Genomic DNA, 69,690 nt, shown 5'->3' with positions numbered 1-69,690 from the left:
ATACCTTCGCTTTCAATTTGTATCTCTCAAATTTCTATGGATGGATAGAACTATATGATTGTGGATGGTAATGTGATTGGTGCATATTTTAATTAGAATAGAAACAGGAAAGAACACAAGCAAAAGACTGCCTTGAACCTGATATCTGTTGTGTGCACTCATTTCCTATTTTTTATTATTAAGTATATGATAAATGCTTAGATCATTGTGCTAATTAAGAATATGATTTATATATACATGCACTAGATAATGGGATCTTGGGAGGAGCAAGTTAGACAGTTCTTGTTGGAGGAGAAAGAGGATGATGAGCTATTTTTTATACTTGTTCCTGCCATAATTCTAAACGTACGAGAAGAGAAAATGCCTGTGCATACATCTTCTCTTCCTAGTGCTAAAAACGTTAAGGAAATCCGAGTTGGTGTAAAGTTGAGTTCCGAATGGAGCTTGAAATATTTAAAGCCACAATGGACTTTCTTAGAAGAGAGAATTTGTTCTGTGACACATGAGGTGTTGCTGTTGACAAGCAGCTTGGGATGTTCATGTTTATACTTTCACACAATGCTAGCAACCAAAGGCTACGGAAAGCTTTTCAACACAGTGATGAGATGATCCATCGGAAAATAACAGAAGTTTTCAAAATAATTTCTGCCTTGACTCATCGATTTGTGAGATTTCCAAGTTTATTCCAAACTCATATCAGAATCACGACAGATCCTTGTTTTATGCCCTTATTTCAGGTCTACATAATCCTTTCCCCAATCTTTTCTTTCTTTGCGTGCCAAGTCCTTAATTTCTTTCCTTCTGTGCAGAATTGCATTGGTGCAATCGATGGCACTCATATACCAATCACCATCGCAGAAGACAAGGCCCCTCCCTACAGAAATAGGAAAGGAACCCTATCACATAATGTTATGTTAGCCTGCAACTTCGACCTTAAATTCACACTCATTTCATGTGGATGGGAAGGGTCAGCATCAGATGCAGGAGTCCTTAGATCTGCTGTTAGCAAAGGATTTATCGTGCCAGAGGGGAAGTTCTATCTTGTAGATGGTAGGTACGCAAATACATCATCCTTTATTGCCCCATATCAAGGAGTTCGGTACCATCTCAGTGAGTTTAGAAGGCATCGTTTGTCTCAAAGTGGTTATGCAAACTACAAAGAACTGTTCAACCATCGCCATGCGTTGCTTCGCAACCATATAGAGAGGGCCATTGGTGTTCTAAAGAAGAGGTTCCCAATTCTGAAAGTAGGCACTTTCCATCCCATAGAAAATCAAATCAAGATTGCAGCTGCAGCAGTTGCATTTCACAATATAATTAGAAGGCAAAATGGTCAAGAGGGGTGGCTGGATAACCAATCAGAGTATATCCCAACAAATCAATATGTTGACGTGCCGGAGGGGGACAACAACTATCCTTTTCTTTAGCACTGGTCTCCAATGCTCAATGTAAGTTTGGGCTTTCCAATTGGTAAGCATGCTACACATGTATGTTCTTGCGATGCTGTAGACATGCCATTGATTCCATTTAATATCTGTGATGACGCTACTGAGCTAGACATCTCAAGGGATGCACGTTTGGGTCATTCTCGAGCCATGGCACCTGTATTGCTCGGAGAGCAGTGCATTCCGGCGATAGTACTTTCTAACTCTGTCACTACGGATGCCACCGAGTCACCTCACATTAGCTACCACGGCATTCTGATGCATGACCCGGACAATGTTACACGCAAGGTGATGTTCTTCTTACGGGACATCGACTGGTACTTTGTCGGCTTTCAACGTTGCATGGTGGTTGTGTTGCCTGACGACAGTCTTCAGGAGAACTGGGGGTGGAGATTCTTCTTCAATGATCTCATCAACAAGAAGGAGGTTCCAACATTCTTGCATCCCGTGAAGATGGTCATTGGATTGTCTCACTCCGACGAAGGGTAAGGATGCAGTTTCGTTCATCCATATATATTGATTTGATTTGGCCCCATGCATGCTTTTTGATGTTTTGTTATATTATCTGCTGAATTAGTAATATGCATTGTGCAGAGACTTTCCAGGTCTCGAGCTATGGCTATTTTCTTCAACATGGTGGTCAGATTTGAAGATCAAGTATACATCCACAACAACAGGACAACCAGAGAGGTGGAAGGATTGACTCTAGCCTTGGAAGATGACTTGAAGATAGCCGTCAATAGGATCATCACTGTGTTCTGCGAGGCCATGAGATTGAGATCCATCTACCTCCTCGCCCACACCGACCTTGGTGGACATGAGTACGCAACCCCCCTCACCATTCGCCTGTGGAACCTCCTGCGCTCATGGGGGAAGTTGTCAGATTACATGCTGAGGATGAGGAGGTGGGGGAGCATGGACCTCAACAATGAGCTGGATCCACTCAATGCCGACTTGTCATCCCATGGGTTCCCAACAATGACCCTCAGTGTCTTTATTGGACCAAATGGGTTGCTCACGCTGTGCAAGATCGAGGTAGTACGAATCATCAACCCAAAGAACCTGAGCAATCGTTTAGCTGAGCGAGGAGCGAGGACCAACTTCCCTGAACCTAACTTTGTCGTGCCAGCCGCTCCAGGAGCAGGAGGAGGAGGAGGAAGGGGAGGAAGGGAAGAGGAGGATGAATGAATGTGCATCTTATCACTATTGATCTGTTAACTAATTATCCTTTTCTATTACATTCAATAGAATCACCCAAGAGTAGCAAAGTTTCGCAAAAAGCCCTTTCCCCTCTTTTACCAATTGAAATCACTATATGAAGGTGAAGTTCCCTCACTTGCATATCTTAATTTGTTATTTTCAGCATCAAACAATTTATTGGTTCTTTGAAACTTATCTAATCTGAGTTCCAACTGTATCTATGAACAGGAAGTGTTTCTACAGGAAACCTAAACTTTACGTCATCTGCACCTGCACCTTCTGCTCCTACTCCTGATCTCCCTCCTCTAGCTCCTACTCTCCCTCCTCCAGCTCCTGTTGAAAGGAGTAATTCTGAATAAAAGCTTCATGATGATCTCAGTCTCTATGGTACAAATCCCTTTGCCTCTAGTTTTGATGTCCAAGAGATCTTGAGTGCACGTAATGGTTATAATGAAGCTCAATCTGCCTCATCCAATCAAGATTCAAGGCAAGGAGAGGGTGAAAAAAAGCATAAGTAAAGTCACATTGGATCTGCTCTTGAGGGATATGTGGAGTACAAAAAGAGCCAAACCAGCAAAACTTTGGAAGCTCTTGAAGAAAAGAAAAGGCGTGAGGAAAAATTTTCAGTTGAGAAATGTGTTGATCAAGTGGATGCTATGGTTGAATTAACCGATGAGGAGAAGTCATATACTTTGGATCTTTTTGAATTTGAGACACTCAGGAAGACATTCATTACAACCAATAATCCTAATGTTCGATTACAGGGGCTAAAGCAAAAAATCAGGTATGTCTCTTTGAATATGCTCAGTGTATGTTCATGAAAAACTTACTTGTCTAATCATGTCTAACCATGTAAAATTTTGCTTTGTGTGAACCTTCTGCTGCTAACATGGCTCAATTATTTCAATTTTTTTGGTTAATTGCAGAGTCCTTATGGGAAGCACCACATGATCCGAGAGTCAGTCGCCAAGATCCTAAACGTACTTGTCTCTGTGCTTTTGTACCACTGCGTAGCTGGTGATCTTCAGTATTGTCTATGTGCTTTTTCTGGGAAAAACAATATTGCTGTATAAGTTGCCCATTGATGTGGCATAGACTAAATAAATAAGCATTAAACATTTTCTAATACCACTGATGTTGAGAATCCTAGTTCTGGTGTTAAGAAGTCATGTCTTTTTGTATGGTCTCTAGTGTTAATAATGATTGTTACTGTACCCCAAATGAGAAATAAAGGGTGTAGTGCTTTTGGCTGTGGAATGGATGCCTCTGCCTGACTAGGAAGCAAGTCAATGTAGTCTCTCCGTGGGGAAGATGTCATCATAATGGCTTCTAGATCCAAACTGAATAATGAATAACAGTTCAGGCAAAGGTAAGTTTAGAATAAGAAAATTTTATGTTTCAAATTCTAAGGGGTGCTATAGATTGATACAATATGAGTTGATGCAATTTTCTGCATATTGCTTTAACTAGGTCATTTATTATTTTTTCTTAACAGGATCTACCAAGTGCCACCACCAGATCAACAAGCCATGATCGAAGTCACAATGGTTATCTATGGGTTCTTTGTTCTTGTTTCATCTTTCATGTCTTGTCACTATTCCATGAACTTGATCTAATGGCAGACTTCAAGGATCACACATGTTGAGAGGATTAGGAAAACAGGCTTATGAACAATAGGTAAAGTCATAGTATGTTCTAGTTTAGTTGTACTCATTTCCTACTTTATTTTTTATTATCTATATCTGAATGTGTGGATGGAGATGACTAGACCATATGAATGCCATAGATTAGCTTCATTTTATAAGATGATAGTTGAATATAACTTCTGCACGAGTTGGACTCTTAGGCTGTATTTTCTGATTGAAATTCTTGTGAGTGTATGAATTTGAGGACTATATTTGGAATATTGGTGCAGATTTTATAGCCTTTAATCTCATATTGTTGATGCAAATTATGCAATGATTTCTCGTGCAACTGATTTGTCTTATCTTTCTTACGTCACTTTCGTTTTTATTATTCTTTTGATTTCTGTCCTGTTTGTTTTTGAATTTTTTTTACTCCCAAAACCTTCTGTTCGTTATTTTATCAATTTGCACATGCCTTTCCTTTCCTGGTATTTTGCCTTCCAAACAGCAGGGGGAAAATTATCGCATACGGGGATATCTCCCCTGGAGGGGGAGGGGGATTCGATTGTCCAGGAAAATACCTGTGGAGGATTTTGCCCCACGGTTAATATACCTATGCTGCCAAATTAGCCCTTGGAGCCGGAAAGTTCAGCTTGGTGTCGTTGTCATTCACTAGAACATAGTATTGGATTATCAGACCAAGTTGTTTTTTATAGTGTCATTAGTAGCTTAACTCACTCGAAATCATATAAACAGTTATAGGGCCTGTTTGGATCCAAGGACTAAATTTTAGTCTTGCACTTTTAGCTCAAAATTTAGCTCTTGGGATCCAAACAGGAGGGCTAAAAGTGACAAATAGCTAAACTTTAGGAGCTAAAATTTGACAGCTTTGAGCTTGCTAAGCGAGTTGATGGAGAGAGAGGGGAGAGGAGAGAGAGAGAGGAGGAGGGAAAGGAGGAGGAGGGAGTCATAAGGGCAAATCAGTCATTGTTTGATGAGGGACTAAAATTTAGCCCATGAATCCAAACACACCAGCAAAACTAAATTTTAGAGGCTAAATTTTATGAGCTAAGAGCTAAAGTTTAGCTCATGAACTAGTGATCCAAACACCACCTTACAATAGAATGCGTATCACTTCTCAAATCTGATGCACAGGGAAAGAGACATGAAGCTTCTGCTTTTGGCCTTGTGCAGTGAGTGGTCCTGATGCACGGCCATGACTTAATGAACTTGACCCTGAACAATCTTGAGCCATGTTTAGTTACCTCCAAATTCCCAACTTTGACACTATACAAAAAGAAGATTCTCCATCACATCAAACTTGCGGTACATGCATGGAGTACTAAATGTAGACGAAATCAAAAACTAATTGCACAGTTTTGTTGTACTTTGCGAGACGAATCTTTTGAGTCTAATTAGTCAATGTTTGGACAATAATTCACAAATACAAACGAAATGCTACAGTTGCGCATTTATAGCAAAATCTCAACTTTAGCACTTCCAAATTGGGAACTAAACAAGGCCGTGTTTGTCCCCGAGGACGTCAGTGTTTGTGCCGTAATCTTTGATTGGCTCGTGCCTCCTTTTCACTTTTCAGTAGTCTGCAAAGGATTTGTCGACATTGATGAATAGGGTTGCTCGCTGCCAAGTGCCAACCACGTAGGGGCTGACAATGGAACGACGCCTCAGGACAGTGCCACTGCCAACTGCAGTTGGGACGAGCCAACAATCATTTTTCTCATAAAAATCATGTCATACTAATTTCGATCATAACAGTTCAGTGATCTTAGGCCATACTATTCCAGCAATAATTTTTGCTTAGAAAAATCATGTCTTCCTCATTATCATCTCGACGTAATGAACTTGAAATCAATGAAAGTTTCTTTATCGAAAAAGAGACAAGGACACCGGTTCTCCTTTTTTTTTTCCTCGGAAGAATCGAAACTGTTCCAACTATAAACTGCCGGGAAGGTACACTGGTTGTTTTGATATGCTATACACCTGCTGCGTGGGCCCACTATATATGAGCTGAACTTTCCTGCATGATTCGCCCCAACCCAAAGCGAGCTGATTGGCAAGGGGGCTTTCGAGCTGACGTCAAGTGGGATTGGTCAGCCTTGCAAGGTGCACGTACGGCTAGTCTTAGGAGTTGAGCTCAAGCTCAAAAACGAGATGAGTTCAAGCTCAAGCTGGGGTCGGAGTTCTCTTGTTGGAATCTGCCCAAAACTACAAACTGCCACCAAGGTAGAGTAGGTTCAGTTGAGATCGCACATGCTGCATTATACTTCTACGAGAGATTCCGAGTTTCTCTAAATCAAATTATTCCAAGTTCGGCAATACAAAAAGGATGATAACATTTACGATGTCGAATTAGCGCCATTATATTTGTTGCATTCATTATATAATGCTTTCTTCTTTTTTTTTCAAAATGTTTGACATAGTTGACTTTTGGTCTGGCATTTGACTGCCCGTTTTGAACGCAAATACGTTGAAACATAAGTCATACTTAAAGTGCCTCTAATAGTGAAAACAATTCGCAACAAAAGAAATGATACTTACACATTTTTTTTTCGAGTAAGATGAATGCCAAACATCTAGGCACTGAAGTGATGAGTATATGTAAAAATAGGAATTTTTCATACGTAGTCTAAGAGTTCTTCTAAATATTATACAGAGTAGTTCTAATATTTTAAAGTTATGAAGCTATGGTTTGAAAATTTTTAGAATTGAGGTACAAGGTATTGAATTTGAATGTTGACACCATTTTCAAAGTTTTTTTTTCTGAATTTTGTGTAAACATTTGGTCACGGAGGGAGAAGCTATTTATACCATGAAATACAACCACTAGGCATTATTGTATTTATAAACCTCAAACACACCATAGAAAAGAGAGAAACATAGAATCACAAAAGTTCAGATTCGAAATCCTTCTATGTTAATCATAAAAAATATGAAAAATTCGTGTGCATTTCACTAGACGGAAATTGATCATTTAGTGCATATTACTCGACATATTTTTCATTTCCATATATACTATTAAATAAACTAGAAAAATTTGAGCCTCAGCTTTTACGCCAAGACATGAATGGTACATATGCTGAGTTTAATTTTTCTCAAACCTCGAAAGTACAAATTTTAGATAATTTTTCACCAATTTAAACTTTTATGCCATTTTCATCCAATAAAACCTCCCCTTCGAGAATTCGAACGGAACAAAAGGGAGAAAAACCGACACGAACAAAACCAACTACTGACAGGTGGGCCCCACCCTGAGCCCAATAAAAGCTCCTCCTCCATTTTCCGTGTTCCCCTGCCAAAAACAAAAAAACAAATCCACGTCGGCTTCGACTTCGACTCCGACTTCGACTTCGACTTCCGTTCCATTTCCTTCTCCGGAAAGCGTAACGAGCCGCCCGCCCGCCATGGTGGAGACCCGCCGGAGCGCCGCCGCTGCGGCGAACCCGGGCGGACGAGGGAAGCTCGGCCGTGGCAGGAGCAAGCGCCCGGTGGCGCCATCCTCCGCTCCGCCGCGGCCGGCGCGGACCAAGCGAAGCAAGGTGAACTCCCCACACTCCCACCTCTGCGGGCGGGGGCCGCGTCTCGATGGGGGCTGACGTCGATTGGATTCGCAGGCGGAGGCGAATGTGACGGCGGAGCAGCCGCTGCAGGGGCGGCCGTGGGCGAAGATGCTGTCGCAAATCCCGCAGGTGATCGTCGGGACTTCTTCCTGGTTCTTCTTCAGCTTCTTGGTGGTTCTTCAGGCGGTTCCTTGATGGTTCTTGCCGCGGGGTTTTTGCGTGTTCTTGGGGTTTCGCAATTTGCAACTCTTGTACCATGTTACATCTTGCTTGTGGTCAACTGCAACTCTGCAAGTGTTCCTGAATCCTGATGTCTCTGAAGAAGTCTGTGACGTTCTGTGCAGTTTCTTGAATGTTCTTGGCGTTCGATTGTTAGGGATTTCTTGGTGTTTTGGGGAGTTACCGAGTTAGTCTGTACAATGTGGTACTATTTGTATTGGCTTATTTCTACACTCTGTTCTGGAATTTCTGCAGTAACATTTAGCTCTTTTGCAAGCTGCAACTATGTGGCTTTTGTGAGCTTGTCTCTTTCAGTTGACGATATACGTTGACATGTTTCTATTGTTTAAAGAGATGCAACTCTATGCTGAAAATACTAGAAGAGTAGAAGTAGAGAACTCCTTTGTTCTTGATGCTCGCGGGTTAGTATTCAAGTGTTGATTGATAGTTTCTCTCTGTACATAACTCAAGGATTTGTATCATGCTGAAAGTTGTATATCTGAAAGCACCTTTTCGGTGTCAAGACCGCAAGCAATTGTCTCTTTTCCTTGAAAAATGGACAAAATATCTTCATGTGACTTCTCTGCATTTCAAGTGTGAATGAACCTGCAAGTTCGTCATCATGGTTCAGAAATCTTAAGCTACTCTTTTTCTGTTTAATCAGCCAAAATATGCTCCTTAAAAGTTCCTCCCCCGGTTGGTAACTTGTGCGCTTGTTCCTTATTGTCATCTGCTTATAATGTTCAAATTGCCTTGAACTGGTATTGAATATCAACCATCTGTGGTGAAATTTATGTTGGCAGAGGTGATCACTGTCACATAAATTTGGATGACCAAACTGTTAGCAGAAATCTATGCCTGTTGCGGCATCTTGAGGTTTTTTTAATGCTTCTGCAGTGTTAGAATGCAGTTACGTTGTTATGTTTCTTTGGCTTCTTTCATAAACAGCGTGTTGCTTCTTATTCCAGCAAGGAGGTCCATGTGAGTTAGAGGTCACAGGTGAAAGTGGTCTGGTTGTAGTAAATGGAACACGCGTCATCCAAGGTGCCAAAGTTCCCCTCAGAAGAGGGGATGAGGTTGTTTTTGGTCAAAGTGGCAAGCATGCCTATGTATCCTTATTATCAGATTTTGCACCATACATGTCCATTTCATCTAGCTATCCTTTCTCCATATATTTGGTTGCTAATAGGTACTTAATGAGGGATCTGAGGTTGTTGGGCTCAAACCGGGTAAATTAGAAACGAAATAAAAGCGCGATCATCGTGGTGAAAAAAGGGATACTGCAAATACGGGCAGGAAACCCCCATTTTCAGTCCAGGTCAATCCTGTCCCATCAACGGATTTTCCCATAAATACGAAAATGGGTGGGACAAAGGCTGTACACGGTACGGGATTTATCCCATCCGTTTCCATCCCTACTTACAGCAATGGTAGAATGAGCCAGATTTGTTAGTTTGACTTGCTATCCTGTACTTACAACATTTGTGGAATGTGCCAGATTTGTAAGTTTGACTTGCTCTCCTTAAGTGATCCATAACATGCTGGCAGATTTTTCGGCATCCTCTGAGGGATGCTGAAGTTACTAGAGCAGGATCTGGTAAGTTAGCTAAGGTAAGACCAGTTCTGATATTGTAGGACCAATCTTATATGAGGTCTGACACGACTGGTGAATTTTGAAGCCCTTGAAAATCAGAGTGATCCTAATCCATCAGCCACTTCATCTCTGAGCGCATGGCAAGCCTTTAAGGATGGGTTGAAACAAGGAATTGTTAGCCCCGAGGATATTGATGTTACCCTTGATAATTTCCCATATTATCTCAGGTTATATGCTAGTTCTGGCTTAATGTTTTGTGGATTCACTTTAACAGCTATCCTTTATCTGCCAGTCTTTCCCTTCATGCTGCACGTTCGGATATTTTTCCTATTCAGATTGTTGATCAGATCTTGATATTTTTCCCAAAATACTAGGAACTAGCAATTTGTACTTTATCACCTTCTTTCTAATTAATCTTTGTTCATTTGTTGCAGTGAGAGTACAAAGGAGATGCTCTTGTTATCTGCATTCATACACATGGAAAGGGAGTTCAATAAATGTTTACAAAAAATTTCTTCTCTAAATCAGCGAATTCTTTTATCTGGTCCATCAGGTATTTCTTTTCATTTGTTTTTTTTGTTATATTACTGATGAGAATCTAATGCCCTGGAGTTGTGTTGTCTTCCTGACAATTTCTTGGTGTTCGCTTTTCTTGTTTTGCACAATCATGCTTCTAGGGTCTGAAATGAATCAGGAAACATTGACAAAGGAGCTTGCAAAGCATTTTGATGCTAGACTTCTCATTCTTGATTCTCTTATGCTGTGTGGTGTAAGTTCAACATAAATTCCCTTATATATTCAAATAAAACTTTTACCTATGTCAACAGAAGTATGTACGTTATGGATTAAAAGATAATTCTATGCAGACGTCTTCAAAGTTCCAAGAGGTCCTAACGGATATCAGGAGCAATGATGCACTAAGTTCTAGTCCAGGAGCTGATGTGGGAACATCCAACAAAAACACTTGCAGAGAAGGTATTTGTGCTCCCTTTCTTTTATTTGACAAAAATTTACTAACACTACAATTGAAACTTTATATCTTTTGCCTTATGCAGGAGATAGGTTAGAGTATATTGGCGATGGTTCCGTAAAGTCAATACCCAGGTATTTTTATTGAGAAATATGTGTTCTTGTTTCATTTGAACCTAGTATTTGCTGTGTCATTGACCTCTGTCAATTTTTTGTTACTCGTGCTTTATTATGTGTTATAAAGTGGAGTTAATTTTATAATGTACAATTAATGTTGGAAACACTTATATTCTTGAGCTTTGATAAAGTCAAAACCAGGATACATTTGAACCACCTTCTAATATTAGCGAAAGAAACACATAATCGAGAAACAACATTTGTAGACTCATCATAAATAGAATTTAAGCTGAATAAATATCTTTTTAAGAGTGGTTTCATTTGGATACATTTGAGACGCATTTGCTTCGAATCCTGATAAACCATTTGATTGTTTTACAGTGCTTATTATTATCGAGGCAAAGTGGTGCTTGCTTTTGAAAAAAATGGGTCATCTAAAGTTGGAGTTAGATTTGACAATGCTATCGAATATGGCAATGATCTTGGAGGCTTTTGTAGTGGTTAGTCCGAACTTCTTAAGCAATGTCTATGTTGGTGACCTATTGATGCTCTTTTGATCTTATGTGTGATTTATTGTTTGACATTTCTTCAGCTGTTGAACTTCAGCCAGAGTCTTCTGGTGGTGAAGAAGTTGATAGCCTTGCTTTAGGCAAGTTAATTTAGGTAATGGGCTAATGGCTGTTAGATGTGATCACATCACTAAAACATATTTTCTTGCTGCCTGAAATAATAGGGTTTTTGGTTTTAATTTCATTGCCTTTCAGGTCATTTCAGAAGAAAGCAAAAACAGTAATTTGATTGTATTACTAAAGGATGTAGAAAAGTCATTTACCAAATGTACAGAATATCATGCATCACTGAGAAGTGAACTTCCAGCTGGTGTTCTGATAATTGGGTCTCACACTCAGGGAGGGAGCTGTAAGGATCAGGTATACTTGTGCACCTTTTAGAAAATAAAATGAAATTTCTAATATGTGTTTTTTTTTTTACAATGGGTAACAAAGAATGCTTGAGAGGTAGAGTTGGAGAATACAGTTTGAACTCTAAGAGGTTATTTGGACTTGGATGACTTGAATTTACCGGTTGGCGTGAAGTCATATTCACACGGTTCCCCCCTTTGTGTCAAAGGTGTTGATAGAGTATTCTTAACTGTTTTGTAGTCATACCCTGGATTTATTTCTGTTATGTGGCTTCCTAGTGGCAACAGGGCACTACCTAACATTTTCACTCTTTTGCATTGTCAGGGATGTTGTAGTCTTATATGTCAGTAGTACTATTAATATCAATTTATATTTGATCCATCTTTTAAAAGTTTGTTTTCAAAATACAGCCAGCCATTGGAAGTGCTACAGAGAAAACAAATCATCTACATGATCTTTTCCCTAATAAAATTCCCATTGAACTTCCCCAGGTATTGTCATCCTTAAGCACTTCTGTTACACACTGCTTGTAGATAATACTTTGTCTAACCTGGAGACTTATATATACTTTGTTTGGCAGAATGAAGCACAACTATCGGATTTGAAGAAACAACTGGAACACGATACTGAAACCCTTAAAGCTCAAGCCAATACTAGCAATATTCGTAAGGTAAGCTGCAATTAGAGCATTCCCTTAAACATATCAACTGGAGCATTTATTGGAGTGCCAATTATGTGGCTTATAACCATCACACTTCAGTTGTTCTGAAATACAATTCTGTGATGCTTTATTCAAGTAATATAGCGCTTTTATTAATGTAATATGTACTTGAGATTTATTTCCTTGTAAGCAATGTTCTATAATGCCATCATGGAAAATGACCTCAAACTTTGAAGCAATACATGCTATAATGTTAGTCTCTGATACCCTCTATTGTCATGTCTTCTGCTGTTTGTTCCATCCCTGGTCAGAAATGTGGACCTTGTGAGCAAGTGTTTTCCAAGGACATGATTCTATTTTCCATTGCAGTTTCTAATCAGCAGAGAAATTGAATGCAATGATCTTGAGGAATTATCCATCAATGACCAATTACTGACTACTGAAAGTAAGCTGTTGCTTCCATTGTTGCTCATGGACCAATTTTTTATTCTTCCCCCTTTTAATAACAAATTTATTTAACGTTTATATTATTCCAATTTATTTCAGATGTGGATAAGATTGTCGGATATGCAATTAGCCATCACCTTCAACAAATTAAACCCCAAAAGGGTGGCAAAATGGTACTTCCAATTGAAAGGTAAAAATGCAATGCTACTGTTGCATCGGATCTTGATATAAGCTCTAAGTTAGCATTGTTGTTAAATGTTACAGCCTCAAGCATGGATTTAGTGTTGTACAGAGCACGCACAGAGGAAATAAGAGCTCAAAACATACACTAAAGGTGACCCCTCGATCCATCTCTCTAGCTAGTTAAAACTTAAAAGTCCTTGGTACACAAATTCATGCAAGTTGCCTTTGCCAGGATGTGGACACAGAGAATGTGTTTGAGGAAATCGTTCTTTCAGATGTAATATCATCTAATGGCACTGGAGTAAGCTTTGAGGACATTGGAGCCCTGGACAGCGTGAAAGAGACACTGAAGGAATTGGTGATGCTCCCTCTACAAAGACCTGAATTGTTCACTGAAGGGCAGCTAAGAAAGGTGATTGCCTAATTTCAAAAAGGAAAATTGAGCCCAACATATTTGCCTGCTATACATCATTTACATTTGGAAAGTATTACCAACACGTTTCTTCTGGCAGCCTGTGAAGGGAATACTGCTCTTTGGACCTCCTGGAACAGGCAAAACAATTATTGCAAAAGCGGTAGCTACTGAGGCAGGTGCAAACTTTATCAACGTGTCAGTATCAAGCATTATGTCAAAGGTACTTGTTGACCAAAAGAAACAGTTTTATTTTAAAATCCATGCTACTTTTGTCTGTTTTATTGTTATATCTGACGCAATTTTCATTTTGTTTTCAGTGGCTTGGAGAAGCAGAGAAATATGTGAAGGCCATTTTCTCTTTGGCTAGTAAAATATCTCCTGCAGTAATATTTGTTGATGAGGTGTGCGTGCAAATGGGTGTTCACTGTTTTATTCCGTTTGAGACTTTGAGCGTGTTGTGCATTTACTGTTACATTTGTGACTTTTTCTTTAACAGGTTGACAGTTTGCTAGCAAAGAGAGAAAGTGCAGTCGAGCACGAAGCAATGCGCAAGATGAAAAATGAATTTATGGTAAATTGGGATGGTTTGCGTACTAAAGAGCAAGAACGTGTAATCGCTCTTGGAGCTACAAATAGGCCATATGATCTTGATGATGCTGTTATCCGAAGGTTTCCTTGCAGGTAAGCTTCTATGATCCCCTGAACTAGACAGGTTTGTGTCCCTTAACTCTTAGTGTTGATTATTATTTGCAGATTAATGGTGAGCCTTCCTGAGGCATCAAACAGAGAGAAGATTTTGAGAGTAATACTATCGAAGGAAATTTTGGCACCAGATGTGGACCTCAAATTAGTTGCCAATATGGCTGATGGATATTCAGGGAGTGACTTGAAGGTATGCTGATGTTGGTATGCCTCGGTACTCTTCAGCAGTGAGAAGGAATTGGATATTTACCATTTTGGTTTCCACCTTACAGAATCTTTGTATTACTGCGGCTTTTTGCCCTGTTCGTGAAATCATGGAGAAGGAAAAAAAGGTGTTAAGAATGTTGACCTATAGTTAAGCCATTTGATGCGCCTTTCCCTTCACCCTTTCTAGTGGTTCTCAAGTACCTTTATTTTCTTATACAGGAGAAGAGTTTGGCGATTGCTGAAGGTAGGCCAGCCATTGTATGGAAGCAAGGACATTCGCCCAATTAAAATGGATGACTTCAAATTTGCGCTTGGCCAGGTTGGGGCATCATTGATTATTTGAGACACGCTCCATTAGGATTTAAGAACAGCACTTTCCCCTCAACTTCCTATTGAGTGCAGAATAACCAGCTGAACAATTTACTGCAGGTGTGTGTTAGCTTTTCAACTGCTTCAAGAACCATGTAGTTGAACAATGAATGGATCCTACAAAAACAACAGCATCTGTACAGTTGCTATACTACACCATGGGCATGTTCTCGCAAGTCAGTGTGCCCCAATCAGTTACAGTTTAGGAGTTTTTCCTCTGCTCCAACATTCAGGAGCAACTGCCTCAGACGCTCCCTTAGCTAGATTGTCTACTAAAGAATGATTGTGATGATTTGACATGACACTCCCCTGTTCATTGCCCTTTACCCTATTCCTTTCTTTTTTGTTCTCCTGCTAATTGTACAAATTGGTAAAGGCCTTGTGGATGTAAAGAACCGATTCGATTGATTGTTGCACATATACAGATTGTCTCCGTTACATCCCAAACTGTACATTCTTTGCTGTAATTTTTTAGATGTAGGTTGCATTTTTTTTTTTCTGTATGGGAGCATGGCTTTATAAGTATTCGTAACCCTGGTATGGATGACTCAAGGACTGCCATACTCCGCTGAAAAAGTGCTCAAAGAAAAATTAACTATCATGTCGTATGTTGTATAATTTATTGCTTTAAAATCATGTTGAATGAAAAAGTTAATTAAATAATTGCAAAAATTTTGAACTAGAAATGAACTATCAAATCATATGCACTGTAAAAAATGTGCTAGGCCAGCTGCAAAGCAATTTTAAACTTACAGTTTGCTTTGAATATGTACTGAAAAGGAGAAATGAAGAACAGAATAAAAAGAAATATAAAAAATAAAATAAAGAAGATAATGGAAGAAAAATAGAAGAAAACGAAACAATACACTTTTGCATTTAGATGTGTAAAAAATAAAAACATTAAGAAAAGGAATAAAGAAAATATTAGGAAGTATATGTGTATATTAGGATGTATTTATCCTTTCCTTATACACTTGATGTATTTCTTGTACTCCAAGCTATATTGACCATATATACAGAGGCCACCCCCTCATTAGGGTGTGTGATGTTTTCTCATCTACTTCTCTACATGGTATCATGAGATTAGATCGTAGGCCTCCTCTCCATGCGCCTTCCCCCTGCTCTGCGCAACCCTAGGTGGCGCCCCCCTGCTACGCCGCCGTCACCCACCCTCTGTTGCACCTCCCCGACCGGCTCCCCCCTCCCCCGGTCGTGCGCCATATCCTCCACCGACTCCTCTATGTCCGGCGACACCACCGCTCCTGCTTCTAATCCTGTGCCACCTCCTGGACCACCCCTGCTACCAACGGTGGTGCATCTATCCGCCACCTGGCACCGGCAGCTCCTCTGGCGATACGCCCCAAGCTCCTCCTGCCGGCGACGCGCCCGGCAACGGCGGCAATGGCTTCATCGTGTACCCGGCGTCGCCGCCCGCCGACGCCACCATCTCCGTCAAGTCTCACGTCCCCGTGATGCTGACGATGAAGTCCAACGCCGACTCCAGATGAGCGTCCTTCTTCAAATCCATGTGCGGCAAGTTCGGCCTCAAGTCGCACATCGATGGCACGGTGGCGCCCCATCCCTAGGACCCCGACTAGGATCAAGCGGATTGTTGCGTCCGCTCCTGGTTCTTTGGCTCCGTCGATGACTCCATCCTCGACCTCGCCATGATCGACGATGATCAGACCACCTGGGATATTTGGCTCACCATCGAGGGCCTCTTTCGCGCCAACAAGCAGTCCTGGGCGATCTTCCTCAGCCACGACTTCCACTCCATGACACAGGACGACTCCTCCATCGCCGAGTACTATAGCCGCATAAAGACCCTCGCTGGCACCCTCCGCGATGTCGGCCATCCCGTTCACGACTCCTAGCTTGTCCTAAACCTCCTCCGCAGCCTCAACTTGCACTTCTCCAACACCGCCGACGACATCGCAAACTCTACCACCGGCTTCCCATCCTTTGCCCAGGCGCGGGACATGCTCACCCTAAAGGAACTTCACCTCACCAATGAGGAGAAGATCTCCAAATCTACCGCCCTCCTTGCTGGGACCTCGTCGTCATCTTCGTCCTCCAGTTGTACGGGCAGGTGTCGCCCGCTGTCTGGTTCTATCCATACTGGCAACAACGGTAGTAGTGGCTGAGGCGGCGGCGGCGGCGGCAAGAAGAAGTGGCAAAAGAAGGGTGGCGGCGGCTTCAAGGCGCCCTGTGGCAGCGGCAGCTCTCACGACGGTAGGCCCTCACGGCCCACCGGCCCATGGTTCTGCTTCAGTCCAGGGGTCGGCTCCTACAGCGCCACGAGCTTCCAGCAGGCTGGCAGTCAGCATTCGTCGGGCGGTGGGGGCTGGCGCGCCTGTGCCCTAGGTCTCCTCGGCCCCCCTCCGCAGGCCCACACCACCTACGCCCCTGTTCAGGCGCCCACTCAGGCGTCAACCTAGGACCAGGCGGGTCTTGTTGTTTCCCTGAACCAGATGGCACTGCAGAACGATGGTTGGGTAGTTGACTCAGGTGCATCCGGCCACATGTTGTCCTCGGATGGTATTCTTCTTTCCCGACTCCCTCCCACTCACTCCTCCATTATTGTCAATAACGGTCACGCCCTTCCTGTCACGTGCCGTGGCAACTCCACCCTTACCACCCCCACCTCTCACTTTTGTGTTAGCAATGTCCTTGTTGTTCCTTCTCTGATTCGTAATCTGATTTCAGTTCATCAGTTTACTAAGGACAATAACTGCACCATAGAGTTTGACGCTTTTGGTTTTTCTGTCAAGGATTTTCTGACAAGACGCGTGATTCTTCGCTGCAATAGCGTCGGCGATCTTTACACCATGCCTCCAACAGCCAGCTTTGCAGCGCCCCACGCCGGCCTCGCCATCTCCTCCAGTTTCTAGCATCTCCGTCTTGATCATCCTGGTCCTACCGTCATCGCCACACTTAGACAAACTCCATCCATTGCTTGTAATAAAGATAGTCATACTCTATGTCATTCATGTCACATAGGGAAACATGTGCGGTTACCTTTTTCACATTCTAGCTCTCGCAGTTCTGCACCTTTTGAGTTAGTTCACTGTGATGTTTGGACTTCTCCCATAGCTAGCATCTCTGGTTATTGCTACTACCTAGTCATGTTTGACGACTTCTCGCATTTTTGTTGGACGTTTCCTCTAGTTCACAAGTCTGAAGTCACCTCACACATCACTGATTTTTGCGCCTATGCTCACACGCAGTTTAGTCTTTCTGTTCGAAGCGTCCAAGCTGACAACGGGACCAAGTTTGTCAATAAGACTCTCACATCTTTTTTGACTTCTCGGGGTATCCACTTGCGCCTCTCGTGTCTCTACACTTCTCCCCAAAATGGGAAAGTCAAGCGTGTTGACACAAAAATTGGATGGTGACCTTCACGTACTAACACACGAAAGGCCTGGGAGATTTACTTCACTCTGGTGCAGGTCCTGGAGATCGGCGCGCGTGGTGTGCGCGGGTGTGCCAGTCAGTTTGACCATTCAACTGAAAAGGATAAGATGATTCTCTCGAGGCAACCGGCCGATCAGGCCGATATGATCCTAGCACTAGTAGTAATAATGGTGTAGCAAAATAAAGCATGATGAATAAATATATCAGCTATGAAGCTGATTCCAGTATCTTTATGAACGTGGGTAGTTCATCGGCTATCCAGCCGATTCAACATAATTTAGAAATAACCATTGGCTAGAAAGCCGATAGGAAACCGAGCGCCGTCGAGCTCTTGCTCCACCATAGCCAGAGCCACAAGCCAATAAGATTCAAACTAATGTCGGTACCAATATTTCTAGATGAACCCACAACGATGCGCCTAGCAGTTGCAGCCTAGAAACACTCAGCAGGACGTCAATTTAAACCTCACTAGCCGATGAATCCAATCACAATGGCACTTAATTTAAACAGCACTCGAGGGATAGCCAAGATTAAGATGCAATAGGCTATTAAGTGATATCTCGTCTATGATGATACAATCTAGAGCTAATTAAAGCAAACCAGACGGAGAGATGATAGATCAAATAGATATCAACCAATACAAGCTTAATCAAGGCAGGATAACTGGTGAACACCGTAGATCGAGACAGAAGCGATGTGCCGTAAGTCAAAGATCCGAGATACTCGGTAATTGGTAGATGAAACTAGACGAAACCACAGCGATGCACCCGGTAGTTAAAGTCTAGGACACTTGGTGACAGAACTTGTAGCTTGCTAGAGATCGATGTCGCTTGCTAGAAAGAACTCATCGGAAAAATCTACATTACTCCTACTCCTAGGGCAATGGCGTGAAGCCGAAAGGTAGATGCGTAAAGGTAAATGTGTTTGTTGATTGATCGTTGGATGCTAAGTACGTATTTATACCCTAGGCTAAAGACTCCTAATTAATCCGTACAAAAACTTGCCTAACAATAAATATTTAAACTAAAGGAAATATTTAAAATACATGGACTCTAATGTCCCATATGTAGAGTCCTTGCCAACGAAGCTTCCTTGTCCATCCGTGAAGAGGCCAATACGTGATTAACTTGGTCTTCTCCTTCTCATGCAGGAACCTGATCTTATTTTAATCATCTTCACGTACATGTGCTGGCCTGTATGCTCTTTTCTTCATTCTAATCAACATTTGCATGTACGTGCTGACTTCTATACATGCACTTTATTTATTCTGATTACCTCTTCCTGTCCAGCCGATCCCACTAAGCCGATGTCCTTCTTACTACATGTTATTTGGATTTACTGGTTAAAATCCAGTGTCAACGCAGGTCCTCCAGTTTCGAAATACGAAGGTTTCATATTTCGAAACTAATTATAGAGGTCTGATACTTGTTTTTGGAGCTAATGACGTCTGATTGCAATATTTAAAGCCACATTGACTCCTCTTGAAATATAAAGAATCCTATCAACTTGATGTCTTGATCCCACTCTGAGCTGATGAATTCGTTGACAGTAGAAATAACAGATCAGTCTGTGGATAGCAAAACTTGGTGCAGTAACCAGCAAGCTTTTGTTGTCAACACGTAAGCTCCCTAATTTTGAAGTATGAATGTTTCATGCTTCGAAATTAATAGCTGATATAATAATGATGATAAGATCTCGATATTTCTGTGTGGAAGAATTCATTTTCCCCACTTGCCGAAACCAACTCATCGGCCGGAAGAGCTTTCTGTCATATCAGCACCCCTAAAGATTCCTGCTGCTAGGTCCCATATTAGCCAGATTTCCAGGAGCCTCTCGTCATCTTAATTTAATTGGGCCTCGTGCAACTTAAATTCCCTTCTATCGGCTCCCTCCCTTTTGCTCATTCAGATGCATCACCGGTAGCCGATTGTGGCCCATACACTTGCATGCATGATTATTGTAACTGTTCCATCGGCCAATCTTGTGTTAGTAAAAATGGCTATCGATGATGCTCAAACTCCAATCGAAGACGGGGGGTGTGTGTATATATGTATGTATATATATATATATATGTATGTATGTATGTATGTATATATGTATGTATGTATATAAGGTAACTTTAAACTTTAGTCTTCATCGGCTTTTCTTTTCTTTTTATCAGTAAAAGAAGAACAAGCAACCGATGAAGAAATTAGCTCCAGTGAGCCGATGGACCAGACCATGTCTGCATAGGAGACATTTGGCTACTTAAATAGCTTGCAGGACCAATCAAATCTCAGTCATCAAGAATTCAGCACTTGACCATTCGTTGCATACTTCTGATTAAAGAATAGCCGATTAAAGTATGTCCATCGGCTAGCTTCCATCGGCTATTGCATTTACAGTAGCCTCCGCTGTAGGTCACAAGGCCATCCATAAAGAACACACAACTGATGAAAATCCATCGGCTTCTTCTTCTATTAACTCCATCAGCTATCCTTTAAACGATCAGCCGATATGTCCTGAAGTGAGCTTTTGTCCACACGCCTTCTTCATAATTAGCTGGGCACTGAGTCCATCTGAATAACTCGTAGCCGATAGACATATCTCATTAGCTTTCAGTGCCAATGTCATACTTCGATGCTGCATCTTTTGAATGCCTTCAGATTTTATTTTCTGATCCCACTGGACGTGCTAAAAGTGTGTTGATGCAAAAATCGGACGGTGACCTTCACGTACTAACACACGAGAGGTCTGGAAGATTTGCTTCACTCCGGTGTACGTCCTGTAGATCGGCGTGCGTGGTGTGCGCGGGCGTGCTAGTCAGTTTGACCATTCAACTGACAAGGAGAAGATGATCCTCTCGAAGTTAGAGGCAACCGGCCGATCAGGCTGATATGATCCTGGCACCAGCAGTAATAATGGTGTAGCAAAATAAAGCATGATGAATAAATATATCGGCTGTAAAGCCGATTCCAGTTCGTCAGCTGATTCCAGTATTTTGACGAACGTGAGTGGTTCATCGGCTATCCAGTCGATTCAACATAATTTAGCAATAACCATCGGCTAGAAAGCCGATAGGAAACCAAGCGTCGTCGAGCTTTTGCTCCACCATAGCCAGAGCCACAAGCCAATGAGATTCAAACTAATGCCGCTACCAATATTTCTAGGTGAAACCACAGCAATGCGCTCGGTAGTTGCAGCCTAGAAATATTGGTAGTTGCAGCCTAGAAACCACAACACCCTTAATAATGTGACTCGCACATTGCTCATTCACGCCTCCATGGCCGTCCCATACTGGGCCGAGGCGCTCATCATCGCCACCTATCTTCTGAACCGGTGCCCCTATTCTGCCATTCAGAATGACATCCCCTATCGCCTCCTCTACTCCCAGCCTCTTGAGTACTCTCATTTGCGTGTCTTCGGTTGTCTTTGCTACCCCAACCTTTCAGCCACGGCACGCCACAAGCTTCCTCCTTGCTCCGCAGCCTGTGTCTTCCTCGGTTATCCCTCCTCTCACAAGGGGTACCACTATCTTGACTTGTCCACCCATCGAGTCATCATCTCTCGCCATGTTGTCTTCAACGAGTCCGTATTTCCCTTCTTCTCCCATCCTACTCACCCATCATAGCTTGACTTCCTTTTGTCGAGCCTCTCCGATGTTCCTACTTCCATCTCGGTCGCTCCGTCGTCAGACGTTGAGCAGCCGCGGCCCTCACCAGTTGTTTTGTAGGAACCCACCAATGACAACCCCATCCTGTTCCACGGGCCGATCGTGTACACCCGCTCCGTCTGCGGGCGGGTCGCCGCTCTCCACCACGCTCCCGACTGCTTCGACCACGACTGCAGCGCCTTCAACCGCGACCGCGGCACGTGCGGTCGCGTCCCCGACTGCTCCGACTACGACCATGCCACACGCGGGTGCAGCCTCGACCGCGACCGCAGCGCTCCTAACTGCTCCGACCGCTCCGACCGCGACCGCGTCACACGTGGGTGTGGCCTCGATCGCACCGTCCACCTTGGTGCGTGCTCCGATTGGTCGGGCAAGCCCCCCGACCACACTGACGAACCCACAACCGCACCGGTGAGCGCTCCGATCGGTCGGGCGAGCGCCCCGACCGCATCGGCGAGCGCTCCAAACGGTCGGGCGTGTGCCCTAACCGCACTGACGAGCGATCCGATCAGTCGGGCGAGCGCCCACGGTCCTCCCCCACGCCCGTGGCACCCACTCCCTCCTTGTCGCCACCTGCCCCTCCGGGCCATGTCACTCGATCTGTGACTGGGGCACTCCAGCAGCGCCATTACCACAACATGACAACCTCAACTTCTTCTCCGCCCTCTCCGATTCTCACAAACTATCACAGTGCTCTGGTTGACGCCAACTGACGTGCCGCCATGGTCGATGAGTTCCAGGCCCTCATCGACAACGACACATGGTGCCTCATCTCGTGGTCGCCCGGTGCCAATATTGTTGTCGGGAAAGTGTATATTCCGGCATAAGTTCCATGCCGATGGGTTCCTTGCCCGGCACAAGGCGCGCTGGGTGGTTCGTGGCTTCTCCACACAAGGCGCGCTAGGTGGTTTGTGGCTTCTCCTAGCATCACGGCATCGACTACGACGAGACCTTCAGTCCAGTCGTCAAACCGGCGATGATTCAGACCGTCCTTAGCATCGCCACTTCTTGCGCCTGGTCGATCCACCAGCTGGACGTGAAGAATGCGTTTCTTCATGGACACCTCACGGAGACTGTTTACTGCTAGTAGCCTCCCGGCTTCGTCAACCCCGCCGCCCCCAATCACGTCTGTCTCCTGCAAAAGTCCCTGTATGGACTGAAGCAGGCCTTGAGGGCGTGGTACCAGCGATTGGCCTCCTTCCTTCGCCAGCTCGGCTTCGTCACCTCCACCTCCAACACCTCCCTCTTTGTATACAAAGAGGGGCCGAGCATCACTTACCTACTGCTCTACGTCGATGACATCATCCTCACCGCCTTGTCCTCGACTCTTCTTCGGCACATCATGGGGTGTCTTCACTCTAAGTTCACCATGATGGATCTTGGCGATCTACACCTTTTCCTCAGCATCTCCGTCACGCGTTCCTCCTATGGCTTGTTCCTGTCACTAATAGTACGCCCTGGATCTATTTCAGCGTGCTGGCATGGTTGAGTTTCACTCTACAACTACTCCCGTTGACACTCATGCCAAGCTTTCGACACACGACGACGCCAAGCTCCAGGATGGCTCTGAGTGTCGAAGTCTTGTTAGGGCTCTTCAGTACCTCACTCTGACTCGACCTAACCTAGCGTATGCGGTTTAGCAGGTGTGCCTCTTCATGCATGACCCGTGCGAGCCCCATATTGCCCTGATCAAGTGCATCCTGCGCTATGTGAAGGGCACGCTCTCCTCCGGGCTTCACATCGGCACCGGCTCTGTTCAATCTCTGACTACCTACTCCGACGCCGACTGGGCTGGCTACCCAGACTCTAGACGCTCCACCTCCAGCTTCTGCGTCTACCTCGGCGACAATCTGGTATCTTGGTCAAGTGCCAGACCACGGTGTCTCGTTCAGTGCTAAGGTGGAGTATCGGGCTGTGGCTCATGCTGTGGCAGAATGTTACTGGCTGCGTCAACTTCTTCAGGAGCTTCATGTCCCGCTTGCTTCGACCACTGTTGTCTACTGTGACAATGTGAGTGCTGTCTACATGATAGCCAACCCGGTGCATCATCGGCATATGAAGCACATCGAGATTGATATTCACTTTGTTCGTGAGAAGGTGGCCTTAGGTGAGGTCCGAGTCCTCCATGTGTCGTCCTCTCACCAGTTCGCGGATATAATGACGAAGGGCTTGCCAACTTCTTTATTTACTGAGTTTAGATCCAGTCTGTGCGTTCGTGATTCTCCAGCTTCGACTGCGGGCGGGTATTAGAAAGTATATGTGTATATTAGAATGTATTTATCATTTCCTTGTACACTTGATGTATTTCTTATACTCTAAGTCATATTGGACATATATATACAAGTCACCCCCTCATTAGGGTGTGTGATGTTTTCTCATCTACTTCTCTATAGAAAAGTTATGAAAGGAGGTAGACGCCCCCCCCTCCCCCAAGAAAAGCAATGGAAGTGGAACCACATAGAGAGAGAAGTGGTTGGAGGGATAAAATGGTTAATCAAGAAATTATCCACTAATCAACTAATATAGGTGGTGGACTGGTGGTCTGACCACCAAATAGCAACACATATTACAATTTGGAACGGAAGATTAACACGTGGAAGGTAAATTTCAAGTTCGAGCAAGATTAACACGTGGAAAGAAAGGTACTCCTACTTCCTAAAAGACGATAGCATGATACACGTGCACATCACCATAAAAAAAGTCACAATCAGATAATCCTTCCCCACATGACCAGACCACATCCACTTTAAAACAGCGAAAGCCTCGACTCATGACACTGACAGGTGGGCCAACAAAAACCTACCAAAACCGAATTCTGACAGGTGGGTCCACCACGTGCCCAATATAAACCTCCTCTCCCCTTCCAGCCCCACCACTTTCCATTTCCCTCTCGCATAAAAAAACCCAAAAAATCATTTCGTTTTCCGACCCGCCCGTCATGGTGGAGACGAGGAGCCAGGCCTCCGCCGCCGCGGCGAGCCCGGGCGCGGGCGGTGGTGGAAGCGACGGAGGAGGAAGCGGCGGAGGGAAGGGCGTCCGAGGCAGAGGCAAAGGCAAGCGCCCGGCGTCGTCGGCCTCCCCGGTGGCCTCGCCGATCAAGCGCGGAAAGGTGAGCTCCAGCGCCTCGCATCCCTCCTCCCCGCAGCGAGAATAGAATCCTCGTCTCGGTTGGGGCTAATGTGGGTTGGGTGGGTAACGCAGGATGAGGCGCCCGAGCCGAAGGAGGCGCCGGCCGCGCCCGCGGCGGCGGGGAAGAGCTCGGGGCCCGAGGAGGCGAATGTGACGGGGGAGCTGGTGCCGCAGCCGCGGCGGCCGTGGGCGAGGTTGCTGGCGCAGTACCCAAAGGTGAGTGCGTGTGCGTGGGTGTTTGACTTGTTGGTGGTTTTGCTTGGGGGTTCAGAGCTTGCCTGCATTGGTTCAGTCGCCAAACGCGGCGGTGTTTGCGCAATCTCTTGATGGTTCTTTGGGGTTTGCAGTTCTCGTGCCATGCTAGATGTTGCTTCCGGTCAACTGCAGGTGCCCTTGGTGTTTGTCGAGGACCGTGTCGTTCTGTGCAGTTCCATGAATGTTCATTTAGTTCAGCTGTTAGGAATTCCGTGATTTTAGTTTTTTTTAAAAAAGAATTCCGTGATTTCTTTTTGTGGTCCAATCGTATATTTTGTTACAATCTGTTCTGGAATTTCTGCGGTAACTTTTAGTTTCTTCCGCATCAGTATCTTTGGTTGATGATTTGCTTTCACCTGTCTTTGTAGTTGAAGGAGATGCAACTCTCTGCTGAAAATATTGGTAGTGCAAATGCAGATTACTCATTGTTCTTGATTTTTGCAGTTTAGGTCGCAACTGTTAGTTGATAGTTCTCTGTGCATCACTTAACGATTTTTATGCTGTATGTGCGACCATAATGATTCTTAGATCAGGGCTGAATGGAATTCTTAAATCATCATTTATGATTCATATGAGGCTCCCAGTAGAAAGTCAATTCTCGGTGTGAAGACCGGCAAGCAACTCTCTGTTTTTCTTGAAAAAAAATAGACAAATTATCTTCATGGGCTTCTCAGCATTTCAAGTGTGAATGCACCTGTAAGTTCTTAATCATGGTTCAGAAATCTTGAGCTACTTTTTCGTGGTTAATCAGCTAAAATCTGCTTTAAGTTTCTCACCCTTTTGGTACCTTTGTGCCTGTTCCTTATCGTCATCCAGTCTTAAACGCTCAAATTTTTCTGAACTGATATTGGATATGAACCATCTATGATTTACAGACTCCTCATTTTCCTATATATGGCGATGAAATTTCTGTTGGCAGAGGTGACGACTGTCACATATGTTTGGATGATCAAGCTATTAGTGGAAATCTATGCATGTTGCGATGTCTTCAGGTCTTTTAATGCTTCTGCAGTGCTATAACACAGTTACGGTGTTTTATTTCTTGGCTTCTTGCATAAGCAATGTGTTGTTTCTTGTTCCAGCAAGGAGGTCCATGTGAGTTAGAGGCCACAGGCCAAAATGGCTTGGTTGTACTAAATGAAAAAAGGATCAGCCCAGGTGACAAAGTTTCTCTCATAGGAGGGGATGAGGTTATTTTTGGGGCCAAGCATGCCTATGTATCCTTATTATCAGATTCTGCACCATGCATTTCTGTTTCATTTGTCTGTCCTTTCTACCTATATTGGTTGCTGATAGGTACTTCAGGAATGGTAGAATGTGCCAGATTTGTTAGTTTGACTTGCTATCGTGGAGTGATCCATAACCTGCTGGCAGATTTTTCAGCATCCTCTGAGGGATACTGAAGTTACTAAAGCGGTGCTGAATTCTGCTGACAATTCAGCTGATACTGAGCCCAGCAGATGGATAACCTTGAAGGATGGGATGAAACGTGGAATTCTTAACTCAAATGATATTGATGTAACCCTTGATAATTTCCCATATTATCTCAGGTCATATGCTAGTTCTGGATTAATTTTTTGTGGATTCGCTTTTGCAGCTATCCGTTATCTGTCACTCTTTCTTTTCATGCTATACTCCTACATCTGAACATTTTTCCTGTTCAGTTTGTTGATGAGATATCAATATTTTTGGTAAAATACTAGGACCAAGCAATCTGTATAGCTTTGGTGCTAAATAGTTCAACTTGTGTTTTCTTTCTCCATTTTGTTACAGTAAACTTCTTCCTTATTAATCTGTGCTCATTTCTTGCAGTGAGATTACAAAGAAGATACTCTTGTCATCTGCATCCATACACTTCGGGAAGTTCGGGATACCCTTATCAAAAATTGCATCTCTAAATCAGCGAATTCTGTTATCTGGTCCATCAGGTAGTTTTTGTCATTTGTTTGTTTTATTATTCTATTGTGACAAATTAATGTCCTTGAGTTGTGTTAACTGTTATGCCTGCCAGGCAATTTCTTGGTGTTTTCTTTTCTGTACATCTCTAATTATTTTGCACAAATATGATTCTAGGGTCAGAAATTTACCAGGAAACACTGATAAAGGCTCTTGCAAAGCATTATAAAGCAAGACTTCTCATAGCTGATTCTCTTACGCTGGGTGGTGTAAGTTCAATATGCGTTCCCTTAATTGCACTGTCAAAGTTTTTATGATACCTTTCAACTTGTCAATACTCCCTCCGTTCCAAATTGTAGGTCGTTTTGGCATTTCTAGATTCATAGTTTTCACTATGTATCTAGACATAGGGTATATCTAGATGAATAGCAAAAGTTATGAACCTTGATATGCCAAAACGACCTACAATTTGGGACGGAGGGAGTACATCAGCAGAAATATATAAATTATTGATTGAAAGATAATTCTAGCAGTCGTCTTCCAAGGATGCCAGGATGGATGATGCACCTTGTAGTTCAAGAGATATTGAGGGGCCATCCAACCTAAACACTTTCAGAGAAGGTTTCAGTGCCCTTTTCTTTCATTTATTTTCTATTTACATTTTACTCACACTTAAATGTAACCTGACATCTTTGTTCTTATGCAGGGGATAGGGTAGAGTATACTGGTAGTGCCTTTAAGCTGACACAAAGGTATTTCTATCAAGAGCTATGCTTTCTTGTTTCATTCTAACCTAGCAGTGATGTATCGTAGAGTTCTATTAATTCTTTATGATTTGCGTTTTATTATATGTGTTCTGAAGTGTGGTTAATTTGTACCATGCAGATAACAAACACTGGAAGATCTTGTCTTCTTGACCATTGACAGACTCAAAATCTGAACACCTTTGAATCTTTTTTTTCTAATATAAGTGAACTGAACACAGAATGGAGTAGTAGCATTTGGGAACTCATCATAAATGGAGTTTCTGCTGACTAAATATCTTTCTGAGATCATACTATTTCAGAAATTATGTTGCATGAACTTAAATAGACATAATAGTGGACTTGATATGTTACACATTGAACATTGATAGACTTTGTTGTGGTGGTCAGGTGATTATATTGTTACTGACACACTTTTCTTTTGCATTCTGATAATTGTTTGGTTGATTCACAGGGGCCCTGCTTATGGTTCTCGAGGCAAAGTGGTGCTTGCTTTTGAAAACAATCAGTTATCTAAACTTGGAGTTAGATTCAACAATCCTATCACTTATGGTAATAATCTTGGAGGTTTGTGTGAGGGAAATCACGGCTTCTATTGTCATGGTTAGATTGAACTTCTTAAGCATGTGTATTAAAGTGACCTATGGATGCTCTTCTGGTCTTATATGCGATTTATGGTTTTACATTTCTGCAGCTGATGAACTTCGTCCAGATTCTTTTGCTGGTGAAGAAGTTGATAGTGTTGCTTTAGGAAAGTTAATTGAGGTAATGGTTTTTATAGATGATCAGCATCTCTATAATTTGTTATCTTGCTGCCTGCAACAATATGGTTCTTGGTTTACACTGCCTTTCAGGTCATTTCAGAAGAAAGCAAAAGCGGTAATTTGATTGTGTTACTCAAGGATGTCCAGAAGTTATTTACCGAATGTAGAGAATCGCATGCATCACTGAGAAGCGAACTTCCACCTGGTGTTCTGATAATTGGGTCTCACACTCAGACAGATAGCCGCAATGATCAGGTATAGTTGTGCACCTATTAGGAAACAAAATGAAATTTGTATCATGAGTTGTTAAGGCAGAGGATAATGAAGCATGAAGAGTTGGACAAAATGCTTACTTAGGTTGTAATCTGAAATGTTATTTGGGCTTGGATGATTTTTGAATTCACAAGTTGGTGTGAAATTGCTAACTTAGTGCTCTGGTCTGCTTTCTAGTTACATCCTGGAAGATTGCATGTTCCCAGGCTATCTAGTGGCAACCAGACATTACTTAACACTACCCAGGTAACATTATCACCCGTTTGTATTATTTTCTGTTGGCATATAAAGTTTCTTGACATTATTAAGACTTTTAGCCCTATTATAGTCTTTTGCGTTGGTTGTGCTATCAATATCACTTAATGTTTTATCTATGTTTTGAACTTATGTTCCAAAAATGCAGGAATTCTTGGGAACTGGATTGCATGAAACAAACAGAAGTGCTACAAAGTCAATGGAGCATCTAAATGATCTTTTCCCTAATAAAATTATCATTGAACTTCCCCAGGTATTGTCATATCCCTATTCCCTATGCACTTAAGTTATCCATTGTGCTTGTAGATGGTATTTTGTCTAACCTGGAGATTTTTGTATATGCTTTTTTGGCAGAATGAAGCACAGCTATCAAATTTGAAGAAACAACTAGAACGCGACACTGAAACCCTTAAAGCTAAAGCCAATGTTCTTAATATTCATAAGGTAAGATGCAACTAAGGCATTTCTTTGTACATATTGACAGGAACATTTTGCGGTACACAGGGAATGTCATTAAGTTGCTATGATTTGCTAGAAATAGAAAGGTTTCCCTTGTGTTTATTTATGAAATTAATTTTCTTTCAAATCATAGTTAATTACCTCCAATTCTAGGTCATGGTTTTTCATTACCTTTTAAATTGTAATTTATAATTAATGGCCTTCCAAATCAAGCGCATGGTTTCTTCTAAATATAATGAATGGTTTGCCATCAACTATCAGAAGAATCGTGAACTGATTGATTATATCTGGATGGATGAGACTAAAATGAACCTGCCACACGAAAAACCCCTAGGTGCCTTTATAGTTTAGATTAGATTAGATGTAGACTATGTGTATCATGACCATCACACTTAAGTGGTTCTGGAATAGAATTTGTCATACTTCATACTTTATCCGACTAATATATACCTTTTGCACCGAGTGAAAGAAGCTTGGAAGCAACCTATGGCTGAATGGCTAGAGCACTCATTGTAATCTTCTTGATTTTTTGTCTCTTTCTTTGTTTCCTAACTCGAACCTTTTGTACTGTACTCTTGCCTTTTTATAATTAATATATAATCAGCAGGGGTCTCCCCTTCTGTTTCCTCAAAAAAAATATATATATACCTTTTGTTGCTATCATATGTTATTGAAATTTATTTTGTTGTAAGCCATGTTTGTAATACCATGATGGAAATGGCCTCGAAATTTTAAGTAGCACTTGCTAGAATATATACTAGTCCCTGATAAGCTGATACCTTTTGGTCACATCTTCAGCTGTTCTTTCCATCCCTGCCCAGTAGTGTGGAGCTTGTGAGCAAATGTTTGCCAGTGATATGACTCTTACAATGTTTTGTCATTGTAGTTTCTGACCAGCAGGGGAATCGAATGCAATGATCTTCAAGAATTGTCTATCAAAGCTCAAATACTAACTAATGAAAGTAAGCTGTTTCTTTCGGTGTTGCTATTGGACCAATTTCTTTTATATGTAGCTATTGAGAAAATTTATGTTGTTCCAATCCATTTTAGGTGTGGATAAGATTGTCGGCCATGCTATTAGTCATCACATTCAGCACAATAAACCCCCAAGTGATGGCAAAATGATACTTCCAATCAAAAGGTAAAATACAATGCTAAAGTTGTATCGCGCCCGGATATAAACATCAACCAGTCCTTTCTGTGGAATGCTTACTTAGTGTCATGGATATACAGCCTCAAGCATGGATTCAGTATGTTACAGAACACTCACAGAGGAAGTAAGAGTTCAAAGAATATATTAAAGGTGACCTCTCCATCCCTCTACCTAGCTGGTTAAAGTTCCCTGATACTCAAATGCAAGTTGTTTTTTTTTTCAGGATGTAGTCACAGAGAATAAATTTGAGCAAACAGTCCTTTCAAATGTTATCTCACCTAATGAGACTGGAGTTACCTTTGAGGACATTGGAGCGCTGGACAATGTGAAGGAGACACTGAGGGAACTGGTGATGCTCCCTCTACAGAGGCCTGAATTGTTCAGCAAAGGGCAGCTAAGAAAGGTGCTTGCCTAATTTCAAAAGGGCAAAGTCAGCCTGACATATTTTCCTGCTAGCTACTAGTTACATTTGGAAGTGCTACCAACACATTTCTTTCTGGCAGCCTGTGAAGGGAATACTGCTCTTTGGACCTCCTGGAACAGGTAAAACAATGCTTGCAAAAGCGGTAGCTACTGAGGCAGGTGCAAACTTTATCAATGTATCAATATCAAGCATTATGTCAAAGGTACTGTTGACAAAAAGAAACAGTTTTATTTTAAAAAAATATATTCTACTTTTGTTTGTTTTGTTTTTTCAGACACAATTTTTCATTTTGTTTTCAGTGCCTTGGAGAAGCAGAGAAATATGTGAAGGCCATTTTCTCTTTGGCTAGTAAAATATCTCCTGCAGTAATATTTGTTGATGAGGTGTGCGACTAAATGGGTTGCTCATTGTTTTATACTGTTTGCTTGTGTTGAGCACTTATTGTAACATTTGTGACTTTGTCTGTAACAGGTTGACAGTTTGCTAGCAAAGAGAGGAAGCCAAGTAGAGCATGAAGCAATGCGCAAGATTAAAAATGAATTTATGGTAAATTGGGATGGTTTGCGCACTAAACAGCAAGAACGTGTACTTGTTCTTGGAGCCACAAATAGGCCACATGATCTTGATGAGGCTGTTATTCGAAGGTTTCCTCGCAGGTAAGCTTGTATGATTCCCTGAAGTAGATAGTTTTGTATCGACTGCTTAACTCTTGGCACTGATTCTTACTGGCAGAATAATGGTGAGCCTTCCTGATGCATTGAATAGAGAAAAGATTTTGAAAGTCATATTATCCAAAGAAACGTTGGCACCAGATGTGGATCTTCGGTCAGTTGCCAATATGACTGAAGGATATTCAGGGAGTGACTTGAAGGTATGTTGGTGTGCCTTGTACTCTTCAGCAATGTGAAGGAATTGGAAACTTTAATCGTGTTTCCCTTCCCTGCAGAATCTCTGTATAACTGCAGCGCATGGCCCTATTCGTGAAATTTTTGAGAAGGAAAAGAAGGTGAGCACAGAATCTCCATCTATGGTTAAGCCTTTTTGATGCATCTCTCCCCTTCCATCCCTCCTAATGGCGCCAAAATCCCATTTGTTTTATACAGGAGAAGAGTTTGGCGATAGCTGAAGGTAAGCCTGAGCCTCCGTTGTATGGAGGAGAGGACGTTCCCCCACTTGGAATGGTTCACTTGAAATTTGCGCTTGACCAGGTGAAGGAATAATGCGTGCTTATTTCTGCCATTCTAATGAACGCTTCTGTTACCCCTTAAGATTCCTTTTCCCTTAACTGCATGTTGAGCACATGATAACCAGTTGAACTTTTTTACTGTAGGTGGGTGCTAGCTTGTCGCCTGATTCAGTAACCATGAACCAGATCGTGCAGTGGAACAACGAGTTTGGAGATGGGGGATCGAGAAAGAAGGAAACACTGACCTACATAATATAGTGGAACATAGAGAAACAACAGCAAGTGTACAGTTGCTATATTTCCCAAACTGGGAATGTATGTCCTCACAAGTCGCCATGCTCGGATCAGTCGGGGTTTTTCTCTGCTAAAAATTCCAGCAGCAGCTGCCTCTGACGCTCCCCTGTAATTAGCTTGATTGCCTCTGAAGTACTCTTATCTGAGAGTCATGATTGATATGATGCTGTTACAACAGAGATCAGTACTCATTGTACTATACTTCCCTTTTCCTTCCTTTTACACCCTTTTTACTGGTATTCTGTGAATTGGCATAGTCCTTGTACATGTAAAAAAAAACAGAGATAAAGATCATAGATAATTGGTGTCGATTTGATTGATTGTTGCAGTGATCGCCTTCACATAGGTAATGCGCATGTCCATTACAATCAATCTTAAAATTCATAGTTGTTGTCAATTTTGCTGTAAATTGTTAGCCGTGACTTGCCTATATTATAGTTCAGCAATGGATTTGGAAGCTGAAAGTGAAACGGTGATAGACAGCTCAACTGTGACAAAGGTGGATGTAAGATTGTAGTGGGAGACACCACGTTCTTTGGTTTTGCTTCATGTGTCAAACCAAGTGCATATGCATGTGCCGGGCACGCTGCTGGGCGCTTCACCGCATTGCAGATCGGGAGCTAGGTAAGCTTAGTAACTTTTAAAGCCCATTAGATCCAATTAAAAATTCAAATCAACATCTCAACAAATAAGGTTCAACGTTCCAATAAATTAGATTTAACATTTTCTAAAAGTTGAACCAACGTCTGAAAATACTAGATTCAACATTTTCTAAAATAGGGATCAACATTTTATAAAGAAAAACTACATTCAACATTTTCCACCTCCTATTTCAACATTTGGACGGACTGAGTTCAACATTTTTCCGAACAGGAACCAACATTTTAAAAAAAATAAAATATCTTCTTCTCCAACTACGGTAGAGATGCGTGTGGAGATGGCGGCGTGCCCGGCGGCACGCACACGGGCGGGGTGGATACTATATGTCGCATATGCTGCAATTTCACCACCTGTCGCCTTCTACAGCTCTGTGCGTGAGTTTAGATGGGCCAGTATACGTCGGCCCAAAAAGCATATGATTGACATGTGATGGAGCCCGCTTGTACTATTCGTGCGACGTGTACGAAAGCGACAGCGGGCCAGTTCAACACCAACATAGCGCATGCACATTAGTACTCCCTCCGTTTCAAATTGTAGGTCATTCCAACTTTCTTGAAGAATCAAACCATTTTATGTTTGACCAAAATTATAGATAGCATTACAAAGATTTATGGCACCAAATAGATATATTATTAAAATATATTTATTGTTTGGTATCATAAATATTATTACTTTATTATATAAATTTGATCAAACTTGAGATATTTTAACTTTCCAAGAAAGTTGAAATGACTTATAATTTGCAAGGGGGAGTACTATTCTGTCACTGTCGCATCACCTGTTGCTTTGTGCATGCACGCACTAAGTCACATGAACATGCATTTTCCTTTGTTATCTTTCTTTACGTCTTCTTTTATTTTATTTTCCAATATATTTCTTTCCTTCTTTTTTATCTTTTGTTTTTCATTTTTCTTTTATTCATTTTATTTTTCCTTTTCCTCCCTTTCCTTTTCCCTTCTATTTTCTATTTTTCTTTGCCCTCCTCTCTTTTTTCCTTTTCTTCTCCTTTCTCCTTGTTTTTAACTTATTTTTTCTTTTTCTATTATTTACTTTACTTTTTTCTTGTTTTCTTTGTATACTAACATGTTCGCCATGAAAATATAATTTGTATGCCTAGAAGAATAATTTATTTTTAATATCGATGTGGTTGTCTGCAACCGTCTCCCTATGCTCTGAGTGAGCTCAAACTTCAGTATATATGCAATTTGATCTAGGTGTATAAATATTTATTATGTTAATTCCTGCAATTTGTTCTGAGGCATATAGATCTCATGAGTTCATGTAAATTGATCGATATGCACAACTATTTTTTTTCCATTAATTCGTATGATTTGTTCGATTAGTTTATGTAACTTGTTCAATGAGTATAATTATGTTATTCTTTGAGTTCATATAATTTGTTCAATTGTGTATATATCTGAAAATCTTCCAAAGTGATGTTTATATTCTAGTATTTAAATTTTTAATCTTTTACTGTAATATACTATTTTTTGTACGTCTTTTTTATTCACATCATATAATCCACCTGTTTTTTATGTTCAATATTTCATTCACAATTTATAATTATTTGTTCATCATGTTATTTTTCCCCATGAAAAAATAATTTGTTCTAGTTATATAAGTATTTGTTTGTTGTAAGTAAAATCAATATTTTCTGTTAAAAAAATATTTTTTCAAAAGTTCATCTAATCATAGTCGAGTGTGGTTTTGTTTTGAAGATCTTATCATCAGAAAGACAGTGGTGTAATTGAAATTTAATTTTGACGGTGAGTTTAAGATTTATGATTTTAAACTTCCGATTTTCATGCATATGGATCATATCATCATTTTTTTTATCTTTTTTGAATGCATGCATGCATCATTCTATTTTTTTTTTAAGGGCAACTAGTACTGACCAACCTAGTTTTTAGTTTTTTATTGGACACCACGCGGTAAGGATCCAAATAATTACGATGCCATACGCGCAGAAATAGTCCAAGCTATCAGGCTGAAAAGCGGCCGACCCACCAACCCGAGGAGCACGCGCATCATATATATCGCCGATAGAAGGCGACAGCAGCAGGTTTGTCGTCTTCGGTGACGCATACTCGCACCCCGCGGCCGGCGGCGCGGCGGACGCCCGGAGGCCGCGGCCGGCGACGCGACAAGGCGCGGCGGCCGCGCGGGAGGGTGACGCGACAAGGCCCAACCGCCGCACAGGAGGCAAGCGGCGGCGGCGTGACGGCGCCACGGCCGCTCGAGGTGCAACGGGACGGCGGCGGTGGCAGCGGGCGGCGCACAGGGAGCGTCGGGTCTAAGGCCGTGTTTAGTTCCTAATTTAGGATAGGCAAAATTGGCATTTTGCCAGAAATGCGCAACTGTAGCGTTTCGTTTGTATTTGTGAATTATTGTCCAAATATTGACTAATTAGGCTCAAAAGATTCGTCTCGCAAAGTACAACAAAACTGTGCAATTAGTTTTTGATTTCGTCTACATTTAGTACTTCATGCATGTACCGCAAGTTTGATATGATGGGGAATCTTCTTTTTGCATAGTATCAAAGTTGGGAGTTTGAAGGGAAGTAAACATGCCCGAAGGCCATTCGATGGATGATGGCTGCTGCCGCACACATCCCACTAAAAAAAATCTATCGGAAGGGAATCCAACAAATAGGCAGCCCGAGTAGGCCCAGGAAGCGGAAGTTTGTGGGTTCGGGGCCAACAAACTGGCCCAATAACTGAAACACCAATGCTAATTTTCATGCACATCTGAATTCCTACCGGAGAACCCCCCCCCCCAAAACCCCCCCAACAAAAAACACTTCACCCGCCGGCTCTAAAACATCATCCGTACCGGCGCGGATGGGACATGGTACCGATTTGTGCTGCAGTAGTGAAACTCTCATTCCTGGGGGAAAAAAGGATTGCCTCTCCTAATCCACCGTAAAGGATGGACTTAGCACGAAAATCACATGCTCACGTACACGCATGCATCATTGTTTATAACGCGGGTGCTGTGGTTCTCTGGTGGATGATGGTCGCGTTTTTCTGCTGCAAACAGGACCAACTATCAAGGGCTCTCTCCTCTCTGGTTTTCCCTCTGGTATGGATGACATGTCAAGATGGGCCACCAAATATGACAAGTGAATTACCCCATTCAAGAGATGGTAAAATGATCAGAATAGAGTGACGCTAGGATAGCAAATTTACAAACGAGAAGAAATTGCAATTGTTTCAGTCTCTTGCTAACATGATTGCATTCCAAACATATGTACACTGCCAATCGGCGAAAAACCTCAATGAGAGAATGAGGCTGGTAAACACCCTCCTAATCTGTTAGGCAGGTTAGAATCATGCTAAAACGACCATCAGACCAACCTAAACGAACTGCCATGAGTGAACAGGCTAGTTCTCATCGTCCGACTCAAACGGCTGAAGCCGCCTGACCGACTCCAGAACACCGGGGAGGCGAGAGCCAGGACCGGCGGTGCCCAAGATCGACTTCACCTTGGGCACGCTCATCGAGTGCAGCGGCGTGTTCCGGTTCACCTCCTTCAGCACCGACCTGACAGCAGCTCTCGCAGATGCATGGACCGCCGCCGCAGCAGCGGCGGGCGTCTGCCTGGCTGGGGACCTGGCGGTGCCGCTGGGGCCTGCCTCGGAATCGGCGGCGGCCTTGCCCTTCCCTTTCCCAGCTTCGTACTTCTGCATGTCGTAGAGGAGCTCCTTCTGGAGCTGCTTGTCAGCCACCAGGATCTCCTCGATCTCGTTCTTGTAGTCCTTGAGCAGGGCGCGCAGGCACTCCATCAGGCACCCCGTCAGCGGGCTGTTCTTGCTCTCTAGCAGCCGCTTCAGCTCGATGAAGATGGGGACTGCGATCTGGATCAGGTTCTTCTTCGCAACCTGGGTCACCGCCCTCCCTTTCGCCGCAAGGAGCGCGCTGGCTGTTCCTCCTCCGCCTTCCCCACCTTCGTCGTCCATCTCTGTATTCTCTGCACAGATGTTGGGGTGGATGCGCATCTCCTTGCAAGCCAGTATTTGCAGAGCATCCTGTTGAGAAAAACTAAATCATCACAACAGTGGAAAAGCATCAACAAATATAAAGCTATCCAGTCCTCGCAATTATTTATTTAACACACTAAGTTTGAACTATAAGAATGAGTCTAAAACTCAGGATGCATGTGCACATTGGAGGTCTGTCAAGTGGCAAGTAACCATGCTAGAAGTTGGATATCCAAGATACTTTCTTGGTTCAAATTGACAGGAAATTTATGGGAAGCTATCGATTCCCTACCTGAAGTACAGCCCTTCCACCAGCATCATCAACACTGAGCAAGCCATCACAAACAGCTGCCAAGATCTCAGCACATAATTTGGCTGATGTGGCTAAAAGGTGCTCTGGTGCCATTTGTTTAAGCAAAGAGGCATAAATGTGCATTCGTTTTGACCTCGACCTTTCGTCAGTACCACTGCAACAAATGAGCATGACAAAATTCAGCTCGGGATGAAACATCATTCATGCCAGGAGAGTTTAACTTGGTTTACCGAATTGCGAAAAGGGCAGGTCGTCTATCTGAACTTCCCTGAGACTCGCTATATGCACCGTGTCCAGTGCAATCATTTAGGACATATATAGCTTCAATAAAACTATTATACGCAAGGAGTGGTGCTTTAGCTGCAAAGTTTACGTAGATGTTAGGCAGTGACTTCAAACGAGAAAAGGTTAGTACAAATAGTAAATACCTTTTAAGATGTTCCCAAAAAGGTAGTCAGCCAAATGCCTTATCTTCTCTGACTCATCAACTAAACATGGAAGAAACCGAAGGAAGAGAATCCCTCTCCACTTTACGTAGTCCCTCTGGATAAAACAATAGTCTCAATAACAATGACGCAATATTTAGATCAAAACATTGAAGGAGTGATTAGCACCTGCAGCAATTTGGAGAGTAGAATAAAAGTTTGTCTTCGTACTACTTCACAGGGGTCACGCAGTGATTTTGTTATTTTTGACATATAACTGCAGAAACATCATAAAAGGAAGCTCGGTTAAAGTTCACATGTGCAAGCAAGACTTGAAATATTTTGAGAAATAAACATATGAAATATCTTCTTCATTCATCTGTGAAAGGTAGCTGATAAGATAATGTTGACAAAAACTCATTTACCATTGATGGACAGTATTACATCATTAACCTTGATCCCTTTTCAGAATACCATCTGACAAGAAATCAACTTTCTTTGGAGAAACATACACGATGGGAGTTACACAAATTAGTATATGATCTTTCATTGAGACCATTAACTAAGAGAATGGCCATAATAACAAAACAGAGGGAAACAAATAAGCCATGTTTCATTCACTAAAGAGTCGTCAGAATCAGCAAATTGTCTGAACTCTGAACATTGCAAGGGTGGAAAGACTTCAAATTATGATATTTTGTAAAGTATGACTGTCTAAGCAATCTTCATTTTTATTGAGAGAGAAAGTGAGTTTAAAAAAAACACATATTCTGATATACAGGAATTTGTATCTGCTTGCAAGAAACAGAAATAAATTCTGGAAGGATAGTGAATAGTGATATCAGTATCAGTGGTTATATAAATAAGAAAAATAAGCTCACCAGTCAACCAATGCAGTATAACGGACATAGAAGTCAGCCATTGCAACCATGATATTATTCCGAAGGGTAGCCATATCACTCCTTTCAAGCTCCTGATTCATAGAAGCAACATTGACTATCTATCCGTTAAGAGTAGTCATAAGACAAGCACAGGATACACACCTGAACAAAAATTGGAATATATCGCTTGGCCACTTTGTCATCTACAAGGCATATTTTTGCCAATGTATCCCACGATTGTATATATAATGATGGAGCTAACTCTTTGAAAGATATGGTCCCACCAACAAGATTGTTTGGCCTCGACTCAGAGTTTCCAGAAGTTATGATTGTGTGCAGCAAAGGAGTTATGTCTTTCACATTGGCAGTGGGGCAAGCTAGGATCAGCGATCCAACAGTGAATACAGCAATAACTGCTTCTGATGTTGACTTTGATGTGGATGCCTGTTTCTTTCCCTTGCGTTTGCTACTCATAGGAGTAACGAAACTGTGACCCCTGGCTGATTCTGATATCTCTTTTAAGTATTGCTCAAGGATGTCAACAGCACTACGAATAAGTTGCTGCGCCCACTTCAGGATCAGTGTATCACCCTCCTTTGCTGTTTTCGCTTTCCTTTTACATAAAGTTTTCAGTGATTTTACATGGGCATCAACCTGTTTATGTATGCATAAAAAGTATGGTCAAGATGTGGACATGAATTTGTAGACATTTACACAACGCTACAGAAAAATATATATCAAGGAAAAAGATTATATGAATGTATGATGAACGTTGATGCAGAACTATGGCCTATGGGGAGAAAAAAGGGGATAATCAATGATCAAAACAGCAAAGATTATAATAATCTTGTATTCTTGTCACTAGATTCCAACAGGTAACAAACAGCAGAAATATATTGTGATTGCAGTGAGGTTTCAGCTAAGCTAGAAGGATCTCCATTCCAGAAAATATTGCTGATTATTATAATATTCACTGGCAAGCACAATGGATCTAAAGTTATGCCTTTTATAACTATGAAATGCTTATCTACATTTAGGACCATACCAAATGTCATAATTTACCAAAAAAATTTCAGAACAGTACATGTTGCCAAGTTCCAACAGATTGGGCAACAAGATTAGGGCACACTGCATAAAGCCTAGTAGATTTAATCCTTTTTTCATATGGCGGAATAAGTGAGATATGGTATTGTCAAAGCATAATGCCATGCTAGTTCAAAATTTAACTTTAGCATAAGCAAATTAATTGGTACTAGTCAGTATTGTTTTGGATCGACTAACTGATTACCTCACTCAGGTTCATATCAAAATTCTCAATCCTTGTGAGCAAGCTGTGTGCCAATTCTGCTGCAGGTTCCACAGGTAGCTCCATGGAGACATTTGAAATAGTTTGCAAGAGTGATACACGATTAACTGCCCATAGTGCAGAGTTTGGTTCCACTTGAGAACAAGCTTTACCTCTGTCATCTTGTCCAACATTATCAAGGAGTTTCCAGTGGTGGGACAGGAACTTCCAGTTAACCGATTTTGGTGCAAAGGATGAGACCTCAGAAAGAAGCCACCAAGACCCTATAGGTGCAGTCCAATTCTCAATTGGCATACGATTTCTCAACCACAAGGATTCAGAAATTGTTATGATGTTCTGCAGTGAATTAGCAAGCAGTGGTTTCAGCTTCTTCTTCTTCCCAAGGCTTGCACATATCTTCTTTATGCATGGAGCAACCTCTCCATCACAAATGTTTTCCAGCAAATCCAGTGTCCCTTCAGGAAAAGCTTTCTCCAAGGAGATGGTATCATCATCCAGGTTCAAATTGGAAGCTTGGCAGATCCTGTTAAGCACTAGTTCGAGAAAGAGGTTTTCACATTCCTCCTGGATGCTTGTCTCACTATCAATCACCAGTGGAGGCACAGCCTGAAGCCACTCTTTCATCACTTTCTCATCAGGAAATTTCCTAAACACCTCCGAGATGGCAGCAAGAGCAGCTTTGCGGATGCTGACTAATGGATCAGAGCATGCAGAACCCATTGCACAAAGTAGAGACTCATCAATGGGTCTCCCAATCAAACCAATCGCCTTTGTGATGAGCACAAGCGCAGCCTTCCTCACAGCAGCCTTATCATCAGTGCAGCGTCGTCTCAGCAATTCCCCAAGCCCCATGTCCCCAATCCTCATCACCTCCTGCAACCGATCAACCTCAACACCTCTCTCAGACAAAACATCAAGCGCCTGGGCTGCATTCGTTAACGCCCGAGCTCGAACCCCTCCCACACTATCAGAGCACCTCTCCACCAACATCCGGAGACACTTCAGGCCCCAAGAACCTTCCTCCAGATCACAGTCATCCCCATCAGATGGCAACAGGACCAGTAACATTGCGAGGACCAAATCCACAGCAAGCAGTCGCCCCTTCGCTTTGCCCTTTGACATGGACACCACATACCCAGCAAAACTCTCCCTTTCCTCTGCCCCCAATGCCCGCACCACTTCGACAATTGCTTCCACTGCCAGTGCCCTGGCCTCTGACTTATCCGGCGCCTTCACAGCCAAGTACCTTGGCAGGTACCCCACAGCCTTCCTCACCACATCCTCCCCTTCCTCGGCACCCAAAGGCACCAACTTCGTCACAAGGAACTGCACCGCAGCCACCCGTGTAGCAGATTTCGTCGCAGAGAGCACCACCGGGGCCAGCGCGCGTATCACATCCTGCACCGCCTCAGCGTGGTAGTCGGATCCAAGGACGGCGGCAAGGACATCGAACGCCGCGAGCTCCGCCGCGGTGTCCACGAGTGACCGCCGCGCGTCCGCGTGGTCCCGGAGCGGCAGCCGCCCCGCGGCGTCGGCGAGCAGAGAGAGCGCCCGCGGGAGGAGCGACGGCCCCGCCCGCTGGGTCGGCGGCGGCTGGTGGCGCTGGTTCTTGCGCTTGCGGGGGTTCCCACCGCCGGAACCGGAGCTAGGGTTGGCAGCGCCGGCGGCGGAGGCGGCGGCCTTGCGGATGGCCAGGAGGAGGGAGAGGAACGGGAGCGGGGAGAAGAGCGTGAGGAGCGGGGAGGCCGGGGCGAGGAGGAGGCGGAGGTACGCGACGGCGGCGGGGAGCGGGTGCGCAGAGAGGGAGGCCTCGAGCGGGGGGAGCAGTGAGGACGCCGGGATGCCGGCCGCGGCGAGACGGGGGAAGAGGGACGCGACGGCGGCGGGGGCGGAGGAGAGGAAGGTGATGGAGGGGAGGGACAGGGACGGGGAGGTGGCGAAGGAGGAGGATGCGCGGCGGTGGAGGGCGGCGAGCTCGTTGAGGACGGCGGGGAGGGAGCCGGAGGCGGACGCGGGGGACGCGGAGGCGGAGGCGGAGAAGGGGGAGTCGATGTGGTCGGCGGCGGCGGCGCCGTCGAGGTCGACGTCCATCTCGTCGGCGTCCATGGCAGCCGGCGGCGAGATCGGGGTGGGGGTAGGGACTGAGGAGGCAGGAGAGAGGAGGGAATTTTGAAACTTTGCGGTGGGGGGTGAAATGAAATTTGGGTTGGTAGGTTGCACACGAGGGGTCTATCCTACGTATGTCCAAACGGGCAGCCCAACCTGGCCCAGCACAGGCCCAGCTAGGCCCGGCCAACTTCGTACCGTGCCTGGCCCGGCACTATGCCTCTACCGTGCCGGGCCATGCCAGCCCACGGGCTGCACCAACAGCCCAGGCATGAGCCTACGGACCCATTTCGTGCCGGACCAGCCTGTAAAGCATTGCCGGCTTCAGGCCACCGCAAGGCACGGCGGGCCCTCACGGCCTGCTCCCTGTGCGCCACCACAGCCGCCATCTCCTCCTACTAGACAAGCCGCCTATTCGCGCCACCGCCATCGCCTCCTGCTCGACGAGCCGCCCCCTGCACGCCACCGCTTGCCTGCTCTACGCGCCGCCACCGTCGCCTCCTCCAGGTACTCACCAGTCGCCATTACTTGCTTGCTCGCCGTTGCAGCCGCGGAAGGGAGTGCACCAGCGGCGGAGGGGAGGAGAGGAGAGGCGAAGCGATGCCGACGACGGAGGGAAGAAGAAGGAGGGCAGCGGTGGCGGAAGGGAGGAGAGGTGGAGCGGTGGCGGCGGTGTAGGGGAGGAGGTCTGCTCCGAGCCAAGAGAGAGGCAGGCAGGTGGAGAGGGTGAGAGAGGCAGGTGGCAGCGGGGGAGGGAGGAAACGGCTTGCTACTAGGGTTTAGATTTAGTTTTATATGGGAGCGGAGGGTAATGGGCCCTTAACGGCTAGCTCTTCAAACCAGGTCGGGCTCGTGCCACTCGACGTGCTAAGGTAACAGCCCGGCACGCAATACCGAGCCGGGCCAACACAGGCACAGAGCTTTCCGTGCTGGGCTAGGCTAGGGCTAGGCCAAAAAATCGATCTCCATGTCGGGTAGGCGGGCCGCATGAACATCTAAGTCTACCATTGGAAATTGGAATAGTAGCCGCACCCGCACGAGAAGAAACTATGGATGAAATTTTCATTGGACTATGCGGGAATTTTGGAGTTTCAAAGTCTCATCTAGACTAGAGGACCAAAGTATAAATTCAAATATTTTTAGAAGGACTTATATAATGCAAAAAATGCTAAATCGAGAGGGTTATCTCGAGAGCCCTCTCTATTTAGAAAAACCAAAGTGCACATAGGCAACGCAATGTTGGATTGAGTTTTTCATAAAAGGGAAAGAATAAAGGAGAGATAAAAAAATAGCAAATCTGATAGAGGAAGTAACAATGACGACAGCTTTCGATTCCGACCAATGGCGACGCTCCGGCGCCATTAGGATACGGAATTTGAGGTTCAGGTTGGGGGTAACCAGTAGTTCCGGGGGCAGAAAGAACGCTGAGGGAGGCTGCCGGCTCGGCAGTGAAGGCGAGTTGCGGGCGGGACAGCCGCCCGCCGAGGTTGTGGGAAACAATCGGTGGGTGGTGGTCGCGGCAAGAGCGTTGGTGTTGAGTGCACCACTGGACTAAGATGTCGTTTAGAGGGGGGGTGAGTTGACCAATTCTTCAAACTTCACTCCACTCAGCAGTACTGTCAGGGCCAACCGGTTAGACCAGTTCAAGGCAGTGAGCACACCAAGTGTTGCTCAAGCCCATTGTAACAACCGACCCCTAACCTTTCCCAGTTAGGTTTGATCTCAGCCTTAACCTTAGTCAGCTACTTGGTTGACCGCACCTAAGTGCTCAGTCTTCCGCCAGTCCGACCCCTGGATCCGACCCCTTCCTGCTTCGCTTCTCTCCCGACCCCGGCGAGTTCAACCCGCCATCGGATCCTGCTGATCTTCCTCACCCGTCCGATCTATCCCCCGGTGGACCTGTGAGATCTTTTTCCAGATCCCCCGCGCCAGCCGCACTCGAGTTGCATGGCCGCCTCAGAGTCTTCCTGCCGCGTGGCTCGTCTTCTCCGACGCCATCGCCCAGTTTTGTCTCTGGCAAGCAACAGAGTGGGTTCCCGCGCCCCTTTTCCCCTATGGCAGCGGAAGCCCTCTGCACCCCTTTCTGCAGAGCCTCGCCTCCCGCGCCCATCATCACGATACCAGATCCCGGCCCCGGAGATCGATGTCGCCCGTCTTTTCCGTCCTTTCAGCAACAGTTGCGCCGCCCGGTCGTCGCTACACGACGATTCCCCCACCGCCAACCCCGACCGCGGCCGCAAAAGTTCCTTTCCCCGCTCTGTCAGAAGCCGCCCGACAATCTGTTGTTCCGCGCTCTCCCCCGCGCCCGCGTCTGCCTGTCTTCTCACCTGTGCGCCCTCGATTCTAGCGCCATTTAACCGGTCGCTTCTATCACCTCTTCCGCACGACGACGCCCGCTTTCCGCCAAATCCCAACCACCGGTCTACCAGCGCCTACGCCGCCCTGATGGTATAGCGCAATGATCGCTGGCGTCACCCCCGGAGTTCTGCAGCACCGCCCTGGTTGCTCAATCGCTGCCACGGCAGAGCACTCCATTGCTTCTCCCCGGCCTTCGCGCTGCTCCCCTTCTCTCTCTCCGCGTCGTTTCCGTTCCTCTGCTCCAGCAGCTATAAAAGGAATGCCCCCGTCACCGGAGTTCCCTCCGCCTTTGTTGCCTTTAGCCTTCTCTAGCTCTCTGCTCAAGCTCCTAGCGCCACCCACCCAGTTCTTGAGAAGTTCCTCTCCCAGTTCCTTCTCAGTTCCTCCAAGTCACCCAGCAGCTTGCTCCTTTGTGCTGCGTAGAGCTCTCTTGTGATCCGCAAGAAGCAGCGCCGCCACCGGAGCATTGCCGGTCTTAGCCCTTGCTCGAAGCTTTAGACCTTTCGCCCAAGTCTGCCTCTTCCCGACCCCAAGCTTTCCTTTCAGGAAGAAGGTGAGTTGCCGACCCTAAGTCCGCCTCGCCCGACCCCTCCTATCCGCCCGACCCCAGTTCCGTCTCGCCCGACCCTGTCTGTTCTGCCGACCCTTATCCGCCTCGCCCGAGGGCTTGGCTGTGATCTTTTCTTCAACTCGAGGGTGTATGTGTAAAACTTGGGAACCCTTCAGCGCTTGCGTCTAAGGATCCCAGTTATCACATCCTCTAGTTCAAGGATCAGACCACTAGTTTCCCTTCCTACCCTTACCGGTTGATCATCATCAGCTCTCTTGAACCACCATAACCTCCTGCTCTGTGTCGCAAGTTTCTGGGCTCAGGCGAGCCGGTGTTGCTGTTGAAGTAACCATCTAAGCTAACCCTTGCATTGCATTCGTGTAGAGCTGCACCTCGCCGACGGCTTCTACGAGTTGCACCCGGCGCCCGACGAAGAAGCTGTAGCCGAGTTCCTGCTCGCGGAAGCCGAAGTCGCCCCAGAAGTCGAGCAGCTTCCGTCCCCTTTGCTTGCAGGCAAGCCCCGGTTGCATGAGAATCCTACGTGTTTTGCCAAACTTGCGCATGCCTTCCGTATAGCATGTTTGTGCATTTACGTTTAGGAGTTGTGTGAAACCCTAGATGCACGACCTAGTTAACCCTTGATATGAGCACTAGCCGTTGGACCGAGTAGCTGCATTGCTTAACTAGGAAAACGGTAAAAGTCGAGTGATCTCCTGTCACTCGCGAGTTATAGGAGTTGCATGTTTACTCTCCTGTTACAACTATAAGGACGATGGACGGGGCAGGGTTTGGTAACTTTTTGGTGGTCGGATGGTCGCCCCGTCTGTCTATGAAAACTTGCTAAGGCCCGACAGTGGTGGTGTTCGTGATCAAGTGTTTGAAAGTACTAGCCTCATACTTAGTATGGGATGAGGAAGCCTAGTACCTGATTGAACCTAGACGTGAGCGGTCGCCCCATTGTTATTGGAACGGAGTTTCCCCTGCTGGTTGTCGCACGTGGTGGCAATGTGTGGTCACAGGACGGCAGAGGCCGGTTCTGTGGAACCTTGCACCAAAAGAAATGGGCCCGACACGGGTTAGGGGATTGATGGGGAAGGCCGACACAGGAAGCGACCTCCGGGTGCGCGGATGTCGTGGGGCTAGGTTCACCATGCATGGTTAAAGAACTCGAATCGATTCGTCTGCCTCTCACAGACTGAGATTTCTTGATCGCTATGTCACCCTGAGTAAATGAGGAATCTGATGATGGCAATGTTTGTTGTTATACCTACACATCTTGTTTGGCTCTATGTTTGCTTAGAACAGGTTGCACAACCTAGACTGGTAAATGAACCTAGAACCGAAGCTAAAACTTGAAATTTACGTTACTAGTGCTTTTGGCAAACAAACCCCTCAGCCAAAAAGCTTGCTTGTCTAGAAGGAGGAGTAGTCCTTACTCCGGTCGGTTAAGTCTTGTTGAGCTTAGTAGCTCAGCCTTGTTGTGGCTTCTGTTTTCAGGTGAAGTTGCCGCGTCCGACCCCTTTTTGGTTGGTGCTTGGCCACCCCAGCTCCCGCCAGGCTGGACGGTCGAGTGGGACCCTTCCTCGGACGGTGAGGAGAGGACTCAGTGATGTTCTGGCTGGCCCCGCCCAGACATCCGACCCCGACGAAGTCTTCCGCTAGTGTTTTATCTTTTGTTCTTTGTTATAAAACTCTGATGTAAATTTTTATGGCCGAACCAATTGAGTAAGACCTACTTAACTCAGTGGACTCGTTGTATTCTCTGTAACCGCTCACCTTCGTGTGGGTTTGCTAGACTCGATCCTGTTAAGTGGTTAAATCGGATGAAATCCGACGGCACCCCGTGTTAGCTCGGTTTAAGCAGAAGTGTCGCATGTTAGGCGACTTAACCTTGCTTAATCAAGCTAATCCGAGGTGGTTCCGCCACACCCATCCTCGACTTCTAGCACCAACCAAACTTGGAGAGTGGCTTCTGTAAATAATTTCTAGAACGTTAAAGCAATCCTTGCACCAAGGTAAGAACACCCAAGTAGATTGAAGCGGAAGCACAAGAATTTGCTAGAAATCAACAAGTAAGGCAAACCAAATGAAGACACAATAATTTGTTTATCCAAAGTTCAGATTCACCCCAGTGGATCCTACGTCTCTATTGAGAAGTCTATTGGAGTACGAGTCTCTTTTAACTCCCTTCCAATAAGCTGGGTCTCTTTCAACCACTTTTCTCATCTCCACTAGATGATCTTTTTTCTTGCGGAGGCAAGATCGCATCCCTCACAAACTTGCTGCTCTCACCACATGTTCGGAGCTAGCCGACGACATCTAGCCATTTAGGAGGCACATCTCCAAGAGTAACAAATGCTTCAAAGGCTTTCTCGACGCGAACCACAAGTGCTCAAACTATGGATTGCTCTTCTCAACTCACTAATGCTCACACAAGATCACTCGCTTAACCCAACTCAAAGATTTCTCAAGAATCACTCAAGTCTCACAAAGGCTATTCTTATTTAGGTCAACTAAGAGCATGTTTGGTGTTGTCACCTTTTAATAGTACGGCATACCTATGCTCAAGAATAAATATAAACACTATACCATCCGCTTGAGCTTGTAAGTTTTTATCCATACCATACTTTGATCAATAGTCACTTGAGGGCTCTCAATATTGATATTATCTTGAGTACATCCAACTTGAGCTAGTGACTTAGGATTTTCCATCAAACATGATAAGGTACACTCGAATCCTTAAGTCACTCCATCTTATCAACCATAATAGATTAGGTGCATTGCATTGTTTCCCTCGGTAAGGCTTAGATATGATACTTTGAAACCCTCCGGATACTAGTCATTTCACCTTAGCAATACACACATGGTCTCAAGCTGTCGCTTAACCAAAGCTTGCTTAGTCCCTTGCTCTATACTTCGCTTGATTTCTTCATCTATTCTTGTCACTTTAAGTTTAGCTTTGCTTATAATATCAGCAATAAATTCCCATTTGAAATCCTATTCAAATGCTTGTTCTTGATTGATAATTGAATATCCCATGAATTGCAAGCTTCCGATAAGAAGACCAATATGTAACACATAAGCCCATATCCTTTTATCATAAACACATGAAGTCTTGCCATGTCCATTTGTGAATATCACTATTCTTTTCTTATTGATCCCTTCACTTGTCAATCAAGCTATCACATGATTTGGAAACTAATAAATCAATCATAAAACATATTCCCAAGTTTTACTTCACCCTTACTTGTCATTGATCATACAATTGCATCACGGGATCACATACTTGCTTGTTATCTTTATTATGAGCCATATATTACACATTCAACATACGAGACAATATTGTATCATAAATGTGAAAATAAAACCCTGCTCACAAACTTAAGCCAACAAGTTAGTCCTTTAATCGTTTTGTCATTCAATTCACCAAAAACCACTTAGGGGTCTAGATGCACATTCAGCCACCGGTGGAACTGAGAGGGAGGCACTCTGATTCATGTCGGCCGTGGTCGTGGGGGGCGGCGACGGCGACAATGGTGCTGTTGATGCCGGCTGGGAAGCGGGCCAGGAAGGGGGGGAGACAGGCTCCTTTGATTCGCATCGGCCTGTGGTTGTGGGGCGGCGACGACGGTGCTAGCGGTGCCGAAGCGGGCCAGGAGGTGGGGGCAACGGGGGTTCATGGCAAGATTCATACAGGGGCTCACAGCAAGGACTGGGATACATATAGGAAGAAAATGATAAGATGTGGAGTGGAGCGGAGGGAAAGAGAAGTGAGGGATAAGGGTACCCACGGGTCCCCACCGACTAGTATACTGGTCGGTCCTGATAGGTGGGCCCACCTGACCATGCCGTGTGGACCAAGGCATAAAGACGCGTGGAGCACAAGCTCGGAGCTCGGGCGAATGGATTCTGCCCGGATATCGCGGGATATTTGTTGTAGTCCAACTCATATTGTTTTCCATGTAACAACCGACTAGGATTAGATCCTATCCAATTGTAACCCTAGGTCGTCAACCTATATAAGGCGGCCAGGGACGCCCCCCCCCTCGAGGGTACCTGACATCCAACGACACCTCATGTTAACTCTTTGCACCTGCGATCAGCAATATAATCTACCAGAACACAGGGCGTAGGGTATTACTCTCTAGAGGCCCGAACTTGTCTAAACCTTGTGTCCCTGTGTTACCATTCGAGTTCTTAGTCTTACGATCTTCCCCGCTTACAAATCTACCACCTGAATAACCTCCTGGTAGACTGCCGGCCACTAAATCTGACAAGGAGGAAAGATAAAGTGGGGTCCACACGGGGAAGGTGTTTCCCGTTAGTGTTAAATGGAGAAATGTCACCGCGTAGTGGCCTCCCTTATATAAACGTGACAGCATAGAATGCCAGAAGATAAGATGTTCTTCCAAATAGTACACTAGAATAAACAGTAAACTCACCGTAGAGCCACGTAATATCCTAAAGTGCGTAACTAGTAGAGTCATAAGGTAAAATCTACATGGAGATAGCTCTCAATTTAGCATAACTTAAAAGCCCTCCTGATTTAAAAGAGGAGGGAAAGAAGAGAAAACAGAGAGAAAGAAGTAGATATACTTTAGGTCATATGCGCACCTTCTTTCTCTCTGGTGGCGCCCTCCTTTTCGAAGAGCACCTCATCTTCTCCGAGGAAAATTCTGATTCTGATGAGTAGTTTAGGTTATGGATTAGGTTCTGTGGGGTTAGAATTTTCAGTTTGGGGAAGGGATATATATAGCTATTACATCTAAAGGGATGAGCTAAGGGAGCCTATCGGACGGCGACACTAGGGTGTAGATAGAATAGGGAGGTGGCGGCGGCCATGCCACTCGTCATGGTGGTGGAGGATGGTGGCTAAGCTGTGCTGGTGCCTGATGAAATTGTGCTTTGGCCATATTAGGGATGATGCGGGGTCACGGGGTAGCGAATCGGCTGGTGGTGGCACTACTAGAGCTTGGAGGAGCAGTGGGAGAAGGGGAGATCTAAGGAGGAGGAGGGTGGCCATCATAGGCGTCAAAGACTAGTCACAAGGGGAGGCTGGGAGAACGAGCGCATTGGGGATGAATGACATGAGACGTAGGAAGAGAAGAAATCGCAAAGAAAGGATGAACCTGGATAGGTGCGAGGATGCTCTCATGTTAGTGCTATATGGAGAGCGCTCTCAATTTAGCTATCTCTAAATCAATTGAGCTGGCAAGCTATCTTGCCTACTATGGAGTGGTATCGAGGTGTTTCTTCATTTCATATTTACTTTCCTTGAACGACGACTTTTATATTAAGTGGATTTTTAGAAATAGTCTGTCTGTCTGATTAGGTTATTAAGTCTCAATCATACTTTTAAAACTAGATGTAAGTGGACTTTTTACAAACTTATCTTGTGATCTTGTCTTCCTCTCTTATGGCTCTTTGGTCATGTTATTAAGTCCCAAGCATAAAAGTGATATGTGAAATCTCAACCGGACCTTTTGTAAACCCTATTTGGTCCTCCCCTTGACAGCCCTTTTGGTTACGTTAGGTATTAGGTCCAAGTTCACTAATTTTAAGTTTGACACCGGACCAGTGAATGTAACAGTGATAGGAAATATGCCTTTGAGATAAAAAGTTGTTTTTTAAAAAAATATTGCGACAGAAAGGTGTCACGGAGAACCGGAAAGATAGAGGTCATAGAGCCTGCAACGTGCTTGATGGTTCACCAGTGAATAATGGAGGTTTTTGTTATTTTTTAAAGAAAAGGAGTAAGGTATGAGGAGTTGGTTTGTAATAAGGTGGTATTTTTGTTTTGGGAGAAGGATACTTTGGAATGGCTGATATAAGATCCAAAGCGTTAACAGAATAGAGTAAAAGGCATAACTTTTAAATCATTTCAAGTGTAGGTGGATCATGTCCATTTTATAAGAAAAAAAAACCATTTTGGAGATTTTTGCTCTTTCTTTCCTACTTTTGTCCAGTTTGGAACCCACAAGATTATTTCGTTTGCAATAAATCATAGTTACAATTTCAAAACAACATTGTGGAACATGTTCATGAGTCGCTTGAAAACTTCGTCTCAGTTATCTTGAATCACATATACACAAACTAAAAGAAGCACTTATGCATTTGGTTAAAATCACACTATAATATAAATGTACTTTTATAAAGGTCTACCACGATTTCAAAATCCTTTCAAAACAAGACTCCGGACAAACCCATCCTTCGTTTGCATTTACAAACTTCATACGAGCATATGCTCAGATCTTCTATGAAATCTTACCTATATTAATCTATACAATGCTCAGAACTAACGGCACTTGATCCTTCAAGAAAAAAAAAATACCACACAATTCCAGATCAGATCAATTTTATACAAAATCACACAGGAATCAGAGGACTGAGCTCCAACGAGATGTTCCAGGAATCGACTATAGACAAGATAAACCAAACTATCCATGACCATCAAGTAAAACCAGCTCTCCATGGTAATTAAACCCTGTACCTAATCCAAAATCACAACACTGGCCTCACACGCCCCGCACCCGCTCCGCCGGTACATACAGCCCAGGATAAATAGTACAAAACAGGGCACTAATATACACCTACTGGATGTCTGGATGAGGTCCAGCTTGGGCTTCCGCGCATGCCACTGAGATGTAATTGAATCAACATACAAATGGGAAGAAAAACTGGGGGTATTAAACAAGCAATGGTGATTAGAACAACGATAGCCATAGTTTTGGTTTTGCTTGGTCTGCTTCATGCTTTCCCCCGATCGACTGCAAGCCACTCCAGCTTGGGAGCTTCTTCTCGAGTACCTTGTGCAGGCGCTGATGGGTATGTTCATTCATGTGGCTGGTTAGAAGAGCTCTTCAGAGTTAAATTTGTTCCATGCCTCCTGTTTGATTTAAGTACAGAGGAGAATTATTAAAGTTGGATATGCTAACTACAGAAACACAGAATATCATCTGAGAAATTTCAGAGTTACTATCTGGAAAACCACGGAAATAATACCTCCTAATATTTAGTAAATAAAAATAAAATAAACAGTGCAACGATTTAAGTCACAGTAACCAGCACAGTGCATTAAGATTACCCAACCAGTAGATGTTCTAACTTCCAGGACTAGTTATTTTTTTCATGAACTTCTAAGCTAATATGAAGCAGGCTAACAGGGCATCATGATTAGCATTGATTTGGCTGTAGGCAGAACAGGAGTACACATCAGGTACTTCGCAGGCACCAGATTGTGGTCCGGGCTGACACAAACCATTGTTGCAATAAACATTCTGTTGTACCATGTGCCCCGGATAACATCAGACTATAAAGGCTCAGTACTTTCCATGTATGATTATCGAGTCACCCCATCTTTGTTTCCATGGACCAGTGGACCAGTCACCACCCGCGATTAATAATTATAAATATGAACTGAAAGCAAACAGTAAATGTCAAAAGACAAATTTTCGTGCTCAGCAAAACAGTTGATACCTCTTATCAAGTGCAAGTTTTCTTCACCTCAGAAAAAAACCCTATCAAGTGCACAACTTTTCTTCGCATCGGTTAAAAAAAGAGAACTAGTTTTTAATGTCATTATACCATGGTAAATGGGCTCAAGAAAAACAATGATAAACAACACTATCATATTAGTGTGGAAACAGTAACTGCTGCAAATGTTTCGAGGGTAATACACACCTTAAGGAGATCAAAAACCTTCTCAGCAATATATTTCTGCTGGAGATTTGCACCCTTTTGTTGCACCTTGTCAGGGTGGATACACAATGTTGCTTTTCTGTACACTTTCTTAACAGCAGCAGCAGTGATCAAATCAGTAAGGGATACAGGTTGCCATCCACATTCTGGCCAAAGAACCTGTTCAGAAAGAATACACAAATTAACACAGACAGCCATTGGATATCTCTTATAACTAATTGTGCACAAGAGTCATTCCAAAAAATAAAAGTAGGCCATGCCTAAAGCAATGGCATTGTGCACAATCGCTGTAAGTATTGCTCACAACAAACATTTTAATGGTATTATACATTTCCAGTAGCGAATGTTACTTCTGTCAGTGTTCTATAACATTGCGTGAAACCTGAAGCTAGAAATGCTACCAGTGGATCTGAATGCTTATAAGCAATAGCATAAGCCTCATAGCCAAACATGAACTGGAGGCACGATATGGTGATCATGATGCATACACAATAAGAAATGCACTGAATTTGTAAAATCACAAACAGGATGGAAAAAAGAATCATAGATTACAGTTGGAAAGATCCAAACGTAGATTTCTATCTAAGAAGAATAATGCCCACATAATGAACAGAGAATTGCAAATGCACTGCATCAATCTAGAAGTTTCAACTCACGTATTGTAAAGTTGATAGCAATGCACGCAAATTGCCTTCTTTTCCAGCAGCCCACCGCTTAATCTCAAAGTCCAGTGTTTCGGCAATCCTCTGGAATAATCAGACAACACAATTTGAACGAAGTGAGGAACTAGTCACTAGCAGCCAATAAAGTGCATCTAAGAGGATAAATTAAATGTTTATGATGCAGATTCAGCATTGCAATGCATTTACGAGTTACGGCAAAGTACTTACATGTCTTTCAGCCTGTTCTCTTTGTTGCTGCATGTCACGTTCATTCTTCTCAGCCAAAGCTTTTGCCTGTGAACATAGGAAACTAATAAAAACCAGGCATTGCAATTTGTTAATCCTAAAAATATGCTTAAAACAAAGTGTAACCAGGAACATACAAAGTACCCAAAACCTTATCAACAGCCACATCAGCATTATCAACAACCTAGTCCCAAGCAAGTTGGGCTAGGCACCAGGAACATACAAGTATCCACAGTATAAATTGTAATAGAAGGCTATAGGAGATAACTATTCTAATTATTTGAAAATAAAAACTACATTAAACTTGCAACATTACCGCCCGTTCACGAGTTCTTTGATGCCGTTCCAATCTGGCACGCCTTCTTTCTTCACTCTCCCCATCAATTTCTTGAAATTCATCTGATGATGTAGGAGCTAAAATAACAAATAAATCAAATGCACGATTACTGTCATGTGTCGAGGAACACTGGTATCGCAAGATTATCAGTATCACTACTTCTCGAATGATTAGTACCTCCTCCAAATATTGCAGACAAGTCATCAGCAATATTTGTTGTCGATGATGCCTTTTTCATTGATGCTGAAGTGGAAGTCCCTCTATTTTGCGTTTGAGTATCAAACATAGAATCCTGATATTTCCACAATCAGAAAAACAACAGGAAAATTGAAACGAATACAAATCTGGAATGAACATTTGGTAGAGTAATCACCACTGTTGGAGCCCTTTGCTTCGGAGCACTATTAGCTCGGGCACCCATACCGAAGAATGACTCAAGGTCATCTGGTTTACTCTGTTTTTCTCTTGCAGCTGCAGCCGCAGTGGCGGCAGCCTGTCTTTCCCGAGCTTCAGCAGCCTGCCTTTCCCGAGCCTCAGCAGCAGCCCTTTCCACTGCTGCTCGTTCAGCTCTCTTCCTCGCTTCTTGCTGAGCTCTCTCCACAGCAGCTCTTTCTGCTGCAGCTCTATCCCTGGCTTGACTAGTAGCTTTCTCCTTAGCTTCAGCAGCTGCCCTTTCCTTTGCTTCTGCAGTAGCTCTCTCTGCTCGCTCTTTAGCCTCCACTGCAGCCCTCTCGCGTGCTTCCTGTTGAGCTCTCTGCACAGCAACGCGCTCTGCACGTTGGCGTGCCTCCCTTTCTGCTTTTGCACGAGCTTCAGTAGCTGCTCTTTCCCTTGCCTCCTTTGTAGCCCTCTCCACTGCTTGTCTAGCTCTCTCTCTTTCTCTCTGTCGCTCATGTTCTCTCTCTTCTTCAAGTCTTCTTTGCTCTCTTTCCTTTTCCTCCTTTTGCCTCATCTCTCTCTCTTGTTCTAGTCTTTCCTTTCTCTCTTTGTCCTCACGGTCCTGGGCATACGACCTTGGTTCAGTATCTTGTTCCTGATGTTCTCTATTTCTGAGCTTTGCATCACGTTCTCTCTCTCGTACTTCCTTGGCATGTTTGAACTTTGCCTCAGCTTTATCCATGGCCTCTTTCATAGCAGCTGCAGATGCTGCTGCTGCTGTACTTCTCTCAAATTCTTCCTCATTAAAAGCATGTGCATTCTGAGACCTGCCCATGGCAAAATCTTCTAGTTCATCTACTGAAGAAACACCAGCCTGATTTGATGAACTTCTTTGATGGTCATAGTTTTTCCTAGACCGCCGTAGATTATCACCATCTTTTCTTTTTGATTTTGATCCATGTTTTTGCTTAATTGCAAGAGGTGGTGGTGGTCTTGAAGGTGGTGGGGCACTAGTTGGCTGTGTGAAGAGGGGAATCTCAGAAACTGTAAGCCATATCTCATCTTCAGATTCATCAGATCTAGGTGACTGATCATTTATACCATTCCCACTGTATTTCTCTGAGCCAATGTCAACATGAACATCAGAATATCTGGCAGACTGTGACTTAGGAAAGATATTTTCAAAATCCTCTACAGAAGGTTGTTGGGCAGAGTTCCTTTTGGGGAAACTTTGTACAGGATTTGAGTTTCGGGCTCTGCTCGAGTCATTCCTATCTTTCGAAACATTGTTCACCTCTGAGGTAAACAAAGGTTCTGATTTTGAAGCCTGGTTGAAAGTGCTTGGATCCTCAAACAAGCTGCTGTCAGCGCTAGTACCTTCATGGCTTTTCCCTTGGTATTTTGCAGGTTTAGCCAATTCATCCAAGGGATCTGTGAATGGATGGGCTGATGATGAAGTTGTTTCAAGAACAACAAAGGGGTCACTTGCCATGCTAGCGGCTGGCTTAGATGTTGACATGGAAACCTTCTTTTCTTTTGCACCAACAGTCTCCCTGAAGTTAGGAAAAAGACAGAAGTTAATATGTGAATATGTTTAGAAGCAAGTGGACATGAAAGTGCACAAAAGGGCAATAAACATAGCAAGTTATGAATTCCTCTGTTTTCCGCATGCATAACAATAAATAATCCGTAAGCCTATTACTCCCTAAGCATGTCTGGGACTCAAATGTCAAAACTCATCATAACAAACATATTTGGATACCTGGAGCACTTGAATCCACTGCATTTGCAATATCATTATCATGTTAGGTGACTCTATTCAAGAAAATTTAGATTAGGAAACATGAGCAAAATTGTTTAACAACATATGGGCCATAGATGCACAGCATATCATATCAATCGTCTGTGTACCTTACTAAAGGTGGAAATCTATACAAATCAGCAAATAAACTTCAAAGCAATTACAAGCAAAATACTTCATTATATGAGCCGTATATAGTACAATTCCTTCTAACGTATTAAATTGTCTGAACTTCAATTTAGTATGGTTGTCACCTCCACTGAACATGTATGCAATTTCAACCTTCGAGGAATGTGGGACAGGGCTCAGAATGTATGCTTAAATGCACTTAAATTCAAAGCAAACTAGAAATTTGATTTCATTATATAAGAAAGTATACATTACTCCAGCAATACTGTACACATTGATTGGGCTTTATATCATTATTTAAACCTACTCTATAGTTCAACATTCGAGTGAGCAAGTAGACCTTGTTTCATTTTTAAATCCATAAAAACACACTCCCTCTAGTCACGTAAACTTAAAGTTTCAGACGAGAACAGCAATAAGAAAATAAGCTGGTTTGCTGTCTGAAACGTCGAGTAAACTTGACCGGAGCTAGTGACTTCCTAATTAATCCATCTCAGTAGACACGAAAGTATAAAATTCATCGCACAAATTCAATAGGTCTCCACAAACAATGGGACATTAACTACAATCTCTCAAGTCAATCAACATTATGCCAACCTCTTGACAGTATGATCGTATTCTCAAATCAAATTTGTGCTTGACCTAGCACATGTACTAGAATCAACACAAGAACCTAAATTAAACCTAACACACATTATACGGGTACCAGTAAGGTCCAAGCAACCAACAGCGTAAAAGATCACCTGCGAAGATGCATTGACATCCAGTAATCTAATACGTTATTAATTTGCACAATATGATCAATATTAAATATTACCATAACCAAGGGAAACTGACAGTTGAGTCCAACTTCGTAAGTAGTTTTGAGATAACTTCTGCATCATAGAGCTCTAAGTATATCATAAATGCTTTACTACCTCACCGGTATGGATTACCAGATCAAACCTAGGACACAATAGCAAGCCAGAATCTACTTGACAACAGATCCAATAAATGAGGCAGCACAATTTGTCCAGCTCAACAAAGTTCACATGATCCTGCCGTTACCGAATACCGACAATAGTTTCTGTTGCAGTCGATCGAACTAACAAACCTATGCGCACATGCGCACGTAGATCGTGCATATCGACAATATAACGTCCAACGATCCCATGCACATTGAATTGCATATAAAGCACTCACCTTTGACGCGGCGAGCTTCTCCCGCCAAAGCCTGGGATCAAATCGTCGAACCCGGCGGACGCAGCAGCAGGCTTGGGCTTCCTCTTCTCCTCCACCTCTTCCCTCCCCTGCGACTTCTTCCCAAACCCACCAAGCAGGTCATCGAAAGCCGGAGGCGGCGCGTGGCTCTGGGTGCCCCCGAACACGTCTTCGTACCGCGCCGAGGAGCTCTTAACCCCAGGGACCCCGTCGAAGATGTCGTCATCGTAGACCGGCTTGTCGTACACCGGCATGGACGAGTGCTTCGGCTTGGGCGGCGGGGGCGCGGCGGAGGAGGGCTCCTTGTAGGAGTCGAAGATGGAGTCGAATGAGGGCGATGGCGATGGGGCGGGCTTGGTCGTCGGCGGCGGCGGGGCGGACGCCGCGGGCCCAAAGAGGTCGTCGTACGAGGGCGCGGAGGGGGCGGCGGACGCCGAGGCGGATCTGGCGCTGCCGGTCCAGGCGGATCCGGAGGGCCCCGAGGATCGGGCCGCTGACATGGGCGCGGCCTTCCCCTGCGGGCGGAGGCCGAAGTCGCGGGCCAGCAGGCCCTGGAAGTCGTCCATGCCGGGCCGGCGGCAGGCGGATCGGCGGATCTGGCGCTCGAGCGCGCGACCGCGGGGACCCTCCACCGCCCGCCGATCGGCGCGTGGGGAGCGGGGGTGGGAGAGCGAGGCGGCGAGACTGGGCGGATCTGGGCAGCCGCGCGGAGTCGAGGTGGGGGGTACGGGGTGCGAGGTGGCGATCGGAGAAATGGGAGCGGCGGCGGTGAGGGTAGCCGGGGACGCAGCGCCGCCGGAGATGTCACCGGCGATGGAGGAGAGGTTGAGAGAGGAGGAAGAGGAGGTGGTGTCTCTCTCTCTCTCTTCTCTCTGTCACGCGGGAGTCTGGCGAGCGGGCCCGGGGGGAGCGGGAGGATATCATATCATCGCTGCGCGTGGGGCCTGCGTCCTGCGGGCCCCGGAGAAAAGTGAGAGGAGTCGTCACGAGGAAGCGGGACAAAACCAGCCGGCATCACTGACATGTGGGTGCGCAACGTGGTGGGTCCCTGTGTCTGGGTCCGGTGCAGGGGCTTCCGCGACCGCGTCGGTGGCGGCTGCGCGCGCTCGCTCGCTCGTCTCCGTCGTCGGCGATACGCGCGCGCCTTCGCGGGCGAGGCCTGGTGGGACCAGGGGCGAACGGGGCAGCCGCGTGGCAAGCGCGGACAGCAATGCTTCTCTATTCTTTGATTGATTATATACAGAGCCGCTTTCGGAGGGGCGAACGGGGCACGTGGCTACGCGCCGTTGGTCAAAACGGGTGTTCCCTGTTCGTGCCGCGGCGGGGAGGCTCGTAGAGTGGCGGTCGAAGCGGAGTCTGCCCCGGTCCCACGCCCCCGACGTGTCTTCCCACGTGCGCCGAACCATTCTGAAGACGCAAGCACATGGTTCGCTTCGCTACAATGAAAGCGGAAACTACGAATACGTAAACGCTGAGGTGAAGCGGGATGGACGCTGCGCTTAAGAGAGGGCGCCTTGTGCCGTGCGGGTCGTTGTTAGCTTCTCCCAATCCAAAAATCCGCGTGCTCTGCTTGGAAGTGGAAGCGATGGAGACCATGGGCGTGCTCGCGAGGACGGCGGCGCCGCTCGCTGGGGCCGGCCGCCGGCACTCCGGAGCGGTGCGGCCGTCGGCGTCCCTCTCCTTCGCCGCCGCCGCTGCTACCAGGTCCCGCGGCCGGCTCGGGGTGGGGGTGTGCGCGCGGAGCGGGAGGTCGGCCGGGGCGCGTCGCGCCGTCCCGCGCGGCATCGTCGCGTCCGCGGTTCGTTACCCCCTGCATCCTTCGTTGGATTCTGTTACATGCATTTGCTGGGGTTGGTCGGAATATGGCGAAGAGACGATTTTCGATTTTTCATTTTTTTTCCCTTTTGCGTTGGAGGATTTGGGCCTGCTGTGAGAGTAATCTAGCAAGTTTAAAGTTCTAGCGACTGAGCTCAATTCTGGAGGGGGGAAATTGGAAATGGTAAAGGAAACGATAGTCTAATTCATAATTCTCTCTATCTGTTGATTGCAAGCCTAGTGGGTGGGTTTTGCAGGACAGCAGAACTGGAGAAAATGCACCGCGAAATGTGCCAATTTTGTTTATTTCACCTACTCTAGCCTGAAATTTTGGTGTCCTTTCGTTATGCTCTGCCATTACTGTGGCAGGAAGAATATTGGAGTGGAATTAATCTTTTTGTCTTCCTGTCCGCAGTCAATGCTGACAACATCCTACATTGTGTTAATTATCAAGGAGCACTCAACTTTTTCTTTGGATGGATACATAGTCACAGCGCGTCTTCCCTTTTGATTTTACTAATATAACTTTCAAGTGGATTCGTTATCTGTGTTATGTTCTCCCTGTTTCCGTTCAAAGTTTGACCTTGCTTTTTTCTAGTGAATGTACCTGTGGAGTCACTGCAGGACTGCTGAAATTGTCCAACCATGTGTTGGAAAATTGCAGTACTTTTACATTCAGGCCTTGTTTGGATAGTAGTGCAACGAATGGGATTGAGTCTAATGAAATTGTCCAACCATGTGTTGGAAAATTGCAGTACTTTTACATTCAGGCCTTGTTTGGATAGTAGTGCAATGAAGGGGATTGAGTCTAAAATGAACTAATTTCCCCTCAAATCCCTCCTGTTCCACTTCAATCCACTGCTATCCAAACAAGGCCTCAGTGGATGCAACTTTTCTCTGACTACCTTTTTGTCAACTAAAACATGATATCAGCTTTCTAACTTCTCTGGTTATACACGTCTTAGGCATGCAATGTGGAATAAAAAATTGTGTTGAAATTATTTAATTGGCATTTTTAGCAGATCTTCAATAGCCAGATGCAACTGAATTATTTTTGAAAGATTTATACATAATCTAGTCCTTCCACAATTTCCATCGGCACATAAGAACATCATTTTTCTCTCAGAAATCCCATGTACATGTGTCTAGATAAATATCACTTAGTAATATCATCCATTGAGCCCCTGAAAATCCAGGTACAGATAATCACTAATTCACGTGGGGGAGCTAATTAAGTTGAACTCTAGCTAGAAAGATACCCATAGAAGCAAACTTAGTGAACATGCTTCGTTTCACACAAACATAACCCTATGCCACAGTCGTTGCCATAATTGTTGTTTGCTAGCAGTTTTATCATGAACCTGCCAAATATTTAATTTCTTCAGTTATCCGGATTGCATACTGTGCTGTGGATCAAAGAAGTTTAGACTCATGCAATGTCAGAAAATTTCAATTATGTCAATATCCCTTGACCTCAATCAAGAGGACTTGAGAACCCTACATTCATCTAGCCTCTTATAAAAATGAAATCTTTTTTTGACAAGAAATCTATCTGTAGGAGGTTGAGCAAAGCTACATTATGATAAAACCTGATGGTGTTCAGCGTGGCCTGGTACGCCTTATTTTTTCCTACTTTTCCCAATTGTTTCATTCATCTTTCTTTCAAGTTTGATATCTGATCTTGTGTATATAGGTTGGGGAGATCATTTCTCGCTTTGAGAAGAAAGGCTTTTTGTTGAAGGGCTTAAAGCTTTTCCAGTGCTCCACTGACTTGGCGCAGGTTTGCTTCTCAAAATGTACCAAACTTGGTAAAGTAATGTCATTCTTGCAAAGTCAGTCATCGAAGGAATAAGTCTTTATTTGCATTTGTATCCATTTTTTGATTACTTGAAAATGGTCAAATTATCATCTTTTATGGTCGAATGTGCCTTCCAATGCCCGCATTAAAACTTATGTGCTTATGATCCTTATGTTTATCCTTTCTGCATATAAATACTGCTCAATTTATATTCTGCTATTCATCTTGTTATTCTCTCATTGACTGCTAGAAAGATTTATTGGTTCAACCATCTCATTCTTACTTCAATTATTTATGTCACTGAAAGACTTATTGTCTCAACTATCTCGTTCTTACATAAAAAAATCTACTTATTTTAGTGACTGTGCCTTTTTTGTCCTTGTGTTCTTTTTGGTACTAATCATTGATAAATACATTATTCACATTTTTCTTCTGCGTTAACTTCACATATTCATCTTTTTCTTGACAATTGTGGAAACATCAAAGAAATCTGGTTTACCTTTCTTTATGTTGAATGAACTAGCTGTTAATGTTGTTTATACACTGTCTTATTTGTCATTCCTTTTCTCTCAGGAACATTACCAGGATTTGAAGGATAAACCTTTCTTTCCCACTTTGATCGATTACATAACTTCTGGCCCTGTTGTTTGCATGGTATATATTTTCGTTATGAACTAGACATACCTGCAGCTTTATGTTTTGACCAGAAACATTCACAGCTACAATTTTTGTTACTCTGTCCTGTAAGGCCTGGGAGGGTGTTGGTGTTGTTGCATCAGCTCGCAAATTAATTGGAGCTACTAATCCCCTTCAAGCTGAACCAGGAACCATAAGAGGTGATCTTGCAGTTCAAACAGGAAGGTCAGCGCCCACCCTCTTACATGTATTTATGTTCCTATATGTGATTATGTACCATGGCCCCCTGATATTTAGTTGTCATGTACCTCCATTTTACCAATATATCAAATAAATTATGATGGAATGTATGTTTCAGGAATGTTGTCCATGGAAGTGATAGTCCTGATAATGGCAAGCGTGAAATCGGTAAGTGCAGCAGTAATTGAGTATGGTTCTATGTTGCTGGTTAGGTGATTTTCTGAGTCAGTAATCATTTTAAACAATTGAGAAGCTATATGGAATGGTAAACTAATTTTATTTTTAAACGGTGAGAATTTAAGGACTGGAGCTGTTAATGTGGCAATGACTGAATTGTCTTGAGACAAATGGTGTCATGTACCTAGTGATATGGCGTGCCTATTGGCTTGGTCCTAAATTTGTTTATGCCTGCTAGCTGTTATAACTGATAATATTAGATGACAAGCCAAAGTTACTCTCTTGTTTGCAGCTCTGTGGTTCAAAGAAGGCGAGCTCTGCCAATGGGAATCAGTTCAAACACCTTGGCTTATAGAGTAATCTCTGCTGATGGCTGTGAGAACTGTATTAAATGTGTGTTTTGTTCAACTTTATTCATGGGTCCATGTATGAGTTTAGTCCGGCTTAGTGGTTTTGCGTTATCAAGTCCGCATGTATTAATTGAGTAGCTCATCAGGTCCGCATTCTCAGTATCTAGTACCCTTTTACCGGGATGTTCTTTTTGTAATATCGAGCTTCTGAAACCTTTCATCAGTTGTTCTAGAGAAACTTCTCACATTCGCATGTAACATCTTGCACTAAATACAGGCAACAAAGTTCCAAGCCTTTTGTTGGCATTGGTTGTATTTCAGATGTTGAGCATGAAGCAGAATCGAAACTAGTCTGCCTTTTGTTGTGGGGAAAGTGAAATGGTTGAATCAACAAGCCAGTACATGCATGTGTTTGCATGTTACGCTATGGAAATTGGGAGTTCCATCATGGTTCTTCACTTTTTTTTGAACGCCTCTCATCTCATCCTGGTACAGCTGTTCATACGCACGCACGTCCACTCAACACACGAACACACTACCCATGTACAAACAAACCTGCAATCACTGGAATCCTCTGACTCCGTAGTGATGGGCGCGTTGCATTCCCATTGTGGCTTCACGCGTGAGAAACGGATGCTTGGAACCAATCCAAACGAAGACTGTTCTTATTAGGGTGTTGCACAGTACACACCCGGATATGACACCAGCGTTGCGATTGCATAGATTGAACACTGGCGGGCTACCACTGAGCCACTGGCTCGTTCACATCATGGTTCTTCACTGGTAATGCAATCATCCCGCGTGGGCCTGGTTGGGCCATATTCCGGCAACAAATCACAACGCGATTCACCCCACCGTCGGAAATTTTTTTTATTTATATATATTTTTTTTATGAATTTGCATAAATAAATAGGCGATCCAAAAATTTGCAGAAATGGACCTCTACCGCCAGATCAAACGGCGGTAAGAGAAGTTACCATTGGATAACACGGCGGTAGCTGTCCCGCAGCGCCACGTCAGCGTGTCAGAGCAGTTACCGCCGTATTAAACGGCGGGCTGCGCACGGGTTGCTGGCGCGTGTGGGACTAGGTAGTTTCCTTCGGATCAAGCAGTGGTAACAGGGCGCCGCCGATTCAAACGGCAGGAGTGGCATGTTACTGCCGCCTGATTCTGCGGTAGCTGGCCTGTGCCTTCAAAACAAGCAGAGCGGCCGAGGGCGGAGCCGTGCGCTTCATTCAGACGCAAGAACCAGAGAGAAAGGGAGGAGAGGAACCGACAAAGAAGAGGAAGAAAGGGAGGGATGAGAAGAGAAAGAAAGGGAGGGAGGAGAAGTGAAAGAAAGGGAGGGAGGAGAGGAGAGGAGGGGAGAAGAGAGGGAGGGGAGTAGGGTGGAGATTGAAGCTCGGATTTTCACTTCGCTTGAGGTATTATTACAAATCTTCCAGTTTAGCTTAACTCGTAGTTGGTAGATGTAGTAGTTGATATGCTATATAAATGGTGTAGTGTTAAGTAGTAGATGAAATCTACGTGTTCATATGAGACATGGAAAAATATAGTTTATCGGCATAGTGGATTTAGCTTAGTTATTTATGTTATAGTAAAATTAATTTGTTGATTTATTTAGATAAATTTAAGATGAATATTATTGGCAACACACGAGTTATTTTTTATATAGTTATTTAGAATGTAGGTGTTTTTGGGGTTAGTTGAAATTATTACATTTAGTTATAATTTTTTTCATGTCATGCGTATCTTTATATAGTTTTTCGGAACGTAGGTGTGATTAGGGTAGTAATATTTAGTGATGCTCTCTGTTGATGTAGTGTATATTGACAGGTACAGTAACATTAATTTGTTGATATATTTAGATAACTCTAAAATTGTTACTATTAGCAATGCACGAGTTAGATGTTTCTATAGTTGTAGAAATGTAAGTGTTGTTGAAGTTAGTTAAATTAAGAATATTTAGTAATAATATTTGTTCATGTTGTGTATATTGACAGGCATGTCGGAAAGTTTATTTTTCCAAGTGTTCAATGGTCCGGGGGAGGTTAGATATGGTCTAGAAGGGATAGATTTGTCGGAATTTTAGTCATTCTGCAAACAATTACCAAGAGCAAGAGAGAGGACTTGGACATCAATATGTAGGATTTCAATCTTGATAGAGATCAAGTTGAGCTATCTGTTAGGGCTATAGTGAGGTTTTGACCCGACATAATATTTTGGGAGTTGATACCGCTTGAAGGAACCTAGAATTGAAGAGCTTATGTAAATGCTTGTATTCAACGCGGTTTACCACTGATATTTGTTGTCGAAGTGTTCCAGAAGATTGGGTCTAGTAGTCAGTTGCAAGAAGAAGTGGAAGGTGGGGAAGTTAGAGGCAAGGAAGGTGTGGAGATTACTAATGGGCAAACTGAAGAAGATAATGAAGATGGGGTAGAAGAAGGAGATGCAGAGGATGAAAAGGCACCCCGTGGGCCAAATGGCGAGGCTGATGAGGGGGAAGACATCCCTAGGTTAGTTGAGCAGGTAGAGAGGGAAGGATAACAGGACCTTCGTGCCATGGATGATGACTCGTCAGATGAGGATGATGCTAATCCTATCCCGCGGAATTGGTCAAGTTATGACCATTTCAATCTAGCAGTCAATAAAGGGAAAAGTGTCCCTTGGGAGTACCGGGAGAATGAGGTTTCTGTGGGTGCTTTGTACCCTAGTGGGGATGAGGTGAAGGCAGTTGTGAAGTAATGGTCGACTTTATCTTTGCAACGGCAGTTCAGGGTGGTGAAGAGCAACCCGACAGTGTATGATTTGTGTTGTGTCAAAGCAATTGCCCGTTTAAGGTGCACACATACAAGGGGAAGTGGAAGAATTACTAGGAGGTGACTAGAGTGGTGGAGCATCAATGCTTGCAGGATGAATTGCAAGCACAACACCGCAATCTCACCGCTGATTTTATTGCTCAATATATGTATCCTTAGATAGTGGAGAATCCTAGTTATGTGCTCAAGTCGATTATTTGTGCCATAGAGAAGAAGTTCAAGTAAAAGATTAGCTACCACAAAGCTTACCGAGCCAAGTAGAAGACGTTTGAGATGAAGTGGGGTACATACGAAGCATCGTATGATAACCTTCCTACCTTGTTGCACACCATATGCCTATCCCTGTGCTCAGATTCCAAGCAAACAGGTTCTGCAACAATCATTCTTGGCCTTGGTTCCTTGCATCGAGGCTTTTCAGCGATATCGCCCAGTCATTTGCATTGATGGCATGTTTTTAACTGGAAGGTATAAAGGCACAATCTGGACAGCTATTGGGTCCAACAGTAACAACCAAGTATTACCGCTGGCGATCGTCTTTGTGGAGAAAGAGTCCAGAGATAGTTGGTATTAGTTTCTAGAGAGGGTTAAGCAGATTATTGTGAAGGACGTGGAAGGCATTTGTATAATTCATGATTGGCACAAAGGCATTCTACAAGCAATCGAAGACCTACAGAATGGCAGTGTGGATCGTCGTAGGACGGCACAGTGGCCAGACTTGAAGAGTAGGTGGTTCATGAGGCATACGGGGGAAAACTTTCATAGCCAATTCAAAAGCAAAAGCCTTATGAAAATGTTTAAATGGCTATGTACTTAGAATTAGGAGAGAAAATTCCATCTACTTTGGAAGAAACTTGATGAGCTTATAAAGAAACAATCCGAAGAGCTTGGTAAGAGGCCGGTAAACAGCGAGGCCAACCACCCTATGTCTCTGGAGGACGTCAGACTGGATGGTCCAAATGTTAGACGAAGATGGGGTAGGTTCATTAAGACATTCTCACAGTGGATTGAGCATGAGTCGAAGGAAAAGTGGGCATTACTGTATGACATGGGAGGTGCTAGGTAGGGTATAATGACTCCTAACCTAGCTAAGGTGTACAACTGGGTCCTGTGTGGTGTTAGGGGACTGCCCCTAGTTGGTATCATGGAATTCTTCTTGTACCGCACCATGATGTACTTTATGGAACGGTACGCGGTGGGCAATAACTCTATGGCAGATAATCACAAAATTTATAGATACAAGATGAGAGAGTACATGGAGCAGGCAATTAAAAAGGCTCATAAGTATCGTGTTACTGAAGTGGGTGCCGTAGAACGTCGGTACGAGGTTGTTTGCAGGGACAAAGGTTGATTGGGAGGGAGGTGTGAGAAGCACACACAGGAGTGCATCCTTACCAATGAAGGATGTGTTTGCTCATGTCAGAAGTCAAGACTACTTCACAGGCCTTGCACCCATGTCATTGTTGCATGCCTTGAGGTAGGGAGATTTCAGACTCGTCGGTTTGTACCACATTACTTCCTGAAGGAAACTATATGGGCTACTTGGAGGAACCAGGTTTATGGATATCGTTTACTAGGAAACTTCATAAATAATCCTGGTAATGCTGCGCATTACATTCCTGATCCTAATCCAGAAATGTTCCAAGAGGTTGGGTGATGCAAGAACATATGCATCCAAAACAATATGGATCAATCTGAAGCTAGTTCTGATATCCGCCTCTACTCGAAGTGCTATGAAACAGGTCACACATACAAGAACTACACTACAATGACGTATGGAGGTGGGAGTACCCAAGCTGGACCATTAACAGGTAACACAAATACTCCAGCACGTGGTCGGGGTTGTCGCGCATGTAGGAACAATGACGGGCTTCTGTGATTAATATATGCAGCAGTAGTAATGTGTGTTGTATGTTTATGAACTCCTATAATTCTTAGATTGTGGATTGAAATCTAAGTTTTAATATTAAGAAATTTTAATAATTCTATATCCTGTAATATTTTATTTATGTTGTATTTCAAATATCTCATGTCTTGTAAATTATATTTCATTTTTGTAGTATGTCAAATAACTGATATGTGTTGTAAATTTTATTATTTTATCTCCATGTCAGCTGTATATATTGCATTCGTCATGTACTAATATTATACGTGTTGTAGGTATGGCGGAGGAGCCTAGAGAGGATTATGAGACCCCTGAGTTCCTCGACCCTCATGTGGACGCCACTCACAGGTCGTTCATGTCAGCCGTATAGGGTGCCAACCTCGGCACACTTCATACACGTGTCCCACGATGCCGATCGACGCTCGGTGGATTCTGAGGTACATTTTACTTAGTTTACTCAATTTCAGGCCTAACATTGTGTTCATTTAAATAATAAAAATGCTATCCATGGTACAGGTTACACACTGCGGGGCTCCTCCCGCTAGCGAGGTTGGTTGAGGGAGACATGATGGATGCCGGAGTGAAGCGCGTGGACAAGGCGACACGTTTCTACTTCGACATATCACTCCTAGTAGCTCTTCTTGACCGTTGGGGCTTGAGACTCACATGTTCCACCTCACAGTGGGTGAGATGGCCCCTACACTGCAGGACGTGTCGCTCCTGCTTGAACTTCCTTGTGCCAGTAGGGCCGTTGGTGCGGAGGACGTGCTAGTTAGCTGGCATGAGGAGCTTTTGGACCGGTTTGCCCGTGTTCCGTGGAACGATCAGGCCTTGACGTACCGCACCTTCAGCTCCACACACAGACCCATGAAGATGTGGCTCATGCAGATCAGTGTGAGTACTTATTTACCTATCTTTTCATTTCGTTATCGCTCTCATTTTTTGAATGTGTGAAGTAACTTGTATGGTTGTGCAGACCAACTACATGAGAGTCGACGCTGATGATGCCACAGTTGCGAGGCACTTGGAGGCATACTTACTGTAGCTCTTTGGGTGGATCATGTTCTGCACATCCTAGGGGAACTCAGTGCCTAAGCACCTCCTTCCTTATGTGAGGGCTATAGCGGAGGCCCCGCTTGATGAGGTTCCACAATATAGCTGGGGTTCAGCTGTATTGGCGGCAACCTATAGGAGGCTTTGCACAGACTGTTGTAAAGTAAACTCGATGGAACCCATCTTTGTTGGTTGCTCGTTGCTTCTTCATCTTTGGTCGTACGAGCGCTTCCCGATAGGTCGACCCCTCATTAACGTGGCACCCTACCCGAAGTTGCCTTTTGACCACGATGACGTCGATAGACCCACGATGGGGTTGATGTGGTGCTTGAGAAAGGTATGATACTAAACCTACAATTACTTTTCGTACTCAATTCATATGTTGCATGCATTCACATTTTGAGTACTAAACTTGTTTGTGAAATAACTTTTTTTAGGGATCGTGGGTTGGAGTTTAGACGATGAAGTCGTACCCAGATTTTGTTAAGCAGTTCGACGCTCTTGTCGACACTGACGTCAGGTGGACACCTTACACTGCAGTGGACATCCACGCTCGTGCCCCGCATGGGCTGTCTTCATTGTGCTTACGAGACCAGGAGTACTGGATGACAAAGAAGCCACTGGTGTACAACATCCACTTCGAGGACTACGCGGTACACCGTGTGATGAGGCAGTTCCATCGGTACTAGGACTCCCCACTTCCAGTGACTCACATCATCCCGGTCGATGTTCGCAGGTAAGCCCCATCTAATCATTTTTCGTCTAATAAAGATTTTGTGTTAGTCTAATCCGTTGCACGATGGATATGTTAGGTGGACATGTCAGGATGGTGTTGGGCTAGCGATTCAGTGGGGTTCGAGGCTGGTTTCGTACGTGGAGATGTGGGCGGATGCTTTGGACGACTTAGTGCAGGACTGTCCACACTCTGACGACGCTTTCGCAGCGTACCTATAGTGGTACTTCCCGAGGACACGGACACGCGTCATGTACGTTCCTAGGCAGGCACCGACAGAAACCGCACCACTGACACAGACGTACCCACGTTCCAGGGACGTGAACTTCGACATCGCGGTACACTTCTACATCATTTGCTACTCAAACTGCTTTGGCTTATGTTGCACTTTGTACGGAATATGGTGTGCCTAACTTGAATTATGTAAATGGCATCAGTACGACGTTATTGCAGCAGTTCAGGTGACGGCGAGGACCGGCGTGGAGAAATGCTGGCAGATGACTCTGCATGAGCATGAGTCGACATACAAGAGGATCACGGCCCTCTATACTAGGTTCCTGTGGGCTGTCAGCTGTCGTGGTGGTGACG

The 69,690-nt window shown here is 44.2% G+C and overlaps 5 protein-coding genes across 9 annotated transcripts; 3 read left to right on the top strand and 2 right to left on the bottom strand.

Moving 5' to 3' along the window:
* Positions 1–7,620: 7,620 nt before the first annotated feature.
* Positions 7,621–15,098, top strand: LOC101769329 (cell division control protein 48-like). The gene is given in 26 exon segments (XM_012844968.2): positions 7,621–7,827; positions 7,903–7,977; positions 9,036–9,176; positions 9,616–9,664; positions 9,747–9,888; positions 10,096–10,214; positions 10,339–10,430; positions 10,528–10,636; positions 10,717–10,765; positions 11,129–11,247; positions 11,340–11,410; positions 11,512–11,676; positions 12,078–12,158; positions 12,248–12,337; positions 12,698–12,773; positions 12,875–12,965; positions 13,040–13,109; positions 13,191–13,370; positions 13,471–13,593; positions 13,691–13,774; positions 13,870–14,054; positions 14,127–14,265; positions 14,348–14,407; positions 14,502–14,533; positions 14,535–14,601; positions 14,712–15,098. Coding segments are annotated over 26 exon segments (2,583 nt in total). The 5' UTR covers positions 7,621–7,692; the 3' UTR covers positions 14,751–15,098.
* A 9,509-nt stretch (positions 15,099–24,607) lies between these two features.
* LOC101768915 (peroxisome biogenesis factor 1-like) lies at positions 24,608–32,897 on the top strand. Of its 5 annotated transcripts, XM_022825600.1 has the most exons (27): positions 24,928–25,062; positions 25,470–25,503; positions 25,630–25,797; positions 25,977–26,093; positions 26,184–26,318; positions 26,476–26,651; positions 26,914–27,029; positions 27,175–27,266; positions 27,528–27,618; positions 27,704–27,749; positions 28,216–28,364; positions 28,456–28,526; positions 28,616–28,780; positions 28,976–29,044; positions 29,202–29,306; positions 29,408–29,497; positions 30,399–30,474; positions 30,563–30,653; positions 30,746–30,815; positions 30,889–31,068; positions 31,169–31,291; positions 31,389–31,472; positions 31,561–31,745; positions 31,822–31,960; positions 32,036–32,095; positions 32,193–32,297; positions 32,420–32,897. In XM_022825600.1, the coding sequence occupies exons 4-27, from the start codon at positions 26,076–26,078 to the stop codon at positions 32,531–32,533; spliced, it is 2,550 nt and encodes an 849-aa protein (XP_022681335.1). In that variant the 5' UTR covers positions 24,928–25,062; positions 25,470–25,503; positions 25,630–25,797; positions 25,977–26,075; the 3' UTR covers positions 32,534–32,897. The 5 variants fall into 5 exon arrangements, with proteins under 5 accessions (XP_012699713.1, XP_004964071.2, XP_022681335.1 ...); XM_012844259.3 differs by lacking the exons at positions 25,470–25,503; positions 25,630–25,797 and adding an exon at positions 24,608–24,826 and having other exon boundaries at positions 24,919–25,062; positions 27,531–27,618; XM_004964014.4 differs by lacking the exons at positions 25,470–25,503; positions 25,630–25,797 and adding an exon at positions 24,608–24,826 and having other exon boundaries at positions 24,919–25,062.
* A 3,472-nt stretch (positions 32,898–36,369) lies between these two features.
* LOC101754847 (condensin-2 complex subunit D3) lies at positions 36,370–42,318 on the bottom strand. The gene is made up of 8 exons (XM_004962755.3): positions 40,117–42,318; positions 38,991–39,482; positions 38,829–38,920; positions 38,137–38,224; positions 37,951–38,065; positions 37,753–37,882; positions 37,502–37,676; positions 36,370–37,257 (listed from the first exon to the last, which is right to left on the bottom strand). Exons 1-8 carry the CDS (start codon positions 42,238–42,240, stop codon positions 36,613–36,615), a joined length of 3,861 nt encoding a protein of 1,286 aa, XP_004962812.1. The 5' UTR covers positions 42,241–42,318; the 3' UTR covers positions 36,370–36,612.
* An 8,962-nt stretch (positions 42,319–51,280) lies between these two features.
* LOC101755248 (auxilin-related protein 1) lies at positions 51,281–58,494 on the bottom strand. The gene is made up of 8 exons (XM_004962756.4): positions 57,582–58,494; positions 54,465–56,022; positions 54,269–54,383; positions 54,071–54,168; positions 53,737–53,802; positions 53,503–53,592; positions 52,829–53,005; positions 51,281–52,034 (listed from the first exon to the last, which is right to left on the bottom strand). Exons 1-8 carry the CDS (start codon positions 58,163–58,165, stop codon positions 51,996–51,998), a joined length of 2,727 nt encoding a protein of 908 aa, XP_004962813.1. The 5' UTR covers positions 58,166–58,494; the 3' UTR covers positions 51,281–51,995.
* A 634-nt stretch (positions 58,495–59,128) lies between these two features.
* LOC101755658 (nucleoside diphosphate kinase 2, chloroplastic) lies at positions 59,129–62,935 on the top strand. The gene is made up of 7 exons (XM_004962757.4): positions 59,129–59,397; positions 60,973–61,026; positions 61,108–61,194; positions 61,786–61,866; positions 61,961–62,073; positions 62,207–62,256; positions 62,558–62,935. The coding sequence occupies exons 1-7, from the start codon at positions 59,185–59,187 to the stop codon at positions 62,623–62,625; spliced, it is 666 nt and encodes a 221-aa protein (XP_004962814.1). The 5' UTR covers positions 59,129–59,184; the 3' UTR covers positions 62,626–62,935.
* Positions 62,936–69,690: the final 6,755 nt, after the last annotated feature.

Source organism: Setaria italica, chromosome III (genome assembly GCF_000263155.2).
Source record: "Setaria italica strain Yugu1 chromosome III, Setaria_italica_v2.0, whole genome shotgun sequence".
In the NCBI taxonomy this organism is placed as follows: Eukaryota; Viridiplantae; Streptophyta; class Magnoliopsida; order Poales; family Poaceae; genus Setaria; species Setaria italica.
The sequence above is the reverse complement of the archived record's forward strand: the minus strand, read 5'-3'. Positions and strand labels throughout refer to the sequence as shown.

Coding starts and splice junctions, on each gene's coding strand:
- LOC101755248 (XM_004962756.4), bottom strand. CDS start 58,165: ATGGACGACTTCCAGGGCCTGCTGGCCCGCGACTTCGGCCTCCGCCCG. Junction 56,023..57,581: donor AGAAGCTCGCCGCGTCAAAG/GTGAGTGCTTTA, acceptor TCCTAACTTCAG/GGAGACTGTTGGTGCAAAAG. Junction 53,006..53,502: donor TGCTATCAACTTTACAATAC/GTGAGTTGAAAC, acceptor CTTTCTGAACAG/GTTCTTTGGCCAGAATGTGG.
- LOC101754847 (XM_004962755.3), bottom strand. CDS start 42,240: ATGGACGCCGACGAGATGGACGTCGACCTCGACGGCGCCGCCGCCGCC. Junction 39,483..40,116: donor TTGATATGAACCTGAGTGAG/GTAATCAGTTAG, acceptor ATACATAAACAG/GTTGATGCCCATGTAAAATC. Junction 37,258..37,501: donor GTGGAAGGGCTGTACTTCAG/GTAGGGAATCGA, acceptor TTTTCTCAACAG/GATGCTCTGCAAATACTGGC.
- LOC101755658 (XM_004962757.4), top strand. CDS start 59,185: ATGGAGACCATGGGCGTGCTCGCGAGGACGGCGGCGCCGCTCGCTGGG. Junction 59,398..60,972: donor GCGGCATCGTCGCGTCCGCG/GTTCGTTACCCC, acceptor ATCTATCTGTAG/GAGGTTGAGCAAAGCTACAT. Junction 61,195..61,785: donor GCTCCACTGACTTGGCGCAG/GTTTGCTTCTCA, acceptor CTTTTCTCTCAG/GAACATTACCAGGATTTGAA.
- LOC101768915 (XM_004964014.4), top strand. CDS start 24,656: ATGGTGGAGACGAGGAGCCAGGCCTCCGCCGCCGCGGCGAGCCCGGGC. Junction 28,781..28,975: donor CAGATAGCCGCAATGATCAG/GTATAGTTGTGC, acceptor TCTGCTTTCTAG/TTACATCCTGGAAGATTGCA. Junction 31,292..31,388: donor TATCAAGCATTATGTCAAAG/GTACTGTTGACA, acceptor TTTTGTTTTCAG/TGCCTTGGAGAAGCAGAGAA.